The following is a 72,089-nucleotide window of genomic DNA, read 5'->3' on the forward strand; positions in this document are numbered from 1 at the left end:
GTTGTAGACACACTGTGCTAGGGCAGCAGGGAGGAGAGTGGAATTCACCCTCACCTCCCAGACTAAGGAGAGCATTGCCCGGATGTGGAGCCATCCATGTTAGAGAGACACCCGCAAATCTGTAGTTCTGGGAGCACTGAGGCCTTACCTCCAGGTAGCACCATTCCAGAAGCAAGTTCCAAGAGAGGAGGAAGAGCTGCAAGGTACAGCTGGGTTGATCAGCCTGCCCAAGAGTGATGCTAGAGGCTAGAGCAGAGGCTTGCAAAGCTCCCAACCAAGTTCCTATTGTCTGAACCAAAGGCTTTGCTAGTGCTCCCATAGATCAGAGTCCAGTGAGGAGTTCAGCTCATTAAAACCCAGCATCATACCAGGAGACTTTGTGTGACTGGCTGTGGACAGGCCCTCTCTCGACACTAGGACACCATAAGCCCAAGGACAGGTGGGACCCTGGATACCTAGTAGAGTCAGGGTGGGGTCTGGAGGGTGGGTAAGCCTCTTCCATTGGATTTGGAAAGACTGACCTGAACCAGCTTAGATTCCCTAAATTAGAAGAGTGGTTAGTTACATCCCACTAAAAGCAGAGAAACCCCAACTATAGGAGGGTCTCAAAAACTCTAAGATAGGTACTGAATGCTTCTTTAAGTCGTCTGGGTATCTCTTAAGTTCACTGACTCTCAGGACCTGAAAAGGTGACATTTCTCAAACTATGAATAAAAATGAAAATCTCATTATTGCATTGCAGTAAGGCAGGCTTTCCCACAAAGATCCAAAAATGACTGTCCTTGTGCAAACCTCTTGAGCATTCACACTAAAAAGGTGCTATGGAATGGCGACACAGTGAAAACAAAACAGACTTTGGTCTTACTTGTAGCTCCCACTCCAGTTCTCGTTCCTCCTTCCACCATCTATCAGCTCGGGGCTTGCCTGAGGCTTGCCAGTTGACAGCTCCTAACCTGTAGGCTTCCATAATAGCTGCATTTCAGTGAGATCATTTCTAAGCTTTCTAGACATGGTGTTTCTTTTACCTGCAGCAGAAACAGGGTGGGTGAAGTTATAAAGACCCTGCAGAAGGACTTGACTGAACTTCTGTGGCTATATCCAGTAACCAAAATGATAAGCCTAAATCAGCAGATGTCTCTATGAATAATACAGAGGTAAAAATACACTGATACAACATATTCAGAATTGGGGATATTCTCCAAATTCTACAGGGCAACTGATCTTGTCTCCTTAACAAGGCAATGGCATAGAAGAGGGGGAAGAAGCAATTATAAGTTTAAAATTGTTTGAGAGAACCAGGTATTGTGGCTCAAGCATGTAATCCCAGTGCTTGGGAAGCTGAGGTGGGAGGATTGCTTGAGGCCAGGAATTTGATACCAGCCTGGGCAACATAGGTACTCTCTCTACAAAAAATTTAAAAACTAGGTGGATGTGGTGACACACACCTGTAGTCCTAGCTACTCTGGAAGCTGAGACAGGAGGATCGCTTGAGCCCAGGAGTTTGAGGCTGCTGTGAGCTATGATCACACCATTGTACTCCAGTCTGGGCAACAGGGCCAGCTCCTGTCTCTAAAAAACATTAAAAATAAAATTTAAAAAATGACTTTACAGCCATAACAAACAAAGGCAATTTGTGGATCCTTTTTTGATACTGACTTAAAAAACCAACTGGAAAGAGACAAAGACATTTGTATTAGATGATATTAAGGAATTATTGTTAATTTTATAAATTATAGTGGTACTGTGTTTATATAAGAAAATGTTCTTATCTTATATGGACGTTCATAAAAGTATTTGTGGGTAAAATACCATGATGTCCGATATTTGCTTTAAACTACTTTAAACTACTACTTTTAACTACTTTAAACTACTTTGCCAGATAAAAAGATGCAAGTATGGAAACACATTAATGAGCGTTCAATGTAGATGATGGGTATAAGGAGATTAACTCTACTATTCTCTCTACTTTTACTTCTGTTCTTTAATTTTCAAAAAAAAATTTAAAAATGTGTTGGCATTGATTCTCAATCCTTGTTAATGTAAAAACCCAGTGATGCACTTGGTTTCTTTGGTTGTTTCTGCCAAATGAGTTAATTGATTGATATAGAAATATTATTTTATTTGATCCACTGTAGTTCTAGTATTTATCCAAACATCTAGTAATCATTATTAATTTGCTCATTTAATCAAATGACCCGGATTTTGTGCCAACTACACTCATGGATGGAATGTTCTTTTTTTCCTTCAGGCTCAGGAGCTCTGTAATATTCTTGCACTGCCATCACCATTTTCTTTCCTAGGTTTTCTTTAGTTCAAATCAATTCCAACATGGAATTTATCCTCCAGTCATATCGTTTCTGAATGGGACATGAGGTGTGCAAAGCAAAACCATAATGAAATTTCAGAGGTAGTTTTGAATTCAACTTCGGCTTTCCCAGCTACTTTCTATGTGACCCTTGGGTTCATGTCTTATCCTCTCAGATCCTCAACATAAAACAGAGGCAATGCATGCTCAATGCCTGATGTAGCACATGTTGCCTTCACCCACTGGTACTCATGTTCCCGTACATGGTATATGCCAACAGTGTCCCCCTGCAAGTATATGCAACTGTGCCTACAAGCCCTCTCTGAACACAGAGGTCAGGCCAGAAGGGCCATGGACTGGGGGGCTAATGCCCTCAGCACATTTAGCCACTGATGCATAGGAGGAGTTGGAGAATAAATACTCAACTCCCTTGACTCTTGGGTTGGGCAACACTGAGATGTGTTCCACACCACCATACCAGTGGGCCCAGTGGGGTTAAGCACCAGCTTCACAACAGTAGCCTGCTCATTACCACACACTGTATTGGTGGCTCCTTTTCCTTCTCTGTTTCACTTCCACTTGCCTATGGTCCTTCCTGAGATCACCTCCCATATCAATCATTTGTGCCCAAATCCTTGTCTTAGGTCTGCTTCTTCAGAACTCACCGGAGACGCCTGCCCTACAGCAGTAGCTCAGTAAGCAGCAGCTATTATTACTGCCACTGCAGAAAAGCACACGGACCTTTAATTTGATCTTCTGATGACTCAGCTATAAGAAACAATGTTTCATTTATAGTTACACTGCAAGGGTGAATGAAGATGGAGCAGAAGCAGGATCTGGCAGGAGACACACACACACACACACACACACACACACACACGCCCCTGAAAGGAACAAGTATTAAAGGAACAAGGAATTGCACTGGCTCTGAAGAAGTAGCCAAGGGCTCAGGTGGAGGCTAAAGACACTACACTGAAGTTCCCATGGGGTAAGAACAGGGTTGGTGGTGGGAGATCCAGCAGGCAGTTTGTACTCAGGAATCAGATGAGTGGGTGGCAGGAAATTTGTCTATAAATGGCAGGACCAGGTCCAAAGCTGCCAGGCTGGAGTGTGGAGAAAGACTCTGGGCTGAGGCATGATGACTGGCACCTCCTTCCAAATATCTGCAGAATATCAACATGAGTATCTACTGTCTTATTTTCCCTGAATCCATTCCCTCTCCAGCCCTGCCTTTTTCTTCTGGGAAATCCTCCTTTCAACCATGGGATTCAGGTGGGAACTCTAGTCCTTTTACAGACTATTTGCCTGAGTGGGTAAGAATTCTTTCTTGGAATTTTTTCATTTGAAACTAAGTGAAAAGTGGCCGTACCTCTTGGGTAGTGGAGAAGGGGGGTGAAGCTGGGAAAATACAAGCCTGGACGCTAACAGTGACTGTGGTCACTGTAGTGAAAAGAAGGCTATCCACAGAAGGAGAGGGCAGAGGTGGCACACAGAGAAGCAGTGGCGTGTATGTGTATGTGTGCATGAGCATGTGTGTGTGCATGTGTGTGTTCACATGCGCATGTGTGTAGTAGATAGGGAGAGTCTCCCTGGCATTGGAGTTCCTGCTTCCAATATCTCTGAGGCCCATCAGAGCTGTCTGCCCTTTCGGCCAGGTCTAGTCTTTCCAGTAAAGTCTCCCATTCCCAGGGTACTGCGAAGTGGGTTCCTGTCACTCACAACGTAAAGAAACCCAAATAACAGGTTAATTTATCTGGACATAGGTCCCGCCACAGTTCATCTTCTTTAATGCACTTTGGTAAGAAGAATTGTCTTAAGTAGGACAGAAAGTTTCCAGTTACAGAGAAGAGTTGAATTATGAGGTGGGGTAACGTGTGAAGCACACACATTAGGAGTAGGAGTCTGGGCTAGGGAGGGAGAGCAGTGGTCAGGGAGCAGGAGCCGCAGGGGCACCCTGAGCACCAGGTTGAATTTAAGGTGAGGGTATGTTGGGGCAATGCGGGAGCCCAGCAGCCCCAGCACAGGACCAAGTTTCTACCAGACTGGAGGCACAAGCTGCTGAAGCTCTTTTTGTCTCAGTCAAAATAGCTTAGCTTAGCCTGCAGTTTTTGGTGGTGCGTGGGTGGGGAACTCTAGCTGTGAGTAATTAGGAAAGCAGAGGAAGGAGAAAGGTGGAGGAAGCCGACGATGTTTTTAGAGTTTTACTTCTAATTTTAGGAGACAAATTCTCAAGGGATAGGCACTATTCTGAATTAGTAAAAGAGTTGGGACTGTATTTGCTCTTCCTAAACCATCTTTTACTTTCAGTTCCTGACTCATAGTGCAAGCACAGTAAATATGCTTTTAGTATTACCTAAAATTTTAAACAGGCATATTTAACTTCAAGTTAACAGATATCTTTATGTTACTGAAAATATAAAGAACTTTGAACACTTTAATTACAATTACCTCTCCACCAAAATGCTGTCTTTGTGAAGCATTTTAGGTGTAAATGGATTTGGTATTATCCCCACAATTTAGAAATTATTGTTTAAAACAGTTTATATTTGTTTAGGTTTACCACATATTTGCTGTATTTTGCATTCACTTTATTCTTTTGTGTCTCAGATATTCCTTGAGGATCATTTTACTTCTTGAAATATCTACTTCAGACTCTCCTTTAATAAAGTAGTTAACATGCTCAGTTTTTATTTTCTAAAAACACCTCCATCCCCATTCTCACATTTCCATGGATAGTTTCACTGGGTATAGAATTCTAGGTTGATAATTTTTTTTTTTTTTGCTTCAAAGAAATTATCACACTATATTCTGTCTTCAATTATATTATTAAGGAAAAGTCATCAGTAAGTCTAATTTTTGATAATTGCTAGGTATTCTGTCTTTTCTCTTGTGCTACTTTTATTAATAATATCTTCTTTGTCTTAGGTGTTTTGCAATATGACTGCCATATGTCTATGTGTGGATTTCTTATTATATATCCTGCTTGGAATTTGTTTTGCCTTCTGAATCTGAGGAGTGATGTCCTTCATTAATCCTGGAAAATATTTCAGCCAATGTCTCATATATTTTTTCTTTCTCTGTTTTCAGAGTCTTTCTTTCTTTCTTTCATTTTTTTTTTGCATTAAAAAATTTTTTTTTATTTCAGCATATTACAGGGGTACAAATGTTTATGCAATGTGTATTGCCCTTGCCTCACCCGAATGAGAGCTTCAAGTATGTCCATTCCCCAGATGGTGCGCACAGCACCCATCATGTGTCTGTATACCCATCCCCTCATTTTTCCTATGATTAATCATAAATTGAACCTTTTCACTCTATGCTACATGTTTCTCAACTGTCATTTCACATTTTTCTTATCTGTCTTTTGATGCTGCATATAAGACAAAATATTAAATACACTTATTATATATTCTGAACATCTTAATACCATATGAAAATTCTACTATTTGTAATCTTTGTCAATCTGATTGTGTAGTTTACTGTTTGTACTAATTCTCATTCATGGGCACTTGGTTTACTCATTTGTTTAGTGATTTCTGCTTATAAGGTTATTCCTTGGAAGTTTTTCTTTAGGAATTCTTTGAAGACTGAATTTAAAATGTATTCTTCCAAAGAGATTTTCTGTTTGCTTCCATCAAGCTTCTGGAGGAAATAATAAAGTGGAATGTTTTATACTAATGTTTCAGCTTAGGGTTTTAGTGTTCAAAAATGTTTAATTCTGGATCAAACCTTAGTGAATAAGACCTGGCAGTTAGGAATTTTTAGGTAAATTTTTTTTTGTTGTTATCTCTCAAACAAGTGTAGAAGGAAACATGCATTTCCACTGTCTCTCTGGACAGGTTTATTTTCCTAGTTCATGGAAGGGTCTTCAATGTAACCATTCACTTGTTAGGCTTTGTCTCACTTTCCCCACACAGTTAGTTAATGAAATGTCAAAATTCAGGCTGCCAGAAATCAGCAAACGTCTCCAGCACATGCATCATTTCCAACTTTTACCTGTCTCCATGGATCAACATTTTCTTGTTTGTTCTGGCAAAATCCCTAACTTTCTTGTATATACATAATGTTATATAGCATTTTTAGATGTGCTGCATACACATATAACTCTTACCACCTAGCCCATGATATTACTGAAAATGAACCATAAATGCCTTTTAAAAATTATAAAATTAATAAAAGAAACACGCCCTAAACCTGGCTGGTATTTGCTTTGAAGGAAGAAATATACCCTTTACTGGGTTCCCCACCTACTGTAAGAGATAGTTGTAGGCAGGAAAACTTTCCCTCTTGCGGAGATACTAGCGGAAAGTAGTGGTGAGAAACACTGAAATAATTTGATCTGTAGTATCCCCCACCAAGAAGTTAGCATGGGCTCATAGAAGACTTTAATAATGACTATAATTTCAACATTTGTACCATTTCTCATTGTTGTAAGAGAATTTGTTGTAAATCCCCTTGTTGGGGATAGATAGCTTTGGGAAAAGTACTTCTATGGGCCATTTGGCTGTTACAAAGTAAAATACGATTTTACTTTGAACCAGTGAAATTTGGAACAGTTGGCAGATAAGGTCCTCTACATAAATAGGATCTTAATTGTGGACAGGAGAACTTTCATAAGTGATTATTTACTTGAACTGATTTCTTTTGGCAAATCCTGGACATGGTTGGTCATGTCCTGGGATTCAGGAAAGAGATCATTAAAAGAGACCTTCTGATATGAGGAGGGCGTCCTCAACTAGAAAGTAACTGGCCTGAGCAGAAGGACAGTAAAGGACATCATCTGAACAGGCAGGAACAATGCACAACGGGACACAGATATCTGACATCAGGCTTTAGGTTTTCCTTTCTTGTGTGTCCATTTCCCTTGTGTCATCTTGAAATATTGAGTAAAACTGTGTTAAGTACTACCAATACTTAAAAATTCTTGTAAGGATTTAGGAGAGGAGTTTGCACTTCTTGCACTTGTATAAGATAGCATTAGGATTATTTTCTCCTGGGATAGGTGATTTTATAATATTAGAAAATTTAGGGACATAGTTCACACAAAGCTTCCGAAATTAACATATTCATCATAAGTCAGATGATTTAGTTGTGGCCATTCTGGAATCTCCCCAGTGGATCAGTGAGGGCACAAGTATGTTTAGGGATAATGGTTCAACTATGGAAGGCAGCCAGTGATCAAAATCGCAGTGGCCAAGGGGGTGTATGAACTCATGAGTGGGATAAGGTAAAAAGCATTTCTAGAAAGCAGGGATTTTCCCAGGGAGAATATCCAGGTAGTATATGTAATTTGGAATAGAAATCCAGTAAGCAACAATGTTCTTCATTTGTAAATTGAAGGTGATGATAGTACCTACCTCATAAGGTTGCTGTGGCAATTACATGCATTTTTATACACAAAAGACTATGTTGCACATACATGGTATGTGCAATATAAGTTTCGACTAGTTACTGTTATTCTCATTTAATCTGCTAGGAGAGAGGTATGGGGAAAGACTGAAAGTTTCTAAGGTTCAGATGCTGGTCCCAATGTAGGGATTGATATATTTATCAGCAACAGAGGCAGGAATCCCCATGGATACACTAGACAAGGTGGCCAGGGTTGGGAGAAAATCTGTAACACAGGGTCCTCATGACTCTCCAACTATATGGCAAGTTTTACGAGGACAGGCACTGTATCTTCCTCACTTTACCCTAGCACCTAGTATAAAATCTGACACATAGTGGGTTCTCAGCAAATGTTTGTCGAATGAATGATTGAATGAAATGAACGTGTAGGTTCCCAGTGTTTCCTCCAGGCACAATGGATATGGATTTTTCCCTGTAACATGGAAAAATATTTTCAGACATCACCCTTAGTATATCTACTTCAATTTCATAGGCTTTTTCAGAAGATTTCTGCTAAATCTTAAAGGTTAAAAGCATCACTGCCTCCAGGTGACAGGGCTTGTGTACAGTGGGGAAAACAAAAGTTCTCCCCTTTCTGACTTTCTTGCATATTACCCCTTTTTAGGGTTTTGGAAATCTCTGCTGGAAATCTTATTTTAGGAATAAGTTTTTTATTTTTCTTCTTTGAAATAAGGTGACTCAACCTGTTAGGATTAGATGCTACACTGGGTTACTCAGAATTGCCTCTGTTTGTTTTTGGCTTGGTGTGGATTCTGGTATGTCCAGGATGCCTCTGGACATAGAGGAGGGCCATATCGCCTTGTATTATAAATCATCTCTTATAGTGGAGAGGGTGCATTCCTTTGAGCCCCTAAAACTGGACTGATTTTAATTCTCTTCCCAGCCATCAATGATTCTCAGTTCTGTGTTGTTTCTGCCCCGTGGGAATAGACCTGTCAGCTAAGACTTAGCTGGACCAGAGGGGGGAATAAAAGTAGAAAAGGGCCACTTGGAGTCAGTCTTTTGGGACTGGGACTTAGATATGCTTATCAGTAGTCTCGGAAAATCACTCAGAAGTGAAGATCAGTAAACACACACACAGGCACACACAGAGACAAGCTGCTTGGGCTTCTATCGGCCTATAAGTTTTTGGTCTCATTCTCTCATATCCTTTAAATAATTTCAGGTGTTGGTTTAGAGATTTGTTCTTGTTACTTGCAACTAAATAAAATTTGACTAAGGTGCTCTCCGAAGTGCTTATATTGAAAACACATCTCTTGCTCTTTTCGACAATACCGAGCCTTCTCCCTGGGCAGCCTGCCTCAACCTTGTTCCTCCTGCAGAAGGACGTGCTCATTTCCACTCACCTCCTCCCCATCCCCTACCTCTCATAAGTCCTATTCTCTTTCCTGATCTGGTTTTTTCTCCTTTAGTACATCTTTCATGTATATACTAATAATTGATTTCTAATCTTAATTGAAACTTTTGGCTTCACCTCTTATGCTGAACTAATGTCAGGGTTCCAGGACACTGAGGGTCATTGCTGCTGTCTAAGGAGCCTTCCTGCCAGCTTGTAATTTGTTTCTCTGCCCCCTCCCAAGAGTCCTGGCAGACTTCCTTTTTTTGTTTTAATGGGCCTCTGCTTCGAGACATTTGCTTCTAGCCACAACTGAATGGCTATATTGGTCTAATCTTCCCACTGAAAACAATTATAAAAGCTGGAGAAGATAAATAAAGTAAGTATTTGAAGGCATCTGGGAGTAACTAACACAGAAAGGACGTGGGGCTATGATTTCTGAGAGGAGGGAAGCAGCTAAGGTAGGTATGGCATTCACTCGAGGGTTTAATTTTTTCTGAAAGCATTTTTCAGTTTCAGCACAGGGGCAGTAAGTCTCTGCAGAAAGCAGCAGTTTTACTGGGCTGAGCAACAGACTTCTGAATTCAGAGTTTCTAAAGCAGGTAGGACTGAAAGAGCAAAATCTTTTTGAGGGGAGAAAACCATAGAGAATTAGGCTAAAAACTCTGCTCACAATTTTCCCCTTAAGCTATGGAGGGAGAGCTGCTAAGCAACCCAGCAAAAAAAGAGTAACTGAAAACCTGAATTGATGAGTAGATATTTCAGTAGACATGTAACGCTAGAGACACAGAGGTTGAAGTCCAATTCCTGCCATGGTGGACTGGCTCTGGCAAACACACCAGACTTTCAGTAGAGACCCTAGAGGGTCCATGCCATAAAGATACCAGCAACATCAAAATAGACTAGCCCCTAACAAAACCCAAAACAACCCTTGACAGGATCTAGGTGATCTACTGGTCCTCTATGTAGCTGCCAAAGAAACCTAACCCTCTTTGGAGGAACAGGAAGTCATTCAGTACTCTCATGATTTTTCATGTACAATGTATGGAATTTAACAAAAAATCATCTGTCCCCATGCTAACAAAACAAGATCAACTGACTTCATATAAAAAAAACCCAACAATAAAAACAGTCCCATGAGTTATTTAGATATTAGAGTTATCATATAGGAATTTAAAAATAGCTATAATTAATATGACCAAGAAAATAGGAGAGAAGATGGAGAATTGGAACCTACAAGAAAGACAAAAGAAACTTGAAATTTATTTTAAAAAGTCAGATGGAAATTGTAGGATTTATATATATATAATACCAGAAAGGAAGAATCCAATAAATGAGTTTAATTAGACAATTAAACAGAGAAGAACCAAGGGTTAGAAAATTGAAAGTTGAGTCATTACAAAGAAAAAAGGGATGGAAAGTAAAAAGCATAGCATACATGTGGTATGTGGTGAAAAGGATAACATACATGTGATTGGAATTCCAGAAGTAATATGCAAAGAAAAATAAAGAAAACCACACCTAATTACATCAAAGTCAAACAGCTAAAACCCAAAGACAAAGACAGAAAAACTTAAAAGCAGCCAAAGGATAGAAAAAAACATTATTTTCAAAGAAGCAACAATAAAACTTACAGTTGACTTTTCTATAGAAATGGTAGAAATGAGAAGACAGTAAAATATCCACCAAGAGAGAATGTCCTTAATAAATAAAAGTGTAATAAAACTATTTTCAAATAAATTAAAACTGGGATAATTAGTTGTCAGTAGGCCCACACTAAAAGAAATATTTAAACAAGCTTTTCATATGAAAGAAATGTAATTGCTTATAGGAAAAATGAATATTCACAAGGAAATGAAGAACAATGAAAAAGGTAAATATATAGATATATATAAATGCATATTGATTGTTTAAAAAATAGTACTGTCCTGTGGAGCTCCTAAGTAATAGACAGACACATAGATAATGTATGACAAAAATAATACAAAGGGGGAAAAATAAAGTTAAACTGTTGTAGGGTTCTTGTATATTTTTTTTTGGAAGGACTGATAAAAGTATTAATGAAAGGTAAATTGTAATAAGTAAATAATTGATGTCGTTTCTAAGGTAAAGGCTAAAAAATAATTATGCAAATGTCCAACTAATAAGCTAATAAAATTTGTGTTTGGGAGCATGCCTAGCATACTGTTAAAACTTACTAAAGGTAGATCTAGTGTCCAGTCTCAACAATCCTCACTAAGGAAGAGATCCTATGATGTGGAGTGTCTAAATCATTGATTCATTCTAAAATCATTAATTATGGAGTTCAGAAAGCACATATTTTTCTCACATAAATTTCTGTGTTTGGGGAACCTATTTAATTTTCAATAACACTGAGAACAAATATTAATAGTATGGGTTCAAAATTGGAAGACAGATCCATTGGAAGGTTATTGCAGTCGTGCAGAATAAAGATGACGAGGCTCTTACCACGAGGAACCTGGGAGCTCTCTGGTGGGAACTAAGTGTAATTGGGATACGAGTCTAGAATTCAGGTGAGATTTACTTTATGTCATGTTTGCTCTGGTGCATGGGAAATACCTGCTTTTGCCCAGAAAACTCTGAAAATCCTCTCTCCTTGCTCTGCCATCAAGGGTAGCTCCAGACAGCTTCTAAACTGCAAACATTCTCAGGTGAGAATCGGGTACCCAGCTCCAGGGAATCTATGATACGCTCTCGGAGGGTTTTCTTGAAAGCCACATTCCATTTTCCCCCACAGCCCAGAACTTACACACGCACACATACTTCGTTTGATGTTGCAAGGAAGCACCACACTCGCACAGCCCTTTCCAAATCAGTCCTCTTTCATCATCTGCCAGCGAATCTTGGCTTTTCCTAGCCTTGAGGTGGGTTAAGGGGCTAAGAGTTGCATAAATAATCGACAAGCCCTGCACGGATGGCCTAGGACCTCTGTCCGGCTTGAGGAGCAAGATCACCCACTCTAAGCCTTCTCAGCCTCAATGGCAAAAAGAGGGAGGGAAATCGCACACAATACTCTGCTCCAACGAATTGTTCTTACGTTGTTGTTTTCTTATTTAGACATGGTTGTGCAGTGTATCAAGAATACGACCAAGCCTCTGATTTTCCTTCTTTCATCATCTGCACTAAGATAGTGAAAATTAAAAGGCCACCTTATCACTCTCATTTGCCTAGTAACTTAAAGCTTAAATAATTCATTTTCACATTGACCAGCATATCTGACCTTCATCATAACCTTGTGAAGTAGTCAGAGAAGGTATGATTGTTTCCTATATTTTGGATTTGCATAGTAAATTTCAGAATATATAAGGAACACGTCCCAGGTCCCACAGAGATGGGACTCCTTGGCTAGCTTGCCACCTGCAGGGAGTCACAGTTAAAGACCAAATGGGAGAAATGGCTCAAGCAATGAATCTGGTGGAAATATAACGCGATTTCATTACAGATGTCCTGTGATTCCTTGTTTCCTCACTGGTCCTCCAAATCCGAGATAACTGGGATTCAGCTGTATTGCTTCTTTTCATATCTGAACTCAGGCCCCCTGTGGGTTTGTAATTTCATGTTTTAGTGATCAGTTTCTCCTGTCCATCGACTGTCACTACCCTTTGGTAGTAACTCTTCCATTTTTAAGTTCTACTTTTTAAAGAAAATATAGTTTTATTGGGTATTTTTCCTTTTAAAAAATAGTTCCTTTTCATTATGACAATTTAATTCATACTTTCACTTCCTAGATTTAAAATCATTGTTAATATCTTGATTTATATTATTTTAGTCTTTTTTTCTCTTCTGTTACATTGTATACTACACATATATTTCTTATAAAAATTTTGATATTTTATAACCAATTTTTTGTTAAAATACATGAATATTCTCTATGTTATTAAATATTCTTACTCAATATAATTTTAGTAAGAATAATGAAGAAAATTGCATCATCTTGTCTCTATTGTTGGATTGCATTTTCCAATCTTTGCTAATAAATGGTGAGGTAATAAACATCTTTCTATGCAAATCCTTAACTAGATGAATGATTATTTTACCAGGACAAATCCAAAGAAGTGGAGTTTGTGAATAGGGAGGAAATTTTTTAAAAAACCAAACAGGATTTTCATATAGATTGCCAAATAAATCTCCAGAAAGGTGGTATCAATTAATAATCTCATCTGGCTGGTTTGTTTGGCAAGCTCTTGCCCTGATATTTTTTCTCATTGCAAAGCTCTACACTGACTTTTTATTATTTTCCCTGTAAAATAATTAGATAAGAAAAGGGAAGTGATGTTAAAAGAGTAAATAGGAAAACCTATTTTCCGGTCTCTTCCTGTTTTTGGATGTCTGTGTGAGAATGTCACAGGGAATCAGACATTTTCCACGTTCGATGACTTCAGCCCTCCTTTCAGCTTCCTAGGGTTGGTTCCTGGTGATCTGCTCAGCTCCTTAAAAAAAATGAGAGGTCTCCTGTGAATGTGGAGAACAATAAACTCCAAAGGTATTTTTCCTTCATGTGTTTTCCCACAGAACTCCCACAGGTCGAGAGCTGCAGTTCTCAGCAGTCACCACTGAGTGTCAGGCAGGGAATAGTCTATCGCACATGTTTTGCCTTTTTTTTTCAGACTTGCAGCCTCTTTTACATGGAAATGTTCAATAAGAAAGTGCATTAAATAAGCACACGGTGAACTTTCTGTTCCATTCTTCTTTCGCTCTTGAAAAAGAAGAAACCAATAATCTGATGCTTTTCTGTCTACAGGAGAAAAAAAAATTTTCTATTCATAAAAATGTGTGTCTTAAGCTTCATTTCACTTTGTTCAGTGACTTGACATTTTAACTACTTTTCAATGATAAGTCATCACTGTAGTATTTATATTTGCAAGCAAGACACCATAAAAGATCCCTGGCTGAATGCAAATCATAGCCCAAACACTCCAAATTAATAAAGTAAACTGTCTAAAAAGAAATTACTCATTCAACTCCAGCTATAGATGTGAAAGGACTATACAAAAACTGATCCCTTTTCATCACCCAAGGTTTTCCCATTAGATCATACCCAAAAGATAGCCCTGTCAGGAAGCCCATGTAAAAACACGATTCAAATTTTTTAAAATATGGCTCAACATAGCATCATAGTCAACAATTTCATGAATAACTTTTTCTGGGAGATGTGAGAACTCCGGTTATTTCCTGCTGCTTAGAAATATTTTCTACCCAGATCAACTTCTAATTTCAGATTGAAGACATTTACAATTACGGAAATTGTGGAAAATTCATTCTTTCAGAGGACATCCATGGAAATTAAAACACTTGGACCAAAAAGCCAAACAGCCTGTAGAGTTAAATGCATTATCTACTAGTTCTACTTCACTCCACAACATATGCACGTCTATTTTAAAGTTTATTTATGTTATGGGTTGATGTTGTGTCTACCTAAAAAAGGTAATGTTGAAGTCCTAACACCCAGTACCTCAGTATGTGGACTTATTTGGAAATAGGGTTATTGTGGATATAATTAATTAAGATGAGGTCATAGTGGAGTAGGGCGAACCCCTAATCCTGCATGACTGTGCCCTTTTAAGAAGATAGCCAGGTGAAGAGAGAGACTCACGGGCAGAGTCACGTGAGGACGAAGGCAGAGATTGGAGTTATGCAGCTACAAGCTGAGAAACGCCAAAGACTGCAGGTGAACCAGCAGCAGCTAGGCAGAGGCAAGGAAGGATTTCTCTGTGGGTTCCAGAGGGAGCATGGCTCTGCCCACACCTTGATTGAAGCATTCAAGCCTCCAGAACTGGAAGACAATAAATTTTTGTTGTTTTAAGCCCCTCAGTGTACGATACTTTTTAATGGCAGCCCTAGAAAACTAATAAAACTTTCTTTAGCACAATACAAATTCATTAAAACTGCTTAAAAATATACTCATTTATGAGTTAGGGAACTAGTTCAAGTTTGGTGGGAGGAATGATTTACCATGTATAATTAATACAAATGAACATATATTTGGTATTTTATAGACAGCACTAAAGGATAGTCTTCCCAAACTGCTAATTTGTTTTGTAATGTTAATTACAAATTCACAAATTAATACAAATAATAACAAATTAATACAAATGAATTAATGTAATTGTTCATTTGTTTTGTAATGACGGAACTTTGTTCTCTGACAGATTGCCATCACAGGAGGGCAGGAATGGGCAATCCTAGAGAATGCCCACAGATGCTGGCGTCTGTCTGGGTTTGCCTGTCTGTATGCAGAGGCTTTTCTGCAGACAACCAAGGCCCGGTGAGGCCTTGAGGACTGACGCGTGTGAGAAGAGCCCAGACCAAGCGCAGAGCTGGGATCATGTCGTATGTAGAAGGCAATGTCTCGAGTGGAGATTTGGATTTAGAAGAGGCCCCATAAATATCTGTTGAATGCAGCTTAAAAAGCTGTTAATTAGCAAAACATTTCTCTGAGGTAAAATATTTGTATGAATTTATTCACTATATATTTATTGAGCATTATAAACATATTTTCAGCAAAAAAAAAAAAAAAAAACCATGACACTATTTTAGAGCCATAAAAATGGAGAGAGGGAGGACTGCACTGGAATAGTCACACACGTAACTCATCCCCTTGTCAGGAAAGGCCACATTTGCTCGACAGATACTTGATAATATGCTGCCTAAAATTAGTTGTGAAGTATTATTAAAGGGTGGGATTTCACTACTATTTTAGGTGGGAAAAATTATTTCATCATTTCACAGTGTCATTGTAATCTACGCATTTTCAGAGTGTTGATGTTCAAAAAAGATTCCAATCAGACTCCATTTCTTGAACCCCAAATGATAAAATCTTAGCCAGAAAAATAAAAACATGAATATATCTTCAACCCTATGCTGTGAAGATAAAATAAAACTCCCCATCTTTCCCTTACTGGAAAGGTTGTAGATGTGAAAGATCTGGAATTGTTTTCAAACAAAGGACCCAAATAAATTCCAAGTAGTACCCTCATCACAAAAGCAACCATTTATGAGAGTTCACAACGTGCTATATAAGCACTAAAGTGAACGATGCCGACTCAGTCTCACCACAGCCTTACAAGGCCATACCCATGTGCAGGGCAAAGCCTGAGAGGTTAGTGACTCACCCAGGTCTGACAGCTGGTAAATGCTCCAGAGGGCATTTATGCAGGCATTTCAACTCCAGAGCCTATGTGCATTTATTGTTCACCTACTGAGTGCTAAAACTACAACAGTAAATAAGACAGAGGACACGTGGGGGGTTGGAGCTTATACTATAGCAAGTTTCACCACGGCAGTATAAATTGTTATTTCCTTCTCTCAACATTTTTTTTCTCTCACTTAGTAAGCTGTCTCTTGTTACCAATGCATCATCACCAATATTGCTACTTTGGGTAGTTTATGCAGTTAAAATATCAGGTGCTTTGGGAGCGTAATTGTCTGTGGGCCTCTGCCGGAAGAGTTGATGGCACTAAACCTTGGATCTAATTTGTTCAGACTACATACAGTTCATTCACAAAGCAAGAAGCACCATCTGACTAATGTTTTGCACATATCATTTCACTTCCAAATGTCAAGTACTATTTTTTTTAAACTGTAAAGTAGTTAACAACACACTAAAAATCCTTCAAATGTGTTACAGTTGAGGTATTCACATGCACATAAGTTGTGGCAGCATCTTACTCACTTTTCACATGTTTGACAAACATGGTTTTACTAGCAAGTTGCAACTCACTAAAACTGACCTTAATTTTGAAAGGCTCACATGCACATTTCTTCACAATGGGTCTTTGTCCAATGTACACAGAGTTATAGAATTCCTTTTTTCACAATTGGCAGGCAGGAATTCTACTCTCACGTAGGCCCCTTTTAACCCTGAACTTGCCTTCCTGTTTTCAGTGCCTGTGCCTTCTTTTCATTTATGAGTTCAAATCAGACTGAGCAGGTAGATCTCCAACTCGTGGAAAAGCATTTCAAACCAAACAGTGCATACTTTGTTCATGGAAACAACATCATCCTCATAAAAAGGTTTTAGTTCTGGCCAAGACACTCTAACATTTTTGTTAGAGTACTAAAAAATTAGATAATTATTGTCCTTTCAACTGACTCTGGTCCACAGTTTGTCTGCCAGACCCCCTCGGTGGCATTTGCTTGGCTTCACCAACCTTCACTCCTTTCACCCGATCTGCTGTCTTTCCCCTCTCTGGGGTAGTTTTCCAGTTGGGATCACTGCGTTAGTAATATGATGATTGTGAATGGTCAGTAGGAAGAAACCCAGGTAATTACATTTAAATCTGTAGAAATATGCCAGAAACCTGGGTGAGTTTTCTGGAAAATCCCAATGCTGAATGATACCATCATCCCCTCCCAGAGGCCATCCCATTCCCATTAGCATTAAAGCATCCACTGTGCTTAGGTACCTGCGTTTAGACATAGCAACACCTGACTCTGGCAATTTTCCCTCAAGTTTGAGTGAAAATGGAAAAGGGAGGCATTTTTTCACTGAAGATCATACAAAGAGGTAAGGTTAATGAGATCATTTTGCTCTTAGCATCACCGAATTTAGGACTAAGAACAGCCAATTTCCTAACAATTTAGCACATTTATTCTTTCAAGTCAAAGAGCACATCTGATCTGTCTTTAATGTAAAGTTCCCAATGTAGGGCCGAGCACACACTGGCACTCCATACCTGTTCCTGACTGACCACCCTACAACTGTTTGACTGAGGCTGCCAAGAAGGTTTGGCACACTTGTCCTCAATTAACAGATTGGATAGTTGCTAATTATCTGGATGAGAGATTTGGCTCCCTGAGCTTGCCTTTTCCAGCAAACAGGAAGAAAAGATTCCACCATAGTGTTCTGAATTATTGGAATTTGTCCCCTGAGGCCTACCATGATGTCACACTGACATTTTCTCACAAGTAACTTTTGAGCTGAATTTGGAGTTTAGAAAATTAACCTGGTGGATTAAAAAAAAAATGACTTAGTTTTGAAAAAACTATCTGATTATGATAAAGACTTTAACAATGCATGTTTTGGTAAATGTTATTCTCAGGCTATTTAATGATCTCTGTGGTTAACTACTGACAATCTGTGGGTAGACTTTTCACCAGGTGGCCCGTCGGCGACAATTGTCTGAACTGGCTTCCTTTGCCACCTGATGTACTTTTGATGCGTAACAAGTGAGGGCCCACCCTCACCAGCAACACAAACTCATTTCACATTAGCACAACAAAATTGCATCACGAAAGAGAAATTTTTATCAAAATATAGAATACATTGCACATAAACTTTACATACAAAAGTTAATTAGAAATCCCATTTGCTTTTCATTCTCATTCCAGATTATTTTTAAAAACATATAACTCATTTTGTTAATAAGTAGAATATAGTGATGAACATCTTTCTTTGATGATCAAGAATCTGGTTGAGTCCCATAGATTTCAATCTCAATAACAACTTTTATCATAGGTTACCACGATTGTGTTTGAAGATAAACAATTAGGCCAAATGTATATGGATTTTGGTTTTTGAAAGTTTTTTCATGACACAAAACAGGCAACAGTAAAGTAACAAGCATAACAACAACAACAACAACAAACCCCAAAGTTAGCTAGAATATTAATTCTTCAGCCAAACTTCCCAGGATTGAGAATGGCACTTCTACTTCCCAGCTGTGTGACTGAGGGCAATGACTTACACCTTCTGTGCGTCAATATCTTCCTCTGTGAAATGAGGAAGAAGATCTCATAGGTTTGTTATGAGGATTAAATGAATAAAGTACTTAGTGCAGTGTGTGCTAATATTGATAGATGTTAGCTATTATTAATTAGAGATATTTTAGTTGTGTATTTATTTATTTAAGTTTTAAACATACCTATGTAGCAAGTTTCCCAATATGAAATGACTTTGGTTAAAAAAAACCTTTTAGAGGAGATACATTTTGGAAGGTTGCTGGCAATTTCAGTTTCTAGAGGTATACATATTATTACTATTAATAATGCTAACAAGTATTACTGTTTGGTAAAGTGTCTAAGATGAGCTTCTTAGCTAAACAAATAAAGCCGGTTGGGGAACGCCGAGAAGCTGTGGCCTGGGTTAACACGTGTTCTGTGTATAGCGGTAAATGTGCTTGTCATTGTCTGTGGCTTTCAAGACAGAAGAAAAATGATTGTCCTAAAAATTTTAAGGTTTGGATTAAGATTCTGGTGCCCCACATAAGCTAAAAATCCTAGATCTGGAAAATGTATTCAGGACAATTATTTTTGCCTTGGTTAGGCTCTGCAGGCTGCCTGCAGCTGGTGGGCGGGAAGGCGTGGTGGCTAGGGAGAGGACTGTGTCAAGGCTTGGAGCATACGACTGCGGGAGGTCTGGCCCTGAGATGGGCTCTGAAGTCTCTCTTGACGTAGCATTCGGAGAAGTCAATGTCTGGAACCGTGGTTATGACTTTGACTGGACATTTGCTCCAGATTTCCTGAGTATTCAGATTTAAGGTAACAACTTGCAACCATAGCAGTGGAGGATGAGACCCTTTGGTGAATCACCTAAGCAGGTGACAATGTAAGTCCAGAGAGATTAAGTGGCTTGCTAAGTTCACCCAGATAACCCATGATAAAGGTAGCACCAAAGCCCTGGTTTCATGACTCCCTGTCAAATGCTCTTTTAATTTCCTTCCAAGTAATGTTAGAAATTTGTTTAGAGCTACGATAGTGCCTGTAACTCTTGAGAAAAATTGAGTTAGATGCTGATGTCGCACACCTTGTCAGTGTATTTCAATGAGGATGTGCATGCATCCAGGTAGAAGCTACCTGGAAGACTGGAGCTTCAGATAAAGCAATCGAGAGCCATACTTGACAATGTGTGGAATATGAAATATGCTTTTGTCCACTCCTGCTCTCTAGTTATACCACTTCTATTTCTGTGTACTGACAAAAGCAGAGGACACCAAAGAAACTTCCTTTGCAATTAGCAAGTCACTCCATACACAGGAGGACAGTCAGGAGCCTGTCTGTCTATAATTAGGGGAGGCAAAGGTGTTTCCAACCTTCCTTCCTGAGTTATGGAAATGAATATCTTGAGCTTTCCCCTCCAGCAAAGGCTGTCTTAATACCCAAACTACTTTCAGATTTATTGTGACAAGTGATACAGTACCATGTTCAAGGAAGAATTTTGGGATGCGTGCCTTGGAAACTTTTTTTTGTTGCCCATCTGTTTTGCTTGTCGCAATTCCTGTTTGTTTAAGATGTACGTGTGCCAGAAATGTGGAAAGAATGTGTGTAGCGACAAGTGCTATCGAGCCATTTTCACACTGGACTTATGGGAAGCATGTGCTGCCCATCTGTGAAGTTCTCATTTTATGCAAATTTAGAAAATATATTCTTATGTCATGTTGCCTTAATGCCCAGGGGTAGATTGGAACACACACAAGGAGGAGAAAGGCAGGGAGGAAAGAACCTCACACCCAGTGACAGGGTGGACTTGTCATGACTACAGGAAGGTCTGAGATGCCTGTTATTTGTCAAAAGGTGCAAGCCTGAAGGGAAATTTTCTCTACGAAAGCATTGCCTGCAGTAAAACAGTATGTCTTTCAGATCAATTTTTAATCTATGAATGAGATTGTAAGAATCCCTATCTCAGAAAGCTTTGAATGGCAGAGAGAGTATATCCTTAGGTGGATGGGCTGGGGGGTGTCTTTCTTATCTTCTGGAACATTCTAGGTCAATGGTCTCAGTTACGCTCAACATTTTTGCGGACATCAATATGTTATCAGGTCAGTAAATGTTCCTGGGGCATTACTCTTTCAACTTTTAAGAGTATAACTGGGGTTGCATTTATCTCCACGTACCTCCTACTCAATAAGCAGTTAGGCTAACCCCACCATAAGTAAATAGGGGGAAGGAACTGCTCTTAGAACAAAGCCTGGGGAAGGAAGGGGCTAGAGAAGCTACCTGAAACTCTGACTGCTTGGTGGGTTGTTCTAGACTAAGGTGGCTGAAGGGTCAAATACGTTAAGAGCACGTGTTTCCCTGGTGTCCTCACACTCAGGGTGCTGGCTGGAAGCAACTCACATGTCACGCCAGCATGACTACAAGGACTTGAAATTCATCTAAATCTAGTCTCAGTCTTCAAGAAAATAACACAATATAAAGCTGAATAAAAATGAAAGTTTTCTATGACGAAGACACTCAGGACTCTAAGAAACAGAGGGTGAGAGAATCTCAGAAAAGGAGGTAACATACTGAGGTGGGGTTAGTGGCATACCGCCTGCACAGGCCTGGTGCTCTAAGCTCAGAGAAGAGCCAAGCGTAGACCAGGGTGGGCTTCATGGGTGTGTGACCTGTGCAGTCACACAGGGTCCCATGCATAGAAGGGTCCTGAATTCAATTTAATGCTCTGCTGTCATCTTGATGTTTTTAATGATTTTTAAACAGGGTGCCCAGCAATTTTATTTTGCACTGGACCCTGCAAATTATTTAGCTGGTCCTGTGGATGACAAATATAAGCAAATACTTTCAAACTCAAGCAGAGTTTGAGGAGAGTGGAGGCTAAAAGGTCAAACCTGATGAGCAGAGAGGAGGGCCAAGTGTGCCCAAGGGTCTGCTTCCTCCTCTCCACTTCTTCAGCAATGCCCCACATCCTCTAATACACAGTGAGGACCTGAACGTTGCAGCCATGCCCTTCCTAAGTGGGCTTCTTGGGGCTCGACCTCACACTTACGGACTCCTCCTTGTCCCAGCCTGGCCGTCGACCACCATCTATTCTGCTGCTATTCTACTGTCTGGAACTCCTAACACAATCCCCTGATAAATGTGGCCCCTGCGTGAGCTGCAGCAGAGAACACAATGTGGAGAAGACTCCATTTTCTCCTGCCTCCCTTTCCTTGTATTCTCTATCACTTCACCATGTAACACTTTCTGAGTTTAGCTGGATGAGTTAAGGCTGGATACCAAATGATTCATCCTGAATTTCAAGAATAAGAACTCAAGGAATCTTGCAAAGGGACTTCTCTTGTGGTCACACTCCTGCTGCTAACCTACTTCTCCTACCCTTAGGTTCACAATGTCTCCTTCCTTGGGTTTGTCATGAGAATCTCCTCCCAGTGACAGAAAATCCCATTCCCTTCTGCACAACTGGTTCTCACTTAGGATTTATGCCTTATTCCTATTAGTACATTACTCCAGTCTGAGATGTTCAGTCTAAAGAAACATGCTGAGGGATTTCAACAGAATCATCATTGCTGGTCAGTGATACCTCAAGTTCAAAGTACAGTTGAAAGTCCAGGATGACCTTGGACTCTCCAAAGCCAATCTTCTTAAGACCTCCTCACTGGCATGACTTTCTAGCCACTTTTTTCTTCCAGTAGCCCACTGAGAAACCGTTTAAACAAATGTGTGCATCTGTATACCAAGAGCAAACATTACTTCTCAAGAAAGTATATTCTAAACTCATAAAAGAGTTAAGGAATATTCTGACTCCCTGCCCCAATATTTGCAAGATGTCTGTCTCAAAACAGTCAATATTTCGCATTGTCATGCAGTACATGGTTGCTGTCTTTCATCTATTCAAACAGTTCCTCTTTTATCCATTCTAACCATTCTCTTTCCGGCCTACCAGGAATACAAAAGACTCAGTCCATCTGTCACTTGGTCTTCCCATCAACAAATATTTATTTGTTGTTATAGATGTTGGGGATAAAACTATGAACAAGTCAGAAAGAGTCCTGCCCTGTTGAAACTTAAATTTCTGTGTTGAAAACAGAAAATGAACATATTTGACATATAAATACGAAAGAAAATGTCAGGAACATATAAGTGCCTCGGAAAATATAAAATATGGTAAGGTTGTAGAAAATGATTAGGCTGTGGATTTAGCTCAGGTGATCAACAGTGGCCACCCAGGGAAGGTGGCATTTGAATTGAGACCTGAGGGCTGAAAAGGAGGCACCATGTAATGGTAAGGAGCGAAAACATTCTAAGTAGAAGAAAGAGAAAATACAAAGCCCTTGAGCTAGGAATAGGCTTGGCAAGGATGACGGACAGAAGGCACATATAAAGGGATCCTAGTCAGTGGGATGAGGCAGTGAGGGGAAGAAGAGACGGTCAGGGAGGCATGCAGGAGCCATAGCGTGTGGGTCCCGTTAGGCTGGGGGAGCAAGTTTGGTCTTTGCTCCAGTTGCAATGGGAAGTCATTGGAGATTTGCCATAAGGAAGTGGCATATCTATTTAGAGTTTTAGTGAGATTGCTCTTGCAACTGTGTGGAGAATGAACCACAGGGAAGGAAGGGGCAAGACAGAACGGGGAAAAAACAACCAAGAAACTGGAGCCAGAGAATGGAAACTGTGGAGCCATGGAGATGGTACAAGGTGGTCGGATGTGGGAATCCAGTGTGTTTTTGAGCTAGAGCCAACAAAACTTGTTGATGAGGTCAACCTGGCAGGTGAGGGAATGAGAAGAACCCAGGTCTAGTGTTCGCTACCCAGCTTCAGGGGGACTGATGGCAGGGTGGAATGGGCAGGGAAAGTTCGAGAGTTCTGTTTGGGTTGTTAAGTCCAAAGTGCCCATTCATAAGCTAGTAGAGGTATAATGTAGGCAGTTGGATATAAGTACTCAGAACTCAGAACATCTAGAAGTTGACGAGTTCAAGGGTCCCATAATTGAACTTCTTAATATCTATTTCCTTTGCTATGTATTAACACAATGACCCCAAAATAGTTTAAAGATTACCCCTCATAAGAACTCAATTAAATTCTTAGCAAGGTCCTTTTTTACTTGTCTAGGGAAGGAGAAAGAAAGGGACACTTTATTCTTCCACTTCTACTTACTCCACTTTTATACCATAAAGAGGTTGCTAGGTGACGACAGCAAGCTGGGGAATGGCTCGAGCCAGAAGTGAATATGAGCATTCAAAGGAGCAGCTGGAGGCAGCCACACTTGCCGAATATTTTCCACTGCCATGTCCTAACTCTTCCACCAGCCCACTGAGTTTGGCTAGCAATGGACTTGCTGCCTGAGAGTGGACCAACTAGCCATGCCAGAGCTCAGTCAACACCTGCTCAATCAAATGGCATTCCCTCAAAAAATGAAAATCTCTTTAAATTGGATGTAGGGTAAATGACTTACTGTAGTAGAGACCCTAAGGAGCTTTAATCATATTCAGAGTCTGTACCCGTAAGTGGAAATTTGTTGCTGCAATTGTTCATGTTACTCATTATTGGTTCACGTGGTGTGTAGTGCATGCTGTCGTCCAAGGGCCGAGGGCACTGGAGAAAGAGAAGGAGACATTTTTTCCCCCATTTTTTTGCACTTCTCAGTAAGGCTTAGCATTTAAAAATGCATCTTTGGTAAATTCCTTGGGAACCTTCACTGCCTCCCCACTAAGGAGCTGGTTAGGTATACCTCTATTAAACATAAAACAGAAAGTGGGTGGAAAAATGGTACATTCTTTGTTCACAGAATAAATCACATGTGTTGGTAGAACCAAGTTTAGACATTCTACAGCACAAAATTTTCAAAGTCAAACTCTCTTTTTGTTCTGCACAACTATTTATGACCTTAAAGTGGCAGCACATTCCACCCATCTGTTTAAGCCAATGTTCTCAGAATAATTCTTGATTCTTTCACGTTCCAACATTTTGTCCATCAGGAAATCTCAAAATCAAATGCATTCATTGCTCTCTGTTTTCAGTCTTATATCCCCAGTTCAAGCTACCATCTCTTGCCTAGACTTTAGAAAAATCCTAACTCATCTCCTCGCATTCACTGTGCCCACCACCTAATCCATTTTCCACATGACAGTCAGAGTGATCATGATCATCTGTGCTTCAGTTTCCTCATCTGTAAAATGGGAACAGTAATGGCACCTACCTTGAAAGATTCTTGTGAGGATTACACAGGATGACAAAAGTAAAGCACTTAGAGCAATGCTACCTGATATAAACAATTTTAGTTGTTGCTGTTACCATAATTAAACCTTAGATAGTCTTCCCTTTTTATCTTGCATATCTCTAATCCCCTTATTACATACAGTCGGAGAAAGTTTTCTGACTTTCTTCTGATCCTGTCATTTCAAGCTTTTCCCATTGCTTTCAGGGTAAATGCAAATTTCTTAACCTGACCTACATAGGTTTTTGTGATCTACACTTTGCTTACCTCTCTTACCTCATCTTTTGCCTCAATTCTTCCACCCATCCCCATTCCATGCAGACATACACACACACACACACACACACACACACACACACACACACATACTTGTACCTCTCCACACTCCAGCTGTACCAAACTTCAGCGCCTGTTCCCAAAAGGCACAGTAATCTCTCTCAGTCTCGGTCTTTGCAAATGTTTTCTCATCTTCCTGAAATGCCTTTCCTTCCTCTCTCATCACTTCTCCCTACACACACACACACCAGTGTCCCCATTCAGGTGGATAATTTTTACTTAGCATTTAGGGTTCTATTTAGCAAACCTCTGGTCACATCCAGCTTTCCTGATCCAGCAAGACTGAGTTAAGTTTGCCTGTGGTGTGTTCCCATAACATCCTTTGTATATATCTATGATAAAACTTAGAACAGAACATGAATATGAAAATCTTAGCTAAAGCCAAAGAAAACAGAAATAATATCTTAAAGGAGATATAGAACAGAAACAAAATTTACGAAGAGGTAGTTGAAAAATAGTCACCTGACTGTTCAACCCCCTCACCTATGTCAATGATATAAGAATTAAGAATTAACGATTAGAGAAGGATTAGGGGGAAATGTTCCTTTGCAGAGGGATATACTGTAAATTCAACCTTGTCTGTCTAAATTAAGAGGGGGAGGACGGAAGGGAGAATTGCCAAGAGAAAGGCATAGGATGAAGAAGGCATGTGTGCAAGTTCTAGATTCTAGATTCCAGGGTCTCATCTTATTACTCATTGTGTGACTTTGAAAAAAACTCTGGGGTTCAAAAGAACAAAGTTGACTTAAATAATTTCAATGGCCCTTTCAAGCTCTAACATCCAAAATTCTATAGTTTAGAAAAGAAGGGGAAATTTATGTCAATGGCTACCCTAAACCAGAGGATTAGGCAAGATAGAATAGCTTAGTGAGCTTTCTTGTGTTGTGGGAGAGTGAAAGCAAGAGTCAGAGTTTGAGTTTCCTAGAAGAAAGAGGCTCTGTGAACTGACTGTCCCATTCTGAATGTGTGGTAGCCAAATACAAATTTGTGTCCTTTCCTCCCCTTAGCAAATCTCTGTTCCAGGTATTCTGCACAGCTTTTCTGTCATGAGTTTCTTTCTTGTCCTCAAGCTGTCTTGTACTCCCAGGAACCACTCCCTCCCATAGAAGATTGAATGGTGCCCCCCAAATGTCATATCCACATCCTAACACCCAGAAAGTGTGAATACGACTGTATTTGGAAAAAGGGTCTTTGCAAATGTAATTAAGTTAAGGAACTCAAGATGAGATAATCCTGTGTTAACTGTTGAGTCCTAAATTGAATGACAAGTGTCCTTACAAGAAGAGAGACACAGGGAGAAGGGGAGAAGGTCATGTGAAGACAGAGGCAGAGACTATGAAGCCACAAGCCAAGTAATGCCTGAAGCTGCCAGCAGCTGGAAGAGGCAAGGAGAGATTCTTCCCTAGAGCCTTTGAAGATAGTGTGGCTCTGCCAACACATTGATTTTGGACTTCTGGTCACCATAACTACGAGAGAATAAATTTCTGTGGTTGTAAGCCTCCCAGTTTGTGGCCATTTGTTACAGCATCCCTATGAAGCTAACCCACCCACTGTGAAATCCTTCTGTGCAGAGATAGGATTCTAGATCATTTTTCACTTTACCTCACCAAAGCTCAACTCCCTGAGTGATATTCCTTAAGGACCCAGCTATGCCGTCTGATAAGCCAAGGTTTATCTGCATGTCTTGGTAATTGTGGAGATAGCATTTGCATTTCTCTAGAGACCTTCCTGCCTGAAGGAAAATAATATAATATTGTTATAATACTTTGTATTTCAAAAGCATATTTAGGAACATTTTCTTATTCCTTCATCATGTCCCATGAGATAAGTCAGGGCTATCATGACTCTCACGCTGCAGATAAAGAAACTTAGCAACAACAGGGTAAGTGACGTACACCAGGACACTCAAACATATTATAAATGGTACAGCCTGTCTTTTCAGGCTGCTATTAACAAAACACCACAGATTGGGTGGTTTATAAACAATAGATTTTTTCCCCCCACAGTTCTGGAAGCTGGAAGGTCCAAGATTAAGGCACCAGCAGATTTGGTTTCTCGTGAGGGCTCACTTCCTCACAGACAGCTGCCTCCTTGGTCTAACGTCATGTGGCAGAAGGTGCCAGGGGTCTTTCTCAGGCCCCTTTTATAAGGGCACTAATCCCATTCATGAGGACTCCACCCTCTTGACCTAATCACCTCCCAAAGGCCACATCCTAACATCATCATCTTGAGGGTTAGGATTTGGTGGGGAGTGGGGGGAGCACAAGTATACAGACCACAGCATCAAGTCTTTGCCTCAAAGAATATGAATCTTCTCATTGTCACAGGATGAGTGGGGAGATATCTTGAACACAGTAGCACACCAATACTTCCCAAATCACAACAAAATGGTAACTGTCTACTCTGGTCACTTGCACAGCTATTAACTCCTAAATAACTAACCCCCTACTTATATCATGAAGGTAACTCCCATCTCACTTAGAGGGAAATTATTAACAATGGTCTACAGCTGCGGTCCCCAACCCCTGGCTTGCAAACCAGCAGGACCATCAGTCTGTGGCCTGTTAGGAACTGGGCTGCACAGCAGGAGGTGAGCAACGGACAAGCCAGTGAAGCTTCATCTGTGTTTACAGCTGCTCCCCATCGCTTGCATCACCACCTGAACTCCGCCTCCCCCTGACAAGTCCATGGAAAAATTGTCATTCACAGAACCAGTCCCTGATGCCAAAAAGGTTGGGGACTGCTGGTCTATAGGATCTGGTGCCACCTCTCCCCACACCCTCTGCTCTCTCCCCTCAGCTCCAGCCCCCAGCCCACCCAGTACTGTGCCATCTCCGACACCTGCCTGCCCTCTGCCCACAGTGTTTGCTCTCCAGCTATCCTTGTAGCCATCTCCCCATGTCCTTTGGCTTTTGCTCACAAATCACCTTCCCAGTGAGGTCCTCCCCAATACACTCTAATTAAAATTGAATCCCAGCCCCACCCCTTATTCTGTTTCACTTTCCTGCTTTATTTTCTCTATACAATTATTATTTTTTTTTTTTTGAGACAGAGTCTTGCTCTGTTGCCCTGTCTAGAGTGCCATGGTGTCAGCCTAGCTCACAGCAACCTCAAATTCCTGGGCTTAAGCAATCCTCCTGCCTCAGCCTCCCAAGTAGCTGGGACTACAGGCATGTGCCACCATGCCCAGCTAATTTTTTCTATATATTTTTAGTTGTCCAGCTAATTTCTCTCTATTTTTAGTAGAGATAGGGCCTCACTCTTGCTCAGGCTGGTCTTCAATTCCTGACCTTAAGCTATCCTCCCACCTCGGCCTCCCAAAGTGCTAGGATTACAAGCATGAGCCACCGTACCTGGCCTATTTTTCTCTATACGAATTTTGGTATTCTACTAATCCTTGAAGGAGGAGTGAGACCACAAAAGGTAAAACTGAAAATTAAAAAGAAAGGGCAACTTTATGTAAGAAAACATCATGAACAAAGGAATGGGGGAATAAAAGTCCAGGGTTGACCTAGAGCCAACATAAAAGGCAGGCTGCACTTTCAAGTTTCAATGTCACAGGGCACATGCTCTCCGGGTCCCAGGATTTGCTTCCTTGCACCTGAGAAGGCCAGTCAGATGGAGCCCCCGGGCTCTGCTCTGGTTATCTGCAAACCAGAACGTCAATGATATCCTGGAAATATAATAGCATCTCTAGATGCAAAGCAAATAATGATTTGAGAAGTCTTTATTTTTTTTTTTTATGTACAAGGGAAGAAGAAAATGTACCAGCAGATTAGACAATTACAGTTTAGCTCTCAACATTTTCTGCCTCAGATCTTCTGATACAAATAGGAACTTGATCTCCTAGTATTACTGATGTGACCCAGCAACTCTCACACCCTCTTGAGACAGCTCAGCACAACTCGGGAGCCAGTATAGTGCCTCAACCACCTGTGGGGACTCAGCTTGCCCAAAGAGAGGAAAATGAAAAGAAAATTATTAAGGCATAGAGCCTGAATATTGTAAATCCAAATCAAGTCTTAGTCAAAGTAGTTTTCTTTAGCACTTCTACTATAAGTATACACTGAAAAAAATCTACAAAGAGCTCCTTAGAACATGAGCAGATAGAGCCAAGACATAGCATAATTACTAGAACAATAGGCATATTTTTAGTTAATTAAATAGTTGTTATCATTATTTAGAATAAAGCTTGGAAGGCAGAAGGTGCTCAGGAAGTAATAGTGGATAATATTACAACTCACCAATTCCAGGCAAAAGCACTTCCTCTTTCCCTTGAGTATTTCAGCCAGAATGAAGTTTCTACCTGCATCAAGGTACAAGCTAGAAAGTGACAGGTCAGATGCACTGTGTTGCTCCAGGATTCATGTCGGGGATTAAATATATTGGGGAGGCATGGCCTTGATAAAGCGTGACACTTTTAGAAAGGAATGTCCTAGAGAACCATATGAATTTCATACAAAAGGGAAGCTTTAAAAGGACTCTTGTATAGCTTCCAATCTAGACACAGTTATTCTGTTTGATCATTCCAATAATTCTGCAGGTTGTCTTTGTTACCACCATTTACATACAAGGAAACTGTACCTTAGCATGTAAAAATAAATTGCTCTGGATTCAAATTCAGACCTGTCTGATTCCAGAACCCACATAACTAACCACTCAGCAGGATAAGGCTATGAGTGAGAACAAAGTCTCTGCATTTGATGAGCTTATCAGGGTAACTGTGGAAGTTAAGATAAAAACACAAATGTCTCATGTAGGAGTCTGATTATAAATGGAGGAAGTTCCTGTGCCGAAGTTCAAAGGAGAAAGTTCACATGTGGATGGGATCAGAACAGGCTCTACTAAGAGAGAAACTTAAGAGCTGGTCCGAGTGCAGACTTTTAACTTTACTGGGTGGAGCTAAGTTCAGTGATGGAGACAGAGACAGAACGCCACACCAGGAGCCAGGGAGACCTGCGTTTTCCCAGCTCTGCCACTTGGTGGCTCCGTGGCAGTTAATTCTCTCTCAGCCGTTCTGTCTCGCAGGGACTGTGAGGCTGAGAGGTCATGACTATCCAGTGTGAGAAGAAAAATATGTGTCCTAGTTAATGGCATACACAAGAATATACATAAAATTTAAAAAATTGAAATAGCTAAACAAGAAAGTTTGCCGCTACAAATACACATATGTGAATGTGGGAACATGAACTCAGACACGTAACAAAACCACAGACATGTTTCATCGGTGTCGTGGAGGTGGGTGGGGCTGGAGACCACCTCACTTCTAGGAATAAAAGTGACGATTCTGCTTCGCTAACTGCCTTCTTGTTTCATATTTGGAGACCTTCCAGGACACAAAAAAGAAGTACCTTCTTCTGTCTTGAAATTCTTTAGTCAGACGCTAGCCAACTCCCATGAAATGTAGGGTCTGGTCAAGGAGGCTGATCCCAGAAATATGGCATATTTCTCACAACCACAGGACTAAAGGGAAAAAAAAAAAAAAGAAAAAAAGAAAAAAAGCACTCCAAAACAAGCGGCAACCCAAAAAAACAACATATTGCCATCCTGCAAAAAAATCTAAGTGTGCTGAAAAAACAACAACATATGGCTGGGTGGGGTGTGACCAAAAGGAATATAGTTATCACGTTTTGAACATTCCTTTTACAGACTTGAGTGAAAAGAAATTTTCTAGGACAGAACATGGAGTAGTCCCAAAGCCTGTCTTTTTTAAAAGCACAATTGGGGACAGGGAAAGCAAAGAAGGGTTTGTTCCAGGTGAGTTACAGCTGAGAACCAGGAATGGAATCTCACCCTTGACCCAAGAATATGCTGAAAAGCACCAAAGCAGACAAAAGCAGAAGAGAGAAGGCTGTGCTCATTGCTTTGTAACCGGAGCGCTGTTGAGATTAAAACAGAGAGAGGAATGGAATGTACTTGAACATGCTCATTATCAACACCAAAGCCACAATAGACACTGATAATAGCTCTGGGGTGCCATCATTATGTACCTAGAATCTGGGTTTCCTTTGAACAAAACAGAATCAGCTTCGAGTGTAGTGCTCTGTTGGGGATTTCGGTTATATAACTGTTTCATAACTCAAGGTGAAGTCACACGGCAAAGCTAGAAGAGTACTGGGAAATGAGTTTGCAAACTTTAGGACTTTTGCTATTTATTTAAACCTGGCCTGTTTGTCCACTGGTTACACAAACCAAGAGCAACCTGCAACTGAGCCCTTCTCTGTAGATTGATATCTATGAGGGCCGTTGATTCTTTCAGTAGGAAATGATGGAGCATCTCCTCTATGTCAGGCCCGGAGATAGAAAGACGCATAAGGAAGATTCCTACCCGCTGTGAGCTCCCAGTCTGGTAGAGAAAGAGTTATATGAACTGAAGGGTTTCAGAGTCTGCCACCCCAATTGACGCCACTATGGCATAAGGATTATTTTGAGCTGAAGACATTTGAGATTCAACAAAAGCAGAAAGAGGCTTCCTCTAAACTCTCTTTATCTTCCTATAAGCAGAGCCATCCAAAAGAACTAAAAATTGACTCATCACAGGAAAGGACACCAAACAGACATTTTTACAAGACTGCCATATCTTCTTCTCCTAAGGGCCCACTTATTTTTCCAAAAAGCCCCTTTTCATAAGTGCCCTCTCCACACCTCCGTTTTCCCTACTACGTTTGGAACCCTAAATTCTAACCACCCTTCAATTACTCATGATGGAGTGCTCCTAAGTATATGAATGATACACATGTTGATCAACTTCTGTTTGTCTTTCTTTTAATCTATCTTTTGTCAGTCTAATTTGCAGGGCCCCAGCCAATGAACCTAGGAGGGTTTTGCCCACCCCTATAGAACAGATAATTAAAACTTAGTATGGTAAGTGGGTAGCATGGTCATAAGTATCCACCACAATTCCAATATACAGAAAAAATGAATGCATTCTATTTGTAAGCTGATCTCACCCTGTTCTTACCTCCCGTCTCCTCCACCATCCCAGTTTCTGTTCAGTGGTGGAAAAAGAAAATTAAATTTGTCCGTTCAAGGTATCTCACTATCTTTTGGTGTATGTGGTCTCTTTAAGATAAACTCAGTCTATTTTGGGTAAATGTTAATTCAGAAAAATTGAGTATAGCCTGTCCTGGATTCCCTCCCCTCACCCCCACCTCTTCTCCTGCCTTCTTCTCTGGGAGACTGATTATTTTTGGAGTGGGAGAAGAGGCAAGTGTTTGTGAGGGATAGTACTCAGGTATGGTTTTGTTCTATGAGGGGAGGAATATCCAGTGCCTACTTGTGATGTCCATGCAAATGAACATCCTATGCAGCATCACTGAGTGGTTGCTCCTTTGGACATCATGGACACAGCTGTAGCTGAAGCCTGTACTTGCTGTTACCTGAAGCCTGTACTTCCTGTTATCTGTGGTCTCCAAGTCCCAATCCCAGGTCTTTCCAGGCCCTGAGTCACTTGGCATTTTGCCATTTTAGCTTGCTCCAGAGGGACTGTGAGTCTGCCCTGAAGCCTTCTTAGGTAGGTGCCTCTTCAGTCATTTTGACATACCTCCTGTGTGTCGCTGTCCTTCTCTGAACGTAAGAATTCCCTAAGAGGAATTCCTAAAAGGCTTAACCTTTTCCTAAGCTTCTAGAATGTCAGGAAAAACCTCTTTGCTCCAGATTTTTCCCAAACTCTGTGGTTTTTTTCTAACTACACACCCTGCCGATTCAGCACCAAGGCCAGGGAATGCTCACATCTGTCCAAGCACTGCCCCCACCTCCTCCCTCTGGCATCTCCATCTCCCTGGAAAGGTGTTTACTTTCCTGTTGGACAGGGACTGCTCCTCTACCCTGTCATAACTTAGGTGGCTTTTGTCCTTCATTTCCATGAGGCAACATATTGGAATGGCTACAAAACACATATGCAAATAAATAAGAATACTAAAATACAAAAGCAGTAAAGTAGATCAGGAGATATTTAAAAAATAATATTTCTATAACAGTGTTATGATAGGTCAGAGTTTTTGAGGCAGGTGCTCTACCACTTCTGAAAATATGATTTTTCCATCCTTAATTTCTGCCCCAAAGTGGCATTTGGAGATAGTTGGAACTGAAACCATTTACTGTTATTACTATACAATTTTTTTCAAGAGAATTAGAAAGCACACTGTCATTTCCAGAAGCCCAATGCTTTCAACTGCATAAGACCTCTGAGAGCTTGAACATTGAAACTTGCAGTATTTAATATGAAAATATTAAAAAAGTGCAATACTTGAGAAAAAACTTTTATTCCAGTTATATTAAATTATAATAACTGTGTCAGGCTGCAATTTCCAAAGATATCTCCTAGCATACATGCTCTTCATCAATGTGACCTTGCCACTCTTCATAAAGATGTGAAGTCAGATTCTCCCCTTTGAATCTATAACTGCTTCAACCAATAGAGTAGGTGGAAGGGACACTGTGTGACTCCCCAGGCAAAGTCATAAGAGGTCCTGCATCTTCTTCCTTGTCTGTGGGATCACTCAAGTTTCCTGAGTTCCATGTAGAACATACAATTCAACTACCGTGAGGCTGCTAGGCTGTAAGGAGGTCAAGTTACGTGGAGAGGCTGGTGCAGGTACTCTGGCCAGCAGTCCTAGTGTTCGAGCCATCTCAGCCCAGAAACCAGACATTCACTGAACAAGCCTTCATATGACTCCAGTTCCCAGACATCAGATCCACCCTAGCCTTTGGATCTTTCCCCCTGAGGCCCAAGCTATCCCTGTTCTTCCCTAGCCTAATTACTGACCCACAGAATCTGTGAGCATAAAAAAAAAAAAAATGGTTGTCTTAAGAAACTAAATGCTTAATATTGAACAATGTTATGTGGCTTTAGTAACCAAAACAATGACTTAAGTTACAAGATGCATATTTATAAAACTGTCTCAGTTAAGCCCTTAAGGACCTAGACTCTCTTTATTGAATCCAATTGTCAGGAGTAAAAATGAAGCACTGAATTAGGTTTCATCTCTTCAGAAAGACAGGAAACATCTTGTGCTTTCTGTAAATTGCATAGACTAAAGCAGGGGTCCCCAACCTATGGTGAGTTGTATAATTATTTCATTATATATTACAACGTAATAATGGAAATAAAATGCACAATAAATGCAATGTGCATGAATCATCCCGAAACCATCCTCCATTCCCCTAGTCCATGGAAAAATTGTCTTCCATGAAAACAGTCCCTGGTGCCAAAAAGGTTGGGGACCACTGGACTAGAGTTTGGTGCATGAATATTTTGATGGATTTTGGACAATTTGATTTTGGGATAGCTCAAGTAAAATCTACAATAACTAAGACTAGATGTTCCCAGGTGGGAGAAGGGAGATTATAAATAGCATTTATTTTTTGGTCTCAAACAAAGACCTGCAGAAATTAATAGAACTAAGTACATATTATGAAGCTTATAATGAGGCAAAAGACATTGTGCAGAGCAAAATTTTACTCCATTATTTTGGGGCTAGAGAGAGTAAAGAATAAACTACATGAAGATTTGACTAATATTTCTATTAAGTTCAGGATGTTTCCTATGTATTCGTTGGGGGAGGGTGGAAAAAAGGGCTTTGCCTCTGCCTGGGTGGAGCTCGCCCTCTGACAAGAGTCTGGAGACTTTATATTCTGAAGCCACCCATTCTAATAGCGGGAAATCGAAGTCAAGCAAGCTCTGCTCCTGTGTTCCTTGCTGTGTTTCAGTGGGCATTTTTATAGACATGAATGATGACAGGTCAAGAATATATACAGACTTGGGGTTAGGATATATTACTTGCTCTCTGATAAATTATGAACTCCACATGATTCCTGGGAAATCAATTCTGAGCTTAACAGAACTGTTCCAAAGATGCAGCCTGGGTCAGTGCTTGATTAATCCCTGCTATGTGAGAGGCAATGGCCACAGCACTCAGAGCCCAGCGATAAATAAGAAATGCTCTAGGCAGTGTAAATGGATAATTACACTAGAAAGTGATTCCTGTGCATATCTTTATGATAACATTTATTATATTGTGTTGAAATTGTCTACATATGTGTCTGTCTCCTTAACTAGGGAAAACATTCTGTCTAACTCATCTTTCTATCCACAGCATCTAGCATAGATTTTGGCTCAGAGAAGGCATTAAATAGATGCCCTATGAAAATAATTGTACCAGAAGTAAAATAGTAGAAATAGAAGCATCTAAATGGCATAGAAATTCTGCAAGTCAGAAACGTGGCTATTGTCCTGTGCGCCTCCTCTCTTTCTTTCCACCCTCGCATCTACCTGACCACTAAGCCCTGATGTTTCTCTCTCTTAAATACCTCTGGAATCAGTGCCTTTTTTTCCTTCTCCACTGCTACTACCTCAAGTAACATCCTGATCAGCTTTTTCCCAGGCTGCTGTCATAGACTCCTATCTCATCTGGTCTCCTGCCCTCTGTATTACCTACCTCCAGTTTACACTGCCACGTGAGTGACGTTTCTAAAAGGCAAATCTGCTTATGTTACTTCAGTGCTTAAAAACCTCCAAGGTCTCCCCTCTGTCTACAGGATCAAGACCAAACCAACTTAAATAACATTCAAGATGCTCCGTGATCTGACATGGTCTGCTACTTCAGGTTTGTTTCCCACACACATATCCAAATTCCACCTTACTCATGGTCAGAATGATCCCTTTCACCTCCAGCAATGCTGTTGTAAGTCAGCATGTCTTTGCACATCCTCTTGATCTTCCTGTGAATCCACTTCCTCTTCCTCATCTGCCCCATATTCAATATGTCTGGGATCCACTCAAGTGGAGCTAACACCATCTTCTTCATACAGTCACTGTATTTCATGTTCTCCTATAATAACGAGAGCATAGTTTCAAGTAAAAGACTGTGGCCTCTGGTCTGGGCTGCCTGGGTTCATACTCTACCTCGAACACCTATCAGCTGGGGGATCTTGGCCAAGTACTTGTTGTCTTGGTGCCTTAGTTTCTTCATCTGTGAAACAAATCTCCTGGATCTTGGGAAGCCACCTTTTATGGGCAGTCTCAGTGGCTTATCTCACCTCCTGCTAGTATGGGTGTGACCAGTAAGAGGCTCTGCCAGACATTTGAGGATCTAGGAAAGAGTGAAGTCTGGGGCTTTATCCCTCCCCCCACCCCCCTTCTTTTCTTGCAAGCTTCCTTTCCCAAGGCCACAGCTTCTGCAGGAAGCTTCTCATGCTGCAGTGGCTCTCTCCGGGTTCCATTCCCTCTCTTTGCGTTTCTCAGGCTTCCCTTCTTGATCCCTTCCTCCTTGCCCATACCTTTGTAAATAGCTCCTTTGTTAGACTAGCCTTAACTTTTGCAATCACGTGGGATTCTTGTTTCTTACCAGGACCCTGACTGGTACATCTCTCTAGTGGATTGTGAATCTTTAAGGGTGGAGACTCTGACATTCAGCTGTGAATTACTAGTTTCTAGCACAGTATCTGGTTCAACATAGTAGAAGTGAAATTCACATTTTGGATGAATTAATGAGCAAACAAGGGATTAACACTTTAGAGGGAGAGGAGAGATTCAAGGAGGCTTCAAGGAGCAGGTGATTGCTGCGCTGGTTTTGAAGAATGTTATGGGTGGACATTCCTTGCAAAGAAAATGGCATGTGCAAATGTATAAAGCATGGTAGTGTTTGGGTAGCTACAAGTAAAAGTTGTAACTGGACCATGAAGTACATTGGGCTCCTGTATAGGCTTTCTTTGGTACAAATGATTCTGCTGCTATTATAAAATTTGAAATCACTATCTCAGCCAGCCTGCTCACTTGGATAGGAAAAATAATATCTGGTGAAAGATATTGTCCAAGTTCACTGCAAGCCCTGTGGAGCAGTTCCCATACACTTATGACAGGGAAGTTTAGGTGTTTTAATTCCGTCTGCTACATTGAGTATACTAAGCCCTGAAAAACCAAAGAATTTGAGACCCACAGCATGAAACACCGATGACCTTTAGGCAAGCACGTTAATGGGCCAAGCTTATTGCTTTGTCAGAGGCATCACTTGCCAAATGGAGTTGGCTTTGTAGGCAAGGCTCTGGGGCACAGTCCTCGGGAGGCTAAAGACATTGCATTGCAACAAGCAGACACAATTAGACCAAAATTCATTCTGCATGGTTCTCTTTGCCAGAGAGTTGGCCTTGGAGACCAAATTTCCAAGGGCGAGCCAGAAGGCAGACATGTGACATGCAGTCACATTGGCCCTGTCCTGTAGGTCTATGTCATTGCTGAAGAAGAGTCACAAAAACTCAAGAATACATTGTCCAAATGACAGGAGAGAGACCCCTTTAAGAAGATACACACTGACATTGGCTTTTTGCAACTACTTTTCTCCACGAGCTTGCTAGCAGTAACTTTAAGAAAAAGGAAGCGAACTGTATGTCACTGGCAATGGGGTAGCATGGCCGTATCTTAGATTGTAGTATAGTGTGAGGCTGCAGTGGGTGCTGGACTGAAAGGCTTATTGAATAAACAGTTGAATGGATGAGTGAATGAATAGGTATCAGGTACCTCTTCTTTGAGCTATTTGGATAACTGGCTACAGTTCCATTGTTTTTATTGCTATTGTTATTGTTAAAGAAATAAAATTACTTCCAGTTGCCAAGAAGGTACACTTGGAATTATTTTAAGGCTGAGATTCAGTGAGAACTTTGCTATGCTAATGATGCTCAGATATTGAATTTAGCATTTCATAGCCACTACTATCCAAAGGCTCAAACTGTAATTTTAATAGTAGTAATACAAGCCCCAATCCCTTATCCAAAATCCATGGGAAAAGATTTGTTTCGACCTCAGCAGTTGAGGATTGTAGCAAGATTAGGTGCATACAACACAACTTGTGTAATATCCTCAGTGTCTTAGTTACACGCCATCATCAAACATACTCCTGTTTCTAGGGAAAACATGTGCATATTCACATCAAGTGCAATAAGTGAAGATTTTGATTGCTCAAACTCAAGTCTTGACACCAAATAATTTTTGCTAAAAACTTACAAAAGCTTTTAATTTTTAGAGCTCTTGGGTTTAAAATTGAAATTAAGGGATTGTGGACCTGTAGTGATAATAGCTATATCATTAAATGCTTCCTGTATGTTAGTACTGTATTAAGCACTTATATTGTTATAACTTATTTAATCTTGAAAAGAAAGAGGCAACTATTAATAGACCCATTCTATCTATGTTAAAAGTACTCATAGAGAGCTTTTTTAATATGCCTTCGACCCCATAGCTGGTCCCATTTTAGCCACACTTTCACCTTGCTCACTGCTATATGGACAGAGTCAGAGAAGACTGGTCCACCCAGAGGAAGAGAAGTTTGAAGAAGAAGCAGAGATAAGAGACAGAGAATGAGGAAATGATTTTTATTTCCAATTCCTGGCTATAGACTTTCCTGAGATCTTTCTTCTTTGCTGGGTTTAATACATCCCTCTTTCTTTGATAAACTCTTAAATGTTGCTAAATCGAGCTTAGGATATCTTCTATTACTTGCAAACTAATAATCCCAACCAACACTATGTGGAGCAGATGTTATTTATCCCATTTTTGTAGGTAATGACATTGAACCTCAGAAAAATTAGGTGACCTAACAAAAAAAAAAAATGGCAAAAGCAAACAAAAAAACCCTCTACTGATTAGTAGTCAAGCCAGTACATGAGTACACCAAGCTTGTCCACCTGATGAGCTCTTCCTATTACACCGTGTTGTCTTTTATTATGTAAGAATAAAAGTTTTCCAGATGGTTGCTGAATGTTTTATTTGGTTGAAGGTTTCACGGTATAGCATCACAAGCTTATAAAGAATGCTTTTAATGTAGAACCCCCACACATAGAAGAATGGCACTTGGAAATATTGAAAAGTTTCATTATATATTGAACTAAGAAAAGCAACTAAGGTGAAAGAGTTGTAATTCTCAGGGTTGGTATGTGTTGGACCGCGGTGGGAGGGTGAAGAGAACAGTAGATTTGGGGCTTTTTATCCATGTGAACAATATCCTTGGGTTGGCCATTAGTTCAAGGCCATTCCCATAATGAATGGTGACAATATTGGCTATTGCTCCCAAGGTGACCACAGATCTTCCACGGGTGCTGTAAGTCCTACCTCCTCTTCCGCAGCACAGGTGTCTCTTTTATTTATTTATTTATGCTATCTTACACAATATACTACCTAATCCACATGTGAGAGCATAACATTTAACAGGTAAGCCACAGAACAGAAACCTCATTATAGCATCTGTCCTACAGCCAGAAGAGGTGAACTGCAATGCTGAATATACCCTGACACAGGCAGGCTCTGGTTGTGATTATTTGGAGATGGCTAAGGTGTTAACAGTCACCCTTAGGATGGAAACTTTTGCTAGACTGTACAACCATGTTTAGCAAATAACGCTTTACCAAATACTTCGGTTTAAGTCTACAGTTATTATCTTATGGAGTGAAGTTTGAAAAGTAAGTCTACTTGTGGTACAACATGGTAGAGGAGAAAGAAGTATATTTTGTTAAAAAAAGACCCCTGGTCCAGGCAGGATTTAGAATTCAGTCCAGATGTGGCTGCAAATCGTCTGTGTGACCTTGAGCAAGTTACTTAAATTCTCTGGGACATTATTTCCTCACCTGGAAAATGAGCAGATTAGATAGTTTTTAAAAGTCCCTCATCATTTCTAAGCATGGAAGTTTTAGAGTGTTTGAAATTCTTCAAGTGTAAAGAGCTTAGTAAGGCTAGTAGAAAAGTCAGAGAACATAGACTAAACTTTTTATTAAACTCTGGGCATGGGGAAAGTCAGTGAGCTTCTCTGAGGATCACTTTTCTCAGATGCAAACTTTTGGAATCATAATTTCAAGATCACAGAACTACTGTGTGAAGTTAATAGGATAACAAATGTTAAAGTGCTGCAAATCTTAAAGAGATTTTGCTGTTGACTTATTTTAAAATGATGCCTAACTTTTAGGACTGCCATCTAGTGGCCACTATAATAATTACGTGACTCCGATCCTTTTCCTTGGGGCTGCTTAAATCCGTAACAAACATGTAGGACAGAGTTTAAAAGCGTGTTTTCAATCAGTTCCCCACACCACTAAATGCCAATTATAACCTAAATTATTTTACTTAAGTATTTAAAAAAGCATCTTATTAGAAGTATTAGACTTTAGTTGGCTTTTGAACTAGTCAGCCTTCTTTAAGTAATGTTAGCAGATTTCCTTTTGGGGAATTGATTTTCCCGCGATGGCTATACACTGGGAATGTGATGCAAGCTGGAATTTGGATCTTAAACAGACTGACAATGGTGAAAGTGTTGGGACACGACTGCCGAGATAGCTCTCCCTGCTTGGACCCACAAAGTTACTTGTTAATTCTCATTTGTTGAGAGCCTCACTCTCCAGTTTTCCCATCAGGTTTCTAAGGGCTCCCATATATTTTAAATGAAATCTCCATTTTATATATGTGTGTAGCAGATTTTATTTTGCTCTTTGCAACTGAGGTGCCCAAACTTTATATTAAGAGCCAGAGTGTATAAGGCTGACCTGAGCCACCCTGACAATATTTATAGCAAAACAAGGGCTGTAAGAGCTGCCATTTATTGTTCGTTACTGCAGACCATGCACTAGGCTAAATTCTTATCAGGTGCTATTTTTTCAATCATCATAACCATCCCTTGGGCTATTACCATTTTACACAAAAAGAAGGTAAAGTTGAAAGGACTGAAGTAACTTGTCTAAGGACATGCAGTTAATAAAAGGAAGAGCCAAGTTAATCATCTCCAGACATTTTAGGTGAGGAGCATAAAGAATAGCAAGACCACTTCTCTCTGTAATTTGTAATTGGGACCTTACATTTCTCTGGATGCAACCTGAGACTGTTAGCAGCAGTCTCACATCTTGAGTTCAATTGAACTTGTTAACCCAAACTCCTAGTTGTCTTTCACTTCAGTGGTGATCAAGCACCTTCCTGTCCCTTGGCCTCGCATGGTCCTTCCTCCTTAAAAGAGGACACAAAGCACGGCACAGTGCAGAGCAGGAGGAAGAGCATTCTCCCGTCCGTGACTTTTACCTTGTCCTTGGAGTCATTCTGATTCATACTGCCCACACGGGTCTGGTCCCCAGGAGAGACTGAGACCAAACCTGACACTCTCAATTAGAGCATGACCAAACTCCCTTTCTTTAGTTGCCCTTCAGGCATGTAAAATGGGGCAGAATCTTTAAGAATTTTACTATCTCCCAATAGCAGAACCAAGCAAAGACAATAAATCCTCAAGATGAAATATAAGAAATCTGAGAATCAGAACCGTGATGAGGTACAGGTTTTTGGCCCTTTCATTGCTAACTCCATTAACGTGGATCCTGCTTCACTCCCCATCTGTCTGAGGGCCCATGAAGAAAATGATGCCTTTTCCTTTTGAGGCTTTTCACTCTTTTCTTCTCATCAGAAACAGGGATCTTGGTCATCAAGATGTTTAAAGAAAAGAAAATTTATTCATTCATTTATTTAACAAATATCAATTAAGCCATAATAAATCTCTGAATAAATAAATGAAGATCTCAGGTCATTTTCAGAACCAGCCACCCTGGACACATCCTTTCCCTCCACAGCCACCCTGCTGCCCTCAGTCCCTGCTGTGTTCTCAGGGCAGCACCTGGCGCCCGGGAAAGCCGCAGCGAAGGCCCTGATCATGGCAGCATAAAACCAGGGGCACAGACTTTTCTCCGTGTAAAGGTATTTGGTTCTTAACAGGTATTGAATCCTGACTCCAGGCTCTTTAGCACAGGTGTCACTAAACCAACTGGACCTTCCAACATTCATGCCGCAGCAAGTGAAATGATTCCTTAGTGGCCTGAAAAACCTGACCGTGGCCTCCTCCCATATACCTGCCAGGGAAGATCTGTGAGCAACTGTAGCCATCCAAGATCCATAGCATCCCAGGAGCAGCAAACAATATTGTCACCATTCATTTGGAGCCAGCGAGACAAGTGGGTGGCATACCTGGGGACATTAGCTTACAGTGACAAAGTCTCCAGAAGCTAAAACCCATTAGCTGATGCCACTTAGTTCTCAGTAGTAGCACTCACATGTCAATGGTGAACTCAGGGAGCAGCCCAGGGAGTTAGCGTCCCTCCTCTAGGCACCTACCTTGCCAGTGAGCCTGATAAGAGGAGGCATGCTTTTCTTCCGTCCAGTTACTAGGACAATAATCACACACACACACACACACACACACACACACAAACCTATTAATGAAGAAAAAAATGTCTTTGCTAATGACTTAATAAATGTTTCCTTTTCTCCCAAGGGCTTGCACACTTCAGACAACTTAACCAGCTCTTCCTGGGCACATTCTACCTGGAACAGCACAGTGGTGAAGAGCCTGAGCTCCAATCAGATGGATATGAGTGCCGTCCTTTTCTAATTGCATGACATTGAGCAAATTACTTAACTTCCCTGAGGCCAGTTTTCTCATCATTAAATGGAAACACTAATAGCCCTACCTGTAAGGTCATTGGAGTATTTAAGCAAGATTTTATATATCTGAAAGTGCTTAGCACAGAACTAACACCTAGTAAATGCTCAATCAATTACTATTGCTCAATGAACTAATACATATACATGTGCCTAGTACAGCTTGGGTGATTGACAGACGTTAGTGTAATATTTGTAAACTATGAGGCTCTACTCAAACATAAGATCTGAATATTATTAGCACTTGCCTTAGAGATGGAGTGCTCAGTCCAGTCATGGTCCAGTAAGAGACGAGCCAGAAGGAAAACGAGGGCGCAAGGCAGATGGCTTTCCCAAGCACATGACCTGCTCAGTCTTGAAAATTAGCCCTGGCCCTGGTCAACTAAAATTCTTACGTGTTTTCTCTTGAACTACTATACAGTATTTTCCACTCATTCTCTCCTTGGTAAAAGTTCTGATCTTTCTTCCTTAAAACATACAACACTCCAAGGGAAGCCCTGGAAAAAGAAAGTTCTACTCTGGACTTTGGCCCTTCGCTTTCCCTGGAGTTTCTCCTGTTCCTGCTGCCTGCATTTCAATCTGGTAGATAGGAATGGATTGGAACTCGAATCAGATGTGGCCCAAGTGCCTTTTCTTTAGTTTCCCTTTGGACATCTACAAGAAGTTGAACTGATCAAGGAAAACATACTGTAATCCAATGATTCTGGAACCCATGACAACAAAGCAGTGTATTTCAGAATGTCAGAAGTCCCTCTGCTTCTCCTTCCAGATCATTTTCACTGGTAGTTTTGGGAACTTGTTGTTGGACACCATATATACTAGGTAATGAGCAGAGCTCCAAGTGGGCCAGGATTGACAAGGAGGCATTGCTAGGATAAGGTAAGTAATTAGGTGGTGTCAAATCACGGGTTTTGATCCTATTTGAATATAACTTAATAAACTCTTGAAATTATTTTCAAGGATACAAATAATTGACGGCACATCAGTCTTCTACTTCAGTGATTCCCAAAGCACGGTCTGTGAATCAGCAGAGGTTCTTAAGACTGTGGGGTGCCCTGAGGTGAAAACAGTTGTCATAATAATACTGAGATATTATGGGGCCTTTTCCACCAGATTGACATTTGCACTAATGGTATAAAAGTAGTAGTGGGTACAACTGCATGCATCAAGGTAGTGTTTTCTGACTGTACTGTTTGTCTGCCATTTTGTCCTTCAGTATCACACACTGGCATTAAAAAAAAAAAAGAAAATATCAGTTTTACTGAAAGATGCCCTTCATGAAGGTGTAGAAAATATTCGTTTTATTAAATATAAACCTTTGAGTACATGGAACACCATTTTTACTTGAAAGAATGACTGACAAACTATGGTTATTTGGGCCAGGCGTGGTGGCTCACGCCTGTAATCCTAGCACTCTGGGAGGCTGAGGTGGGTGGATCGTTTGAGCTCAGGAGTTCAAGACCAGCCTGAGCAAGAGCGAGACTCCCGTCTCTACTGAAAATAGAAAGAAATGATCTGGACAGCTAAAATACATATAGAAAAAAAAATTAGCCGAGCATGGTAGTGCATGCCTGTAGTCCCAGCTACTTGGGAGGCTGAGGCAGGAGGATTGCTTGAGCCCAGGAGTCTGAGGTTGCTGTGAGGTAGGCTGATGCCACGGCATTATAGCCTGGACAATAGAGTGAGACTCTGTCTCAAAAAAAAAAAAAAACAAAAACAAAAAAAAAACCAACCTATTGTTTTTTGGACTTGGGCATTTGGCAGACAAAATTAAAAACTGAACAAAGTTAACCTACTGCTTTAAGGAAAACAACTCATAGTATTTGTTGCCACTAGTGAAATTTGAACTTTCAAATGAAAATTAGAAATCTTGTAAACTTGAATCTACTCCTGTGGGCATGACAGCTTCCCAATACTTAAAGACTTTTCTGATGAGATAGGTAGTGACATTAACAAACGTTATTTTTTTTCGTGTTGTATTATTGAATCTGTGAACATTTGGAAAATTTGCATAACTCAGTGAACCAATACTTTCCAAATGACCAAATCATGACGATAAAAATGGTTTCAGATACAACATTGTGGCCAACCTTTAAGAACCTACCTTGCAGTGAGTTTTGGTATAGTTTCAAAGAAGAATATTTAAATTAGCTAAAAAGACTATTAAAGTACACCTTCCTTTCGCAACTACACATCTGTGTGAGGCTGGATTTTCTTTAACTAAAACAACATATCACAGCAGATTGATATGAAGGAAGATGTGAGAATCTGGCTGTCTATTAAGCTAGACATTAAAGACATTTGCAAAAATATAGAACTATGCCAAAATTGTCACTAAATATAGTTATTTTCATTAAAAATGCTATTTATGCTAACATCTAATGTTTTATGATATATTTGTAGTATATCACAGCTCCAATTTCTTCTATGGTAGATATTGACAGATATAATTCACATAAACAAAAGCTCTTTGAGATCCACAATAATTTTTTAAGAGGGTACAGGGGTCCCAAGACCAAAAAGTTTGAGAACTATTACTTCACTTTTCTATCAAAACCTGAAAAATTAACAGCTATGAAATTCATTCAGCCCTTGTTTTAACATTTACTGAGTCCTTACTATCTGCTAAGCACTTCACCAACCTAAGAAGGGAGAAACATACAAACAATTAGGAAGCAATAGGGTCAAGACATGTGTACTGGTGGAGAGTGCCCAGAGAGAAGGCATCATGGATAAAGGGACATGCAAACAGAGTCCTTTCGTATGAGTGGGAATTCAACAAGCATTTGAAAAAAGGCACACTCAAATAGAATCTGTAAAAACAGAGATGTGGCATGAAGACCACCATATTTTCAATTTCAGGTAACTGCAAGTATTAATAGTTATGGATCGTTGAAGCAAAATGTATGTGTAGAGGAAATGAGGCCATTGATTCATTGATTCATTCAGGAAAAAAATTATATAGCAGAAGCCTTTGGCACATCCCCATTGGTGCACTTCCAATTTCTGCCATAGCGGTAGTGGGCAGCTCTGTGCAGGGTCAGACTCATCGTGGCTGGCAGTCTCCCACCTCAAGTGTGTGCCACCTCTTCCTACTCTGCTTCCTGCCTCAGGGTGGTCTCTGGCTAACTTGCTAACTAACTTGCTTGGCCTGTCCGCAAGTTAGTGGCCATGGGATACAGGATCAGGAATGCTCCAATCTCTTCTTGGTCAGACAGACAATTCTAGGAGGCATCTTTATGCCCTTCAGAAGTGTTGGTGGAAACAAAGCCCCATTATCTACATTGGCAACCTTGATGATGCACTATTCTATTGGCTTTTCCTCCGAACTTGCCCCTCCCTCACTCTTGCTTTCTGGGATCACCACTCAGATAGACTGCCTGCACCCAAGTCATTGTCTCAGGCTCAGAGACAGCCTAATGCTGTAGGTGGCCCACTGCAGGCACTGTGCAAACAACTGAGGGTGTAACAGTGAACAAAGCCAGCTCATACCCAGCAGCTGAATCGCCTGTACGTTGGCGATGTGGAGCTATTGAGTGATTTTAGGCAGGATAGTAACATAATCAGATTTTTTTCCATCTTGCAAAGTATCATCCATTTTAACAAGCATACATACAGTAATCTTTATACACAGAAAAATAACAGTCATGTATTTCCTACCCATGGAACTAAATAGAACATTAGCAGTGCCTCGGAAAACCGTTATGTGCCCCCTCCAGCATGGTCAGATTATAGTTCTTAAAAGATCACTGTGGCAACAGTGTAACGAATGGTTGCAGAGGGAGCAGTGGGGACAATAAATGGCCCCTCCTGGTTCAAGTCTCAGCCTTAGCATCACTGTTGTATAAAGTCTTTCCTGAGCCCCAGGTTGAATTCCTTCCTTGCTGTCCCTGATGAACTTACTTTTATCATGACAATTAAAATCCTTTATAGCATGTACCTGGCCTACTTAAAAAAAAAAAACAAAACAGCTTTATTGAGATATAATTCACATACCACACAATTCGCTCATTTAAAGTGTACTATTCAGTGGTTTTCAGTATATTCAAGGATATGTGCAACCTTCACCACAATCAATTTTAGGACATTTTAAAGAATGTACAGGGGTTCTGAGACCAACACATTTTATCACCTCAACAAGAAAACCCATATGCTTTGGCTATCACCCCCTTCAAACTGCCCCCCGATCCCCCGTCCATACTCTCGGCCCGAGCAACCAGCAACAGACCTTCTGTCTCTGTTATTTTCCCAGTTCTGGACTTTCACATTAATGGAATCATATGATATGTGAATTTGAGTGACTGGTTTCTTTCACTTAGTATAATGTTTTCAAGGTTTATCCAAGTTGTATCTTGGGTCAGTGCTTTAATGACTCAATAATATTCCATTGTACAAATATGACACTTGTTTATCCATCCATCCATTGATGGATATTTAGGTTGTTTCCACCTTTTGGCTACTAATCTGCCATAAACATTCATGTGTAAGTTTTTGTGTGGCCATATGTCCAATCATCTAGGCTTAAAAAGTGAATTCCCTTTGACTCCTCCCCCATCTCCTCTTCTTTCTCCAAATTCAGTCACTATGCTCTATCAGTCCCACCTCTGCAGTATGTGGTTGCTCCTTATTTTGTTCCTACCTCGGTCCTGTAAAGATGGTCTTCCTACTGGTCACCTCACTTCTAGGCTCTCTCCTTTGTTCTCCATTCTATTTCCCAGATAGGTATATGTGATTTCTCTATTAACTCTCCTAAAACCCTACTCTAATAAATTTACTTTCTTATTTACAAATTTTCATTGACTCCATTGACTACCAAATAAAAGTCTATTCTTTAAACAGCTTTTGCAACCCAAAATCCCGTTGGTACCCAACACTTACTCATGTTTCAGGGAACCTAGTTACTCATTGGTCCACCATATTTGCCATTTCATGATAGAATGCACTTACCTCTCATTTCTCTCCACTGAAACTGTATCCATTCTTCAAAGCCTACATTACATAGCAATGCTTTAAAATGTCCTCACTCCTTTCCTGACTGCACAACTTGCAGGGATTTCTTATGCCTCTGAAATCTGAGAATTCTTATTTACGTTTCTACTACTTAGCTTTCTACTGGTGAATGCTATTCTTTCACTAAGAAATCCTTTTCTCTTACTGGTAGTTCCTTGAGAATGAGAATTATTACTTCATCATTCTGAGCTTGATGGCCTCTGTCAAATTGTTGTTTGACAGATATTTAAGGAACTAATCAGTGACTAAGTAAGTGAACAAATACACAAATGATTTTTAACCATAAATACCCTTTAGGAAATGAGTGTGAGGGGGGGAATGCAGTGTGGTGAGGGCTCCTTACTTTCCTTGCATGGCTCTGCCCACGACTTAACCAGCCATTTGAAAAGTCCAGTGCACCTAAAAGGAACAGGACAGAAATGTGGCACGATTCGGGACAAACTCATTACTATACCCAGGGAAACAGTTCCAGGAATTTTTTTTTTTTTTTTTTTTCTGAAAAGCTTGTCAGGAGTATAATCCTTTCATTTTAGAGAAAGCTCACCAGAGCTTGACAGGGTTCTTTACTGAACTATGTTAACCTATGTCCTAAGCATCCTCCTAACAATAACATCAACAACATCAAAAAGCAATCTGCTCACTTAAAACCAACGGGGTCAAGAACCTTGAGTTCCTTCCTAATGGGCTAGAGGTGAGTCAGCACCTTAAAGGGAGGGCCCTCTGTGGAAGGTGAGCCCTCTGATGAAGCTCAGGGTCTCTGGATCCATTTCAGACCATTGCATTTGTCTCCCCACAGAAACCCAAGGATGTCTTAAATTGCAACCCTTTTTATTTTACCCTCATTCTTTGTAGCACTTAGTGCTAACAGACCGTACTGATTAGGGATCAACACTAATACAAAGTAGCAAAATACAGAGGGAGAAACTTCTGCTGATAAATATTTATGGAGATACAGACTTGTGCTTTCACTCTAAAATCTAGGTAGGGGGAAGTGTCTGTAAAGAAGAAAGTCATGGCTCTTCAAATTTGGGACAATTATCATTCTAGTCCCTGATGGTGATGGTGAAATAATTTTGACTTCCAGATAAAGTTTGGGTTTCTCCATTTCATTCTACTCTTCCATTTAAAAATAATTAGTATTTCATTTCATATAATATTCCCAGATAAGTGAGAACTTACAATAATTTCTCATTATTTCTACGGTTAGTCTCTAATATAAGAAGAATGGTTCTAGAATTTTTGCTTACTAGTTTTATAAGTATTTAATCTCAATGTGAACACTTTTACCTTCAAGTGCATTTCCCTTAAAATACATTGGTCACTTTTTCTATTTATTTCCTTTTATAACTTTCAAATTATAGTATAAATATTAATATCTGGATGGAATATTCAAGAAAGGATTGTATCAAATTCTTCCGAGTGCATTTTCTGAACCCATCTTTGTCTATCAATTGGACTGGTCACTAGATGGCACCAGCAGCTAAGCTGGTGAATGAAAATCTTTTTGTTAAAATCTGCACTGCCAGCACCTGGCAAGGGTTGTCATTATCATGAGTTGGAAGCGTTTATTTTCAAGAAAAGCCAATAGTTAGAAAGATAATTTTGCTATCTGAATTTGTTACAATTATAGGCATATACTTTTAAACAAAACATTGCCCAGCCTTAATATTTATTATATGTAGGTAGCCTCTATAGCTTTCAAGCAATTAAAAAAAATGATTAAATTTCCAGCTATATAAAGCTCTATATTCACTGAAAAATTAGTAGCTGCAAACTGTCAAAATAATTCAAGCCAAACAACACACTTATGTATTGTATTGGTCAGGTTAACTCAGTCTTCCCCTTCCTCCTGAATTCCTTCCTCAATCCTGGAGACTACTTGAATTTTACCTCCTTTCCAGCTCCCTGGTTGATGGTGGGAGAGGTACTGAAATGTGGCAGGCCGTGTTGACAGGCACATCTAGATGACGGCACAATGTGCATACACTGTGATCCTCCTATTTCCATGGTGCTTTTGCTCACGTGGACAAACGGGATCTGATTCATCTATGGAACTAATGCAAGAGCCTTGGGCTAGAATTGATTACTTCTAGAAATCTATATAAGGCCAAACTTTTACATACTCATAAATGATTTTCCATTTCCCCAAGAGTTCCTGTAATTGTCATCTAAGATATTGTCTTATCTTGGGGAACTGTGTCCACAGGTGAGGTCAATCACCTACCCCATTCATACCCAGAGACTGCATCGCAACATTACTTCCCACTGGTCTCCATCCTGAGTACTGTAATTCAGTTAGTCAGATATCCTCTTAGTGTCATGCTCACCCTTTCCTCTCTGCCTCTGCTGGGGCTCTGCTCCCTACCTCAATGCCTCATCCCTTCTCTAGACCAATGCCAACAAAACCATTGGTCTAAGATCCTCTTCCATGAGAACTGTCCCATCTCCCTTGATCTGATATTATCTTTTAGCTTGATTTCCATAAGGCTTGGATTTTGTATTAGAATACACAATCTAGCACATTGGCCAAAATCTCACCATGTATTTTATGAACACCTACTATCTCTAGGTGTTGTGCTGAGTGATGAGGACAGAAGAGTGAACAAGAGAGGCATAGCCTCTTCCTCTCAAGGCTGAGGGTCTCATGGGAAAACAGACTCTGAAAGAGTAATTTACACAAAGGGTATGATGAGGAAGTCAAGGCTGTTATGGCTAATCCAGCCTGGGAGATTACAAAGTGCCTCTCTGGGGAAGGTGTACTGAGCAGAGATTTGAAGGAAGAGTAGAAAGTAGTCAGATGACCGGCATAGCCCAGGAAAGGGAGTTCCAGAAAGAGGAAACAATATGTGGAATAGCTCAGGGGAATACAGACCACAGCATATCAAGTAATTTTAAAAAATCAATATGGGTATAATAACCTCTTAGAGGAGTTGATTGGGAACAAAAAGAATGGAGTTTACCCCAAGGAGAGTAGGATGACCTGAGACTGGCATGGTTGCTGTTTTGAAGGAAATCTTTATCTTAAATCACAAAGCATGGATTGCAGGCAAATCAGCAATAAGAAGACCAATGGTAGGATAGTGCAGTGGCCCATGCAAACTGTGATGGTGGTCTGTGTTACCATTTGGGCAGTGGAGATGCTGGGGGGAGGAGGATTCATGGGTACACTGAAGAGGGAGAAGAAATAAGATGTGGCAACTCTTTGAACACTATGGTGAGGGGAAAAAAGGACTGAAAAAATGATTTTGTCTAAAAAATTTTGTCTAGGACTGGAGAATTGTGTTTTCGTTTACTTAAATAGAGACATGGCTAGGGAAATAGGTTTGAGGCTGAATGATAATCAGTTCAGTTTTGCTCTTGGTAATTTAGAAGTGCCTAGGAAACATACAGGTGGAGATAACCTAGTAAACTACTTGGATCTACTGAGATGAATTCCAGAGAAGACTGAAACGAAGGTATATACTTGGGAATTATCAGTATATAAAATGTGAACACTGGGGATTTTAAGATATCTCACCCCCCTGAAATTGCATGCAAAATTGTTGTGTGCCTGTGTGTGTTTCCGCCATGAAAAGATAAGTAGAGGAGACTCGTCTGACAGAGGAGATTGAGAAGGGGCCACCAGAGAGGTAGGAAGGAAACCCCCAAAGGAATCAAGAAAAAGGTAAGCGAGGGCTCAGCTGTGTCAAGTGCTTCAGAGAGGTTAGAGATCAGATACGCACTAAAATTTTTCAATGGGGTTTTGAAAAATGATGCTCATTTTTGCTTTGGTCAAAGATATTCCAGTGGAGCCATTCTAGCAGGTGATAAGAGTAACACAGAAAGCACACAGGGAAGGAGAGAGAGGGCAGGAGGTGGAAGGAGAGACGGAGCAAGATACGGGCTTTTTAAAATGAGAAATACTTGATCAAATGTAAATGCTGTTGAGCAGAAGCCAGAAGAGAGGGAGAGGCTAAAGATAGACGAAAGAGAAGAGATTATTGATCAAGGGACCCGGCAGAATACAGAAGGAAGATTGCCTTTACCAAAGGGCAAGGAGCCCTCTTTTACTAAAAGAGAAAGAAAAAAGAAAGGATAGGAATAGGTGAGTTGTTTTGTCAGCACAAGTTTCCACAGCTGGTACTGAGGGAGGAGCCAGGACTTGAACCCAGGAAGTCTGGCTCCAGGTTTTGCACTTGTCACCACTCTCCCATGCACTCTTAGTTCAGAGAGTTGCCCAGCTGAGCAAATTGCCTAGGCCTGGCGTGAAAACCACCACTGTTCTATAAAGTAGGTGATTCTTCTACTCATCATCCCCTGAGTTTTACCCTGAAACTTCATCCGAATTTTCATACTGGCTTTTGTTCCATTTCCCTGAGGGCAGCTGGCTATAACTGATTCATTCATTCATTCATTCATTCAACAAGTATTTATTGAGAGCCTGCTACGTTTTTACATCAACCTGTTACCTTTTTACCCCTGATCAGATGGTCATCCTGAACAGATAAAGCCCTGCACTCTTGTCATTTTACAATGTAGGGAGAAAAACAGACATCACAGTAATAATTTCCCCCATAAATATAAAGGCACAATGTGACAGTTGCTATGAAAGGAAAGTACATGTGCTCTTGAAGCTTCTAGCAGGAAGATTGGATTTAGTCTGAGGATGAGACAAGGCTTCTCTGAAAAAGTGACTTTTGAGCTGACTAGTCGCTGATAGGCTAATTGACATTAACTGGTGAAAGGGAGGCAGCAAGAAAGCGTCCCCGGCAGAGAGAGTGGAGAAGAGGTTATAGCCGTGGGAGTGAGAGAAAGTCACGGAGATGCATGAGGATGGGGTATGGTCCCAGGGGAGACTGAGCACTGAGGAGGCAGCCAGGACACCCAGGGCTTTGGGGGCTGGGTTAAAGAACTGAAGAGCAGTATGAAGGGAGAAGGTAGGGCCTGGAGGTACAGAATAATAAGGGCATTTTAAAAGGTCACCCTGTCTAAAGAGTGGGTTGGAAGCAGGGCAGAGACCAGCTAGGAGGCTCCAGCAGGAGTCCAGGTTCGATGACGCCGGCATGAGCTAAGGAGCTAGAGAGGGAGAGAACGGATTTGACAGGCGTTTTAGAGTTCACAGAGATATGAAACAACATAAAGGAAAGATATTTTGACAATGTGGAGAGTTTTGAGGTAATGTTCAGCTCATAACATATTAGTTCCCAGCTCAAAGCCAGGGAGCTTTATATAAACCACTCCACTCTGGTGACAGAAGGCATTCATAGTGGGCCTTTTGCCTAACAGAGTTCACAGACACATGACAGAATGCTCCTGTGTTGGAATAGAGCCAATCCCCCAGCATTTCCTATGTGGTATAGATTTGTATGATATAAAACAGAACAGAAATGACTACAGCAATAAATTTCCAGTTGATAGATTCTTTATAGTTGAGGAAGAAAAAACCCAGAAGTTTGTGCAATTTGTAGACTAATTTAGCTACCAGGAGTTGATCAGTCTTGTATAACTGGAGTGGGAAAAAGACCAATGTGGGGTGCAAAAGGGAAAGATTTGAGACTAAAGAAGCCTGAATATAAGGATCCTAGACTCAGTGCTGTCCTATAGAACTTTCTGCAAAGATGAAAATGTTCCATATCGTGCTGTCCAATGCAATCACCACTAGCCACGTGTGATGATGGAGTAATTTAAAAGTGGCTTGTGAGACTGAGAAACTAAATTTTAAGTTTTTATTTTAATTCATTTAGATTTAAATTTAAATAGCCATATATGGCTAGCAATAGTGTACTGGAGAACAAATATTTGGACCAACACCAAGATAGAAAAGTACACAAGGCTCTCTTGGCTAAAAGTTTCACCAATAATCCAGCTGATACCAGAACTGCACTCTATATTATTTGTTATTTGGTACATATGATTGTATTTAAGTTAACCGTTGATGATTTTACATGACTCCAAACTTCCGTAACTCATCACCATACCTAATACATTAAAATAGTTTGGTAAATGAAAACAGAATGAATTCTAATAAATGAAATATTGCTCTAAAGCACTTGTCATTATGATTATCACATCCTGAAAGTTCAATAAATATTAGCTAATATCATTGTCATTACTTACAATGTCCAAGTAAGCTTGTAGCCCTTTTGTGAAGTTGTGAGTTAAAAACATGCTTTAAAAAGAGGAATCTGAACTAGCCAGAGCAGCTCAATGGGTTCTCTGCTACAGCTTTGCTTCTTTTCCCTTGCAAATCTCCAGGAAAACCCTCTTTTCCAGAGAACACAGTCTGATTCTCACTGAAGTGAGAACAGCTTCGCTGAGAGAGATGTCTCAGTGCATGATCTCTCTCTTTGTATACTCCAATTTGAATTGAATGTTGCTCTGAGTGTATAAGCAGTACCCCAAGCCAAATAAAACTAACTGCCACCCTCTATACTCAATCTGTTTAGGATCACACCAGTCCCATAAATATGGTATTTAGCATATGGGGAGAATTCTGAACAAGTGGTCAGGAGGTACTGCCTAATATAGCTTTTCTTTCCTGCTCTTCTAATCTTGTTGATTTTTTTTTCAAGTCATAAAATAAATTCCTAAACTCTTCCCATTGACTTCCTGTTATGGCAATGGAAAGGATGATGGGAGAGATGCCGAGGGAGCAGATGCCATCTTCCCTGGCGGGCTGTACACATCAGACCAGTCTCACCCTAAACACCTCAAATGAGGTCAGTTGGCAAATGACTGAGAAGAGACCATCATTTCCTGAGCATCTGCCTCTGAGCTAGGACCTGTACTAGGAGCTAGAAGTTTGCTACAGCTAGAGAAACTGCAGAGTTGCTGTTCTGAGCCTGGGGAAGGAACAGGGAAATAGAAGGAGTAGAGAGTTCACTTGAGAAAGACGAGGGAGAGAAGCCCAACTGTCCTCTTCCCTTAGTTTAATTCAGAGCTTCCCAGGAGTGGCTGTATTGACATTTTGGACCAGATAACGCTTTGTTGCTGGGGGTGGGGGACCCTGTCCTGTGCATTGTGGGATGTTTAGTAGCATCTCTGGCCTCTATTTGCTGAATTCCATTAGTAGCACCCCTGTTCCAAATCATGACAATCAAATATGTTTCCAGACCTTCCCAACTGTCTCCTTATTGGTGGTGGGGGGTGGGGGGTGTAAAATAGCCCCCAGCTGAGAACCACTGGTTTATCGAAGTGGCACTGGGCATGCACTTGACCTGTGGGCCGCTTGCTGAGTGACACAGATAAAGCAGGGCAGTGGTCAAGAGCACACGGTTCCCTTTAGTCCTTAATTTGAATAAAATAAAAATAAAGTCTCAGAGGCATAGTGAGCACTAAGCAGCAAAGGACATCTCGGAAAGAGTTTACGTCATCAGGGATTTCTTCCTATTTCAGGCAGTGTAGAGGGAGAGCAGTCTGCTCTTAGACCGAGGGCAGATCTGGTGCTTGAAAGGCAAAAAGCTCTGCCGACAGATGAGCCCCAAGTGTGTTTGCTGAGTCTACCTAGTATAGTCCCACACTCTCCCTCAAGCTGTTTTCTGGATAATTCTGTACAGTTTTCATAGAAGTAATTCTTCCAATCCACCCTTCTGGGAGCACTGGCTGCCTGCTGTATTATACTCTCCAGATGGGGTCATGCAACAAACTTCCCTTTATTGCTCAGCACCAATTGAGCTGATGGGTTCACCTCCACCTCACATGTTTATCCTACCACGAAAAACAAATCCCTAGGTAACTTTTTATTATATAGTGTCAATTACCAAATAATATTGTATCTCATAACTATAATGGGTAACCATCCCAAAGCTGGAGATATTTAGCTCAAGATAAAACATAGAAGGGCCATATTCTTTCATTGAAATAGTTAATGACAAGATTTAGAAAGTATTGAGAAGGAAGCTGCTATATTTATTTTTAAATGCAGATATATACATATATGCATAAAATATTTACTCTTATGTGGAGAACATTTTAACTTAACAGGTCAGCAATATATTAACAAAATGACTGTTCCTTTATTTTCCTTCTCTCCTTTACCAATTCAAACAATCCCCCTTACAAAATGCTCAGCAAGGAAGGAGCAGTTATACAGAACTTGTGGTGGAAGTGGGAGGGAAACTGAGGACATTAGACATCTCTGCCTGACGGCCAACTGTTACAGTCAGAGCTGGGAAAGCTGGTGGCCACATTTTTTATCCTAGTAATTGTTTCTCTTTGAAAAGAATTGTTCTTTTTGCATAAATTGAAATCAAAATTTTTAATCCCAGGAAAACAGAAGTCTGAAAATAACAGCAAGACAGAAACGAGAAAGAATCCCTTTATTACTTCCACAAAAGAAACGTTATACCAGTTCCTTCCCTAGAAGTCTTCAAACACAGGGCAGTAACCAGCTCTCTAGAATTATGTGGATGGAGCCTGCCTGGGAGAAGGGAAATGGGTCAGGCAATTTGGGTCCTCCCTCAGCCAATTTAGGAAATACTCTGTTTTCCCAATGGTGTGGGTTATTGAAAGCAAATGAAGAGCATGGGGAAGAATACTCAAGAGACAGTAAGCTCTGATCATGTTTTTGCTCCTAAGAGAAACATGAAAGAAATTTTCAAAAATAAATAAAAAGACTCCTCTGAACGTCTATATTAAATTCTTATTTATAGACACTAATAGATGGTAGGCATGGGGCTGGGGAAAAATAGAGGTGCTTAGTAATGGTCTAGTCCTATCAAAAAAAGTGATTTGAAATATTGTAATTTAACTTTAATCTAATGCCCTTTTGGCAAATCTTTTCCACTGCCTTCTAAACTTAGAACTCCCCTAGCATGAACATTTTTCTGTGCTTGTTACATTAGAGTTTAACCTCAGATTTCCAGGTCTTACTGGCCCAGGGAGCACAATGAAGCCATTGCCAAAGCAAAGATACAATAACCCCTGGAACCCTCATTCTTTTAAATCCATCCCATTGGATTAAGGGGACGTTGGGGAGTCTCCTCTGTCCACTTAAATAGACACAATTCACTCTGCCTAGCCTTATGGAATGTATTCTTCTCTCCTTCATTCCTAAACATTGTTCCCTGATTCCTGTATTTGCTGCCTTAAGCTCTAAGTTGCCTTTCCTAGAGCTTTTTTATTTTTATTTCTTAGACCTAAACTTTATTAGAAATTCTGATTCTGGATTAAGGGCCGTGACCTCAGTAGCCAAATTTAACAAATAAAAATACTGGACCCCCCCCCCCAGTTAAATTTGAATTGCAGATAAACATTGAATTATTTTTAGTATACATGTGTCCCAAATATTGCATGGGACATACGTCACTAAGAAGAGATTTCTTGTTTATCTTAAACTCAATTTTAATTGGGTATCCTGTATTTTATCTGGCAAATCTAGCCCCAATACCTCAGCTGCACTCAAAATGGTCTTCACTTTTGTCCTTAATGAATATTCTCAACCCACCTTTCTGAGAGACCGCATGCCTAGCAGGTGCAGTGTTAGTGGGTTAAGGCATAGCCTTTACACTCAGGTTGCTCACAGGGTCTTTGTCCCTGGTAAACAAGCTTCAGCCTAAGTATACCAGCCATCCTGCCTGGAAGCAGAGTCCCAAATCACCCCTTTCTGCTGCCTTTTCAGATACCTGCACCTATGATTTAATTCAGTGAAACTAATGAACTGTACTTGGAATTATTGCTATATAAATAAATGTAAATTCTAAATAGAATAGTGCTAGTTTATCTAAAGGTGATAACATCAGAGGATTTAATTCATTATGTCAAAATCTTGGTTAGGCATTCTTACCTAATTCATATCTTAATATATTGTTTTAAAATTCTCCCTTTGATCATAACAGTAGTTTAACAGCATAATGAATATAAAATTCCCCAAAATTGTGCCTAGCGAATGACTCCATGATTTGAAAGTAGCATAGGGGTAATGTACAATTTTATGAAAATTTTCTGTTGACCAAATTAGTAATTTAAAGAAGGAGAATCACTTATTCCATAAATATTTACATGTTTGATTACATTACATGGTTATTCTTCTATTGCATATGACAAAGTATCAAATGTCTTATAGAGGGGAGTTTGGGATCAGGATGGCAGATTGAGTACATGTATCTGATTTTCCTGTCTCTAAACATTTTTAGTAATAAAGTTAAGGGATTTTTAAAATAGACATAAACCCACAAGGGTGAGAAAAACAGGACAGAGAGCAATAACAAAATATTGGGAGCTGGAAAATAGAAAGACAAGTGGCAGGTGACTCAGAAGAGCCCAGAAAACTGATAGCAGAGAAAACTAAAAACCATCCTAATTTACATCAGAGAATTCTCAGAAGTCTCTGTGATGGTTAATTTTATGCATCCACTAGACTGACTGGTAAAACATTATTTCTGGGTGTGTCTGTCAGGTGTTTCTGGAAGAGATTAGCATTTGAATCAGCGGACTGAGTAAAGACATCCACCTTCGTCAATGTGGGTGGGCATCACACAGTCCACTGAGGGCCCAGACAGAACAAAAAGGTGAAGGAAAAGCAAATTTGTTCTCTCTTCTAAAGCTGCGATATTCATCTTCTTCTGCCCTTGGGTAACTGAACTTCAAGTTCTTGGCCTTCCTACTGTGGGCTCACACCAGCAGACCCTTACCACCGGTTCTCAGGTCTTCAGACTTACCCCCTTCCTTGAGTCTCCAGCTTGCAGATCATAGGACTTCTCGGCTTCCATAATTGCATGACTCAATTCCCATAATAAAATCTCCCTTAATATATCTGTAGGGATTCTATTGGTTCTGTTTTTCTGTAGATCTCTAACTAATACAGTCTCTGCATCTGTCAGTTCAAGGTATCTAGAGATAATAAAAAGAGAGACTTAAATAAGATTGGGTAAAAGAACAGTTAGATTGCCAGACTCCCATACCCATTCCAAGCCACTGAGAAATTGCCTGTCCTCTATGTCAGCATAAAATTGCAGGTCGATTCTGTGGAGACAGTCGAGGACGGGCGGAGGGAGGTCTCTGCACTTGAGACTGCAGGTCTGCGTTCTCTACCAAAAATAAAGAAGTTGACTCTGTGTATATCAAATGCAAATGCTAAAGACCCCCAACCTCAACCCTTTCGCTCCACTCAGTTCCCAAAACACTACCAGCATTTCTATGTGAGAGACTGAAAATCTCCTCTCCAGTGACCAGCATAAGAAAATTGTCTAAAGCTCTAGCATCTCCCAAGAGCAGCCCACACTGATCACACAATAGTCAAAGTCAGAATCAATAGGTCCAGGTGCTCAGATCTTCCAGTCACCTTTTTAATACCCCACTTTAATACCAGCAAGGGTGACCAGACATTTACAGAAAGCCTCTACATGAAAGAGAACAAGACATACTCACTGAAGAAAAACAAAACGGGATTTTAAAAAATTGGAAGAAACAAATTATTTTAGGGGAAAAGATTAAAACTCTATCATTAACTACAGAAATATAAATCTAATATATAATGACAGAAAGCAAATCAGCTGTTGCCTGGGCAACCAGGGCATAGTTGAGAAGTTGACTAGAACAAAGAAAGCAGAGGGGAATTTTTGGGAGATGATGGAAATGTTCTGTATTTGATTATGGTGGTGGTTACACAAGGGTATACATTCGTGAAAACTCATTTAATAAGACCTTTAGAATGGGTGTATTTTATTGTATGTAAATTTCATACTTCAATGAAGTTGATTTTTTAAATTCCTGTTATTAATAACCAACATCTTAAAAAAATAAGAGAAGTTATTGTATCCACGCAACAAGAATACAATGCTGTATGGCGGGGGGGGGGGGGGGGGGGCCGCATTCAGAAAATAAAGAATGCTTTGAAATTAAACAGTCAAAATGAAAAAGATAAAGTTGACGAAATCTCCCAGAAAGTAGAGCAAGAAAAAATGAATTAGAAAATAGAAGGGAAGAAAATAAGACAATTAAAGGACATTTCTAGAAATTCTAATATCCAAATAACATGAATTCTAGAAAAAGAATATAAAAAATAGAAAAGAAAAAATCATCAATAAAATAATCTGCAAAACATCATAGTCCTGAAAGACATAAATTGACAATTTGAAAGGATCTAGCAAGTGCCCAGCACAAAATTTGAAAAATTTGAGTAAAAACTGACCTACATTAAAGACCATCATTGTGAAATTTGAGAATGGTGGAGAGAAAGAAAGAAGATTCCATAAGTTTCTAGAGAGAGAAAAAATTGTCAAAAACAAAGGATCTGGGATAAAAATTACTTTGAGTTTCTCAACAACACTGGAAGCAAGAAGGCAATGGAACAATGCATTCATAATTTTGTAGGAAGCTTATTTCCAACCTAGATTCTATACCCAGCCCAGCAATCAGCATGAAAGTAGACTATAGACATTTTCAAACATGCAAGAGCTGATTAAAATGATTACAAACTCCCATCTAGGATATAGGCCACTCAATAATAGAGAAACCAAACACAAGGAATACACAGGACACAGAAAACAAGATCTCCAATACAGGACTTAGTGGAAAAATAATTCCCAGGAGAATGAAGAAGAGAGGTCCCAGAATTCCAGGGTGCATCAGATACAGAGAGCCAGATGGGGTCTCTATGAGAGCAGCGTGAATGTCACCATCACAAGGTACTTCTGTACTCTCTTCTTAACCTGAGGACAGGATGTCTAGTGAGCCTGGCCAAGATTCTTACTCATACTGGGCTTCCTTTGACCACGTGCTCATGATGTTTCTGTTCTTCCCTCCGTGTCTTGCTGCCCTATCTGCTGGACACTCACATCACTGCAAAGGAATTTGACCTGAACTTTTCCTAAGAGATAGGCTCCCGTGAGCTTAGAAACAGAAAATACAGAGCAGCTTGTTCTCCCTGAACAGATCCTTCCTGACATCCCAAACCTGGCCCACACGTCAGCCTGGCATCAGCCTTGCCAGGTTCTCACTGTGGTGAGCCCTGTGTTTCCTAGGATGCACCTGCGACCTCACTCACTGACTTCCTTACAGTGGCTTCTTGTCAATTGTCACAGAAACTGAAACCAGACTCAGTCTCAGGGCAGTTTCTTTTCTTTTTTTCCCTGGAATCTTCTTTCTGACAGTAGCAACATTATCTTTACTTTACACAGCTAGGTTTGAGCTTACCACTCACTACTTCAAAACTAAACAGTTGACTGCTTAAGGGTACATGTATAAATGATAGAATTATAAACAAAAATAAACAAAAATTATAAACAAAAACAAAGTCTGGGATGGTGGCTATCGGTGAGGGGAGGGAGGAGAATGTGTCAAGGATGGATGTTCAGGAATTTTCTAGGATACTAGTGATGTTTTACTACTTAACCTGGCTGGGGGATACACAGTTTATTTTATATATGATTTAAATTGTACATATACACTTTTATATATGAGATAAATTTCATGATTAATGACATATCCTATAGCAAATTTATTATGATTTTAGAACTGAGAAAAAATGCTAAAATCGGGTTCTCATCTTTTCAGATACCCTGTGGTCTTCTATAAATGTTGAAGCTTCGACTAGCAAAATCTCTACAAATTAGGTTTCAGAAATTTTGTCCTCATATACATTGACTTCTGACATTTCAAAGTTGCTAGGGATTTAGAAATGATTTAAAATGATAAATATTCAAGATTACTATCACTTTTTTCCTGAGGCTGTCAGGTATTTTGTGACTAAAAACAACAAAGTAATTTTATTTCAATAGGTCAAACTACTTAATGTTCAGAGACAAAACCTCCATTTGTAATTCCCAATCATCTTTTTTTCCAGAAAATTTTTATTGGTTGGTTAGACCTAGAAATATCTCCAATATCTTGATATTTCCACTTCCCCAGGCAGTGAGCGCTGAAAGAGAAGAGACTTCAAGGCCATGGGAGAACCTTGATTAAACTGATAACAAGGGCATAAGACATTATTAAATTATTAGGTTGAATATCAAAAGGTTAATACAGTTTGTAGAATTGTGAGAAAATCAAATTCCACACCCCTAATGAGAAGATCAGGATTTATTGTTCTGGTTGCTGGATTCATTCGAGTTCTGTACTTGTTCAGTTTAGAAAATATTTCTTATAGGATTTCAAGAATTTTCTAAGGCTAAGGATTATAAATATTTTGCAAATTTTTATTTTTATTAAAATGCTTTACCAACCTGCCCAAAGATGTAAGCCCTTCATGAGAGAAAATGTCTAAAATCATGCTATCTCTATTTCGCAATCTGGGAGTGGAGAGCTAAGGATGACATAATACAGAAACAGTCTATTCTAACGTAGGTGTTCATTGTGGACTTCTTGCTTAAAAAAGTCATTGGTCTAAGATATAAAGTCATACAATTATTTGAAAGCCCATCTCAAATCCTTCATAGAATTTCTATAATTCCAACTCATCAGATAGGTGACAGGTGCTTAACTCTTAATGAATTCTAAAATCTATTATGCCTTAGATTTCTAGCACAGTGTAATCTTTACTCAGTGCTGACTTGTACTTAGGAGGTCCAAGAGCCTAAGCCTCTTCCTTGCACCCAAATTAGTAAAATGCTTCTTCAGTTAGCCTGGGACCAAAGACTTATTTTGAAAAGAGAATAAAAACAAAACAAAACAAAAAAACAAAATTAAACTATAGAGCTCATTTTCTTGCCACAATACATACTGGCATTTAGCAAACTAAAATTAGCTACAGCTAATTTTCAAGCGGGGGAGGAATGCTTTTATGCTTTTCCAGACAACTTGGTTTCATTCTTTTTGTATGTGTGTGAGCTCCTCCCATATTTTAAGTTGTCATTATATCAGAACTTCTAGAGTCAAAGAAATGGCTATTTCAACAATTGCATGTATGTGGCCTACAATTTTCTTACAACGTTGTCAAGTGCATTTGCTGCACCCAAATGTAAAATTCAGCTTCTGGTAAAAAATATTTGAGTACGAAGGGAAATAGGTTTGTTACACATATTCATTCCCTAGTCTTTTATTGAGTTTTTTCCTCTATGATATGTTATGCCTACTTTGTTAGTTTAAAAAATTCAGATAGTATCTTTGGTTGCCAGTCTTAATACTGAAAACTCTATTGGTAATAGTGTGTTTTATCTTCATAAATGTTTATTTAAGATATCCAAAAGGATACAAAAATTAGAAAGATGAACACTGATATACCTTCTACCTGGCTTCAATAAAAATCACAGTCAATAGAGTGTGTTTGTGCACTTTCTTGATTACCTGCTCTTTTTCCTTCTCCCCAGAGATAACCACCCTCCAGAGTTGCTTTCTGTCATATCCATATGTTAATTTATACTTTTACTAGATATTAACATATTCATAAAAAATATAGGTTCACAAGATTTTAACATTCATGTAAATACTGCAGTACTCTTTTGCAACTTGTTTTCTCATACATTATGTTTTCGAGATTCATGAGTCTTGTGTAGTTATATTTTATTTATTTTTAATATTGTATGAGTATTCCACAATTTATTCATCCATGTTTCTGTTGATGGACATTTAGGTTGTTTCCAACTTTTTTCTAGCACAAACAATGTCATATGAACATTTCCTCACACACACTTAAACAAGTAGGACGCACACCTAAAACTGCCCACAGGTATCTTCACCATTATTAGAAATTGACAGTGTTCTCTATAGTAGTTGTAGCAATTTGTGGATTAAAAATTCTTTCTCAGTCAACATCCTTGACATTTTTACTGTAAGTCTTTGAAAAGTTCACCAATCTTATGGTAAGCAATGGTATCTCATTGTGCACATAATGATTTTCAAAAGTGTGGACTGTGTTGTGTGAGAATCTTCAAGTGACGGTAATTTTGAAAAATTTATAATTCACCACACACATTCTGTAACCATGAGTTATCAGTATTTCTTAGACACAGCTAAAGATTGATCCACAGAGGAACCAAACAGCATAAGAGAACATTTCTAACATCTTTTCAACTCTGTCTCCATCCTCAAGTTTCTAACCTCAACCTTGTGAGAAGTGGTGAGAGGTGGGTTGCCTGGTCTCTCCAGAGCAGTACAGATGATGTCGCACCACCAGGAAATGTGTACCAGGGATACTAGGGATGCTGTCATTGCTTCCCTTCCACCTACACTGGGCAAATCACCTGCCTGTCACTAGTGAGGGGTAGAAGGATGCAGACATGTGCTAGAGTACCAATGCAGATCCTGTCTTTGAAAGACTGAGAGACTAGATATAAATAGGATTTTTGATAATTGCTGCAACTATGGAAACTTTAAATGTTAGGTATAGCTTTTATTTTAAATGAGATTAGATATGTAGAAACATCATCTAGCTAGTCTGAGCATACATTCATTCAATAAGCATTTTAGAACAAAATACATATAAACTATTGATAATATTCCTAACCTAATGCGAGAGAGACATACAAAGGAATAGTATAATGCCACAAATCTTTGAAAAGGAGATAATGTGCTTTTTAAAAATCCCAGATATAGATAAGGAAATGGAAAAGCAAAATACTGATTCCTAAAAGGATTTCAGCCCATGCTCAAATGGGAAATGAAGAAAGGCCAAGAATAAAATAAAAGCCAACTTTGACTATCAGTTCTAATATTTTATATACAACTAAATGTCTGAGTTTAAATCCTAGCCCCACTATTTACTAGGTGCTTGACCTGGACAGGTTAAGTATACTGTCTAAACCTCAGTTTCTTAACCAATAAAATAGAAAAAAAATAAAAGTAGATACCTCTTAGGGTTATTGTCAAGAATAAATATATGTAAAGTGTTTACAGAATTCATTGGCTCTCAGTTAATATTTAAAAAATATTTTTTATTCTAGAGTCACTCAGAAATATTGAATGGAGCAATGTAATGACTTAACTCTGTATTTCCTAAAGTCCCCTAATCTAGAAACAAATTGTCACATACAAAATCATAGGTTTCGGTCACTTTCAGATTCCATGGGTTTCTGTATCTATTTAAGATTTTGTCTTCAGCTGTATATTTGAATCAGATCTGAAGCCACATTAAACTTCTAATTTTGTTCCTTTTATAGGATGTCAGAACATTTGTCCACTGTGCATCATAGATGCTTTAATCTCTGCTCTACTTTCTGAGTCTTTTATATCTTGTTCTGCCTCTGGGAAGGGCATTTTCTCTCTTTCCCTTTAGATATCATTGTTGAAGCTTTATGTCTAACTGTTCTAAAAACTTCATATCTTCACACTGGCTTCTTTGGTTTTGAATGCCGTTATTGGGGGGATAAATATAGAATCTCTATTTCTTTTTCATGTGGAAGTCTTGAGAGCCTCAACCTTGTGGCAGTTGTCAGCAGTAGGCTTTTTGCAAAGCATCCTTTGTGTCTTTATCAAATCCAGACCAGGCAGACGTGTGAAGGAAACAGCCACTGGCAGAGCTCCTGTGCAACTTTCTATAATCCTCTCCACCCTCTGCCCTTCCTGGACATACCATCGCCCCACGTGCGTGGGATATTGGGTGAGAGAAGAGAAAGGAAGAAGAATCTAAACTGTGAAACAGGAGGAAGTAAATAGGAAAGAAGGTGTGTGTCGGGTGGGGGGGCAGAGAGAAGAGGTGAGAATGGAGCAAGAAATCAACATTTATTTAAAGTTTACTGTATGCCTGGCACGGGGTTAGATGACTTTCACGGACACTTCCATTTCATTCTTACAGACTATGTAGGACAATTATCCCCATTTAATAGATGATGAAACTGGGAATCAGAAATGTCAAGTAAGCTATTCAAGTTCACATAGCTATTAGGTGATGGGCCTAGGAAGTAAGCCCAGGGTTTCCAATTCAAACACCCCTATACTCTCATGTTCTACAAAGAGGAAGAGTCTGTGGGTGTGTTTGTGTGTGCTGGGGAAGGGCTGAATGTTGGCGTGAGGACTCCCTTCGCAAGTACTTAGTGATCCACCTTTGAAAAGTAGATGGATATTTTGGAGGTGGGGGAAGATAACTCACACGCAGATATTCTGTAATATTTTATTCCAGTTGTTGGCAGGAATGTTTTATAAAAACTCTTGGGTCTCAAAGGTATTTATTTTCACATAATAAATCAATAACAACAGATAGTTATTATTACTTCAAATTTAACCACAAGCAAAACAGAGACTGAGAATTATCCATACTCAATTCATTGTCAGTCTTTGAAAGAATTCAGTGAGTTCTCACTGAGAGCCTACAATGCACACAAAGGTGTGCTAGGCACTATTTGCAGGCATGTGAGGTTACAGTGTGCATAAATACCAGATTCTGTTTGTCTAGCCTTAAGTTTTGTAGCTCTAAAACTAAAGTTAACTGACTATGTAATCTGGGAAATGCAGCACTAAATAAATAAAAATTGATCAGGGTATTGATGGAATGGTTGGAGGTAGATAGGCAGAGAAGAGAGAAGAAAGGCATTGCAGGTAGACAGAAGGGGAAAAAAAAACCAAAACAATAATACCAAGGTCTGTGGCATGGACCTTGTTTATGCTCCAAAAACACCAATTTGGATCACTTGGGAAGGATAACTATGTGTTATAATTTATGTTTAAAAATGTACCAAGTCCCAGACACAGCAGCTCCCACTATTAGTCCCTGAATATGACTTTGTGATGGTGAGTCTAGTACATGTAATTTTTAAATTTTCTGTGTATGGAAAATGTACTGCTCTAAGCAAAGGCTAGTAAGGCAAGGGTCAAGCTGCTAGCTTCCTGCGAGCAACGGTGATCATTGGATTATCAATTATAAAGCAAAGAATGTGACTATTGGAAGGTAATGATGGAGGTGTTTATTTTGCTACTGTTTGATGACCCTGTGATGAAATTAAATGAAGAGTCCAAGTACCTATTCCCTGAATGTCTCTGAGTTTCCCTTTCACTCTATTTTAATTTCTAATAGCCCAAAACTGATCCTTAAAAGAGAAAAGGAAATCTATGCCTATAGCTGAAAGACATTCTTACGCTACTCATTAATATTCCTTTGGGAAAAATTTTCAGAGATGCTTCTAAAATATAATTATTCTCCAAGGGAACTCAATTATATTTTTGAGAAGTTCTTTTGAAGATTACTTTCCATATAAAACATAGCATTTAGCATCTGATCCGAACTGAGCGTAATTCCTTGGCCCACAAACACAGAAGCCAAGATGCAAGGACAGTTATGAATGTGCTCCTTGGTTTGTCGCTTGGCACGTAGAGGATGTTGTGTAGCCTGGACACAAGCCAGTGAGAAACTCTGAGTTGGAGTGGGATGGCGGGAGGAAAGAGCAGTGGGTTTTGCATCAGAGACGTGAGCTCCAGTTCCGACTCTGCCACTGACTCTGCTCTGAGCCCCGATTTCCTGCTTTGCATAGTGGGAGAAGGATACTTCACAGCACAATTGTGAAGCATATGCTTCCCACGTGTGGAAATGCTGTGTAAACTATGAAGTGTTAGACAATCGAAGCTTAACTCTATTGTGATTAAAAAGGGCTGGAGTGAACTGTACCCAAATTAGCACTTAAGGCAATCCTGGCAACTATATAATTTCTAGCATCTTTAGCCTCTGCCTGATGGACAAACTGCTGGGGGTTGAATATCAAAAACAGCAGAGTGGAAACTGTTAATGGATTTTACTACTTTATAGGGTTTTAAAGCTACCCTTGTTAGAGGATATTGTTTATCAATTATACCATTATCAATTGATTTGTGAAATGTATTTGAGTCATGAGTATGAATTATTTTCAGTCTGAGAGTTAATGTCATGCTCACACCTACTGGGACTACTCAGAGCTGAAGGGTCACAGCAGCAGCAGTGTGAGTTGTTAGGCAGAGACGTGACAATATGCATTTATCAGTCACGTGGAAGCTGGTCTCCTAGTTATTGAATTAATTACCATGTATCATTGAGTTAAACATGGAAATGGATTTGAATCACATTGTCCTTCAGTATTCTCCTATCTTAATGAAAGTAGGAAAATGAATAGCAAGAAAGATTATTTTTTAAAAAATAAAATATTATTTGACTGTGAGTTGTTGTTGCTACTACATGTGAGAAAATGATGACAAACTCACATACGATAAGACTTAAACAGCTTCAGTTTTATTCTGAAGAATCCGCGCTTCTTTTCAGTCCAAGTATTGCATGTTATGTTAACAAACTGTGAGCAATTGCTGAACATTTTTAATTAAATGCACCTGTTTCAATAAGAAATCATTGTGTACTAGCATTCTATAACAAAGGCTAATACAACCTTCTCCTGAAGCTAGAAGCACACTGTGAAAGTTTGCTATATATAGATATTTTATTATGCATTCAATTATATAGCATTCATACCATGCTTTATAATTAAGTGTAAATCAAATGCTAAAGAAGGATATATACCATTCTAATAAGGCCTAATTAATCTTAAATCTGCTGATTATATTCTGATTTATTAGGAACACATTCCCACTGAATTAAATAAATGCATTGTTAAAAGTGCCTCCCCAGATAGATCAAAAATCATTTATTAAATTTCATGCACATCTATATAAATGGAGGCTAAATGCACTTGGAATCAGTGTTGAATTTCCTACCCTTTCTCATCCTTTTGTGGGTGATATGTCTCCCTGTGTCCCATCTGAATGTACTTGTTTTTCTTACCGTTTCTTGGTGTAGCTTGGATGCTCTTGAGATAGCGCAGTTGCTCTCTCCTGAAGTATTGGCCCAGCAGCAGCCTATAACTAGTTTATGGTTCGAGGCAGCTGGTCAGAGAGAACAGGGAGGAAGATGACAACTGTGTTTGACCGTGCACCTGCTTGTTGAGGAAGCACCATGAAGTACATCTATGCTATACTTCAGGGCAGTTACCTATTTCCCTATTTACTAAATACATGTAGCTTATATTTAGTGTACATTTACCTATTTATTACATGTAGAGGCATCTATAATTTTTAGGAATGTTTTATTCTTTTTCTCATTGATGCACATTCATTAATAGTTATCAAATTTGTACATGAAGAGTACAGAATTGCATTGCAGAATTATAAGAATCTGGATCACTTTCAGTGCTTTTTTTCCCCCCACACCCCTCCATCATAGCCAAAAAGAATGAAAACTGGATTGCATCAAGCTTTGGAGTTTCTTAGTTCTTAATTGGAGGCTCTCTGACTGTACTAGACTTTCCATGTTCTCATGAAACCAGCTTCAGCCGGTGCCGTAGCTAAAGAAGCTCCAGATATCCCTATGAAGAGTCCTTTCTAACATTTGAGCAGAGACTGACTTGACAGAGGAGTCACACACTGGAAACATTTAAGTCTCTGGCCCTCTCTGATCTTCTATGCTCTTACTTGACTGAGATTACTCTGCCGTCTTAGGCTAGATTCCCTTCTGTAAGCACTGACTAGGGCAAGGGCTTTTGTGTGCAGGTAAGTTATTTGGGGGGTGATTCCAGGGAACCAGAGTGAGGGAGGGTGTAGGTAGGGAAGATCCAAAAGTGCATTTGTGAATTGGTCATATTATAGGCTTTATCCTGCTGGCCCCCTGTGAGGAGCTGGGCAGAATGTGTCTCGGTGCTATCCATTTGAGGGCTGAGGGCTGAGCATGTGCTGAGCGTATTCTCCTAGACATCCCAAAGAGCCCTTTCTTCACAAAATGTCTATGAATACGTTGGGGGAAACTGATGACCCCCAGAGTCCAGTCTTAGAACAAGACTTAGAACAAGACCAATTTTCTATGGGTGAATTGTGAAGAACTTTTTCTCAACCATGTAGTGTACATACACTAGATGATATTGTCTTTCTGTTGCTGTTAATGTTACTGTTGTTATCAGAAGTAATTGAATTCTGGAATATATCTGGGATTTCTAATTCCATCCTTTCATTATTCAAGTGAAAAAACCAGGGCTAAGAAAGCTAAGGTGAATTCCAAAATCCCCCAGCAATTCAGAGAAAGAGTCTATTCTCATTCTAAGGGATTTCTTGACTTTTTGTTTAAGCCCTATCTTCCATGATTTACTGCCCAAGAAAAAGCATCGGAACCCAGGTTCTATTTCAGTTACATTAGATTCCTGAATTCCAAGGACTCCAGGATCCTTAGGGGTGATACAGTCAGCCACTATGTAGAAGTGAGTCTCCCTCTAGCCTGTGCTGGGCATGTAGTGTGGGTAAGATACTAACCTTTGTTGTCCCAAACCAGTGAGATTTGGGGGTTGTTCATTGTCATAGCATAACATAGCTCAGTGTAACTCATATATTTTGGGAGCAAGGTAATTATTCTATACTTTTTGACTCACTTTCATCTTTTATGATTGTTGATTTCATTCAGATAAAGTCTGGGTTTTTTTTTTTTCTTCCATGCGATGGTAGATAAATCTTTTTAAAATTTTTTAGCAACTGACTCTGGTATTAACAATGACTTGCCTCTCTGTGGCAGCGATGACAATGCACCTCACAGATCTCCAACGACAGGGCATGTAATTAACCAAGGGCCTTAACTCCTGTGCTTTGAAATCCATCATTGTTTGTTCAGAGGCCATATTTCCTATGGACTGCTCCTAACCTATGTAGAGATACTGGTGCAGGTATGTTTTGGGAAGTCCTGGGACACCTCTGACAGCCGACTGTGGCTCGAGGACTTCCTAATGACCTTGCCAAACCTTCCTTAGACTGCATGTTAGTCTAAGACCCTTGCGTCACACCTTCCCTGCCTCTCTTTTTCATCAGAGATTAGACTCCAGGCCGGGCGCGGTGGCTCACGCCTGTAATCCTAGTACTCTGGGAGGCTGAGGTGGGCGGATCGTTTGAGCTCAGGAGTTCGAGACCAGCCTGAGCAAGAGCGAGACCACATCTCTACTAAAAATAGAAAGAAATTATATGGACAGCTAAAAATATATATAGAAAAAATTAGCTGGGCATGGTGGTGCATGCCTGTAGTCCCAACTACTTGGGAGGCTGAGACAGGAGGATCCCTTGAGCTCAGGAGTTTGAGGTTGCTGTGAGCTAGGCTGACGCCACGACACTCACTCTAGCCTGGGTAACAAAGTGAGACTCCGTCTCAAAAAAAAAAAAAAAAAAAAAAAGAGATTAGACTCCACACTGAAGTCTGACAGCTATCCTAGATAATTTGGCTCCCTCCCTATTTTTTCTCACACAAGCATTTTCCCTGGTAAAGTGAATGCACATTTCATCCCCTCTTGGCATTTGCTTCTTTGAGAATCCAGAAAGACACACTCTCCATGTCATAACTAAGACTTTCCCAGAACATCGATTCTTTTTGGGCCTGCTTATCTAGTGATCAGATTCACTATCTTAAAATTATTTATTTCCTTTAGTGTATAGCCAAACAGTTTACAGCTAGAAAGATGCTTGGAGAGCTGATTCCAGAGTTTCTCAAAATGTAGACCAACTGCATCAGAACCAGCTGTGGTGCTTGCTTAAATGTATCCCAGATCTGCTTAAACTGAATTTCTGAGGATGGGACTGGAAAACATAAATTTATAACTAGCTCCCAGGTAATTATTACTGTGTATTATGGATTGTCACTAATCAAGTTCACATAGAAATAATATCCAGTGAAAGGAAGAAAGTAATCCAAATTATTCAACAACGGATTAATGTCAGAGTTCAGCATCTAAGTCTCCAGATTCCAATGTCCGCACATTAGCTATTTACACCGTGTACCAGATTATACCAATTGTATTCCAAAGCTAGAGAAGTCCCTATCCTCAGAGCCTTTGATGAGTGAAGAAATCAGGACTTATAGGAAAAATGTTTAACTCCTTTGGAATATATGACACCTATCATGGCTCTGGAAAATCTTACAGAGACATCTGACTATGTTCAAAGACTTGGGCAAGATAGTGACCAACAGTTATGGGTAATAAACTAGGAAGATATTCATGACCACTTTTCCTAAAGCTGTAAATCTAAAAACTTCACAGTTTATGATATAGATTGGAGAAGAGCTTGGAAATTGCATCTATGGGAGTATTTGGGGATAGAACTTTGAGGGTGTTTAGTTGATTTAATGTTTATTTTAAACATTTGAAATAATGAGGTAATGAAGAAGTGGATCTAGTTCTTATGACTAGTTCAATAACTAAATTAGATTTGACATGCTGTACCTATCAATCCAATAAAATCATTTGGTGATTTGCTTGATCTAATTTAGTTACATTTATAGGCCCTATAGAAAAATAGTATGTAAATTGTAAAGAATCTTGATAATTGAAAAAAATCACTCATTAAAATAAAAGAAAGAAAGCAAAAAAAAAAAAAGGAAAAAATAAATGGGTACAAAGCTACATCTCATTAGAAACATGTATAAGTGAAGGATAAAGACCAAATTACAGAGTTTGGATGGACATTTATGTGGCAAAAAAATACACTGGAAATAAAAATCTGTGACAAAATAAAAGTAAATGTT

This window comes from Eulemur rufifrons, chromosome 3 (assembly GCF_041146395.1).
Source record: "Eulemur rufifrons isolate Redbay chromosome 3, OSU_ERuf_1, whole genome shotgun sequence".
Classification (NCBI taxonomy): Eukaryota; Metazoa; Chordata; class Mammalia; order Primates; family Lemuridae; genus Eulemur; species Eulemur rufifrons.